General features: G+C 34.3%; 2 protein-coding genes and 1 long non-coding RNA gene across 3 annotated transcripts; 2 read left to right on the plus strand and 1 right to left on the minus strand.

Moving 5' to 3' along the window:
- The first annotated feature begins 25,027 nt into the window (after nt 1-25,027).
- LOC131074399 (uncharacterized) lies at nt 25,028-26,766 on the plus strand. Its single transcript, XM_058011024.2, has 4 exons — nt 25,028-25,198; nt 25,301-25,418; nt 26,258-26,349; nt 26,508-26,766. Exons 1-4 carry the CDS (start codon nt 25,183-25,185, stop codon nt 26,570-26,572), a joined length of 291 nt encoding a protein of 96 aa, XP_057867007.2. The 5' UTR covers nt 25,028-25,182; the 3' UTR covers nt 26,573-26,766.
- A 4,410-nt stretch (nt 26,767-31,176) lies between these two features.
- LOC131874604 (uncharacterized) lies at nt 31,177-33,839 on the plus strand. Its single transcript, XR_009371961.1, has 2 exons — nt 31,177-32,529; nt 32,797-33,839. It is a non-coding gene; the product is annotated as an uncharacterized LOC131874604 (long non-coding RNA).
- Nucleotides 33,840-47,405: 13,566 nt separating this feature from the next.
- On the minus strand, nt 47,406-58,095 carry LOC131074398 (uncharacterized). Its single transcript, XM_058011023.2, has 6 exons — nt 57,578-58,095; nt 54,938-55,257; nt 54,171-54,476; nt 50,075-50,183; nt 49,636-49,956; nt 47,406-47,580 (listed from the first exon to the last, which is right to left on the minus strand). The coding sequence occupies exons 1-6, from the start codon at nt 57,728-57,730 to the stop codon at nt 47,539-47,541; spliced, it is 1,251 nt and encodes a 416-aa protein (XP_057867006.2). The 5' UTR covers nt 57,731-58,095; the 3' UTR covers nt 47,406-47,538.
- Nucleotides 58,096-72,089: the final 13,994 nt, after the last annotated feature.

Raw genomic sequence — 72,089 nt, forward strand, 5'->3', positions numbered from 1 at the left:
TCCTCATTTTGTACTTGTCATCCTTGTATAGCCACGTGTTGTTTGCTTTCTTTGTATGTATCATCATTGAGCATTGATATGTTTTGGGATATGTTGAAAACTTATACAAGCATAATGTTATAAATGAACCATAATGACTTGAGAAAAATTTACATGATTTTTGATTTTGCAAGATAGCACAAGCGTCAAGGTATAATTGAAGCGGGACGACCTGAGTGCGGATTGCGTAGAAACAGACAAGATTGAATCATGTGTATGCGTAAAGTGGAATCATGTCTTCAGTGATATGTTGTGAATCACATCTTGAAACAAGTATCGACACAGTACAGATGATCACCTCACAAACAAAAAAATTAAGAAAATATTGGAGTCCCCCACAATGTTCTCTAGCTTTGAAGCATTGTTTGAGAAAATTTTAGAGGATCCAACAATTCAAAAAGTTCAAGTGCAAAAATAGTCAAAACTTTATGCAAGATGCAACATTTGATATTTTAGAAAATCATCCATCATATTTTGTGAATCCTATTAAGCCATCAATGTTTTGCTTTGCGATTGTGTGAGTGTTGTTTGTTGGATATGAAGTTCTGAGTGTGTGACAAGTTTTCATGTTTCAAATATGTTGCATGTTTTGATTACTGCCCCTAGTCAAGTGTACTTCTTAATGTGGATATGTATAGTGATTACTAAACCATGGTGAGATGCGGTGAAAGGATATGCGGATAAACCAGGATAGTGACTACGCTAAGTATGGCCTAGATGGATATTGTGATAAAAATGTCGGGCGATGGCCGATAGTGCTTTATTGTGGATATAATGGTATGGATATAGATATAGGAGCTATCCTCTCACAATAGCGCCTGTTGCCAGGTTTTCACCAGTTGCTTTTATTGTACCTTTTTATTTACCTTTTTCTTGATTTTTTTGATTGTTTTTATTTTTTTGACTTTTCTGTGCATTAAATTACTCAAGTGTAGTATTTCTTCAGATGGATGTTGTTAGTTGGTTCGTCGAGCACATCTTCTTATGAAGTTGTTAACTAATAGGTGCCTGATCCATAGGCTGATATGATGACATAGGGACCTAACCAATTAGGTTCAAATTTCCCTCTTTTCCCGATCCTGTTGATTCCTAGGATTTTCCTTGAGTACTAGGTCACCAATTTTAAAAATTCTGGGAATGACCTTGTGGTTGTAGCTCCTACACATGCATTGCTGATATGCTTTGAGATGAGTGTAGGCATGTTGACGTCTTTCATCTAGAAGCTCGAGCTCTTGCATTTAGTTAACTCGATACTCTTCATCTGGAATTAGGCCTTTCAAAGAGTCTCTGAGAGATGGAATTTCTACCTCCAAGGGTAAAATTGATTCTGTTCCATATACCAATGAATATGGTGTAGCTCCTGTAGGTGTGTGGATGCTAGTTCTGTAGGCCCAAAGTGCTAGATTGAGTTGTATATGCCAATCTTTTCCTGCATCATTCACTATTTTCTTTAGGATTTTCAATATTGTTTTGTTGGATGCTTCTGCTTGACCATTCCCTTGTGGGTGGTAAGGTGTAGAAAAACTATGTTGGATTTTGAATTTTTCACATAGTTCTCGTACATCTTGGTTTTTGAAAGGTCATCCATTATCTGTGATGATGGAGCTCTGAATGCCATATCTGCAGATTAGATAATTTAGGATAAAAGAGGCAATTTGTTTCCCAGTCACTGTGGTCATGGGGACTGCTTCTATCCATTTGGTAAATTATTATGTTGCAGTTATAATGAACTCGTGTCCATTTGAAGATGAAGGATGAATTTTGCCGACCAAGTCTAGTCCCCACTAACAGAAGATTCAGGATGTTGTGAATGGTTGCAGTTCCTGTGCTGGTGCATGTATAAGATTGCCATGGATTTGGCATTTAAGACACTTTTTTGTAAAGTGATAAGAGTCTTTTTCCATTGTTGGCCAGTAATATCCCATTCTTAGAAGCTTTTTAGCAAGAGTAGTACCACTTGAATATGTGCCATAGATACCTTCATGAAGCTCATGTAAAGCAGAGTCAAATTCATTACAATCAAGACAACAAAGAAGAGTACCATCTAGACCTCGACAATACAAAGTATCAGCAGTAAGAGTATAACGAGCAACTTGTCGGATAAAGTTGCGCTTTTGGTTTCGAGATAGGTCAATGGGTAGGATATTGTTCTTAAGATAGTCATAGATTGGTCCATATAACGAAGAGTTAGAACCGGTTAAGGCATAGATAACATGAGATTATGAATGGTCATAGGCTAGGGAGAACAGTTGCTCTATCAGAAACTCGTAACGATTCTATTGCTCTGGAATTTGCAGTAGTGAAGCGATAGTGGCCATGGCATCAGCTGCTCTATTATCCAACATTGGTATTTGCTCGAAGGTGATGTGTACAAAATATTGTTTAAAATCATCCACCATTCACTTGTATGGTAGCAGCTTGTCCTCCTTTGTCTGATAGTCATTGTTGATTTGATTGATGACTAGTTGTGAATCTCCATAGACTTTTAATTTTGTGATCCTCCATTCTACAACAATTTTGATGCCTATAACCAATGCCTCATATTCAAAAATGTTATTGGTGCATGGAAACATAAACCTATATGATCTTGGTATAGTGTGTCCTTCAGGAGTGATGAACATGATGCCAACACCGAAGCCATGTTGTGTGTAGGATCCATCAAAATATAAGGTCCATTATTTAGTGGAGATAGAAAGAATGTCTCTGTCTGGAAATTCGATCTCCATAGTTTGTTTTCCCAGTAGTGGTGCTTCTGCCAGTTGATCTGCAATTGCTTGTCCTTTGATAGCTTTTCGCTCTATGTAATGGATATCAAATTCACCGAGGATCATGACCCACTTAGCCAATCTACCTGTAAGAGCTGCTTTACTGAGTAAATAATTGAGAGGATCAATTTTTGCAACCAACTTAATTGTGTGAGCTAGCATGTAGTCTCAGAATTTTTGAGAGGCAAATACCACTGTTAGACAAGCTTTCTCAATGAATATATAGTTGAGTTCATATCCGTTTAATGTCTTGCTGATATAATAGATAGCTTGCTCTTTGCCCTATTGATCTTCTTGTGCTAACAATGCCCCCAGTGATATGTCTGTTGTCAAAATTTAGAGAATGAGTGGCTTCCCTGCTATTGGTGGTATTGGTGGTTTCATTAGATACTGCTTGATTGATAAAAGGATTCGACACATTTGGATTCCCATCTGAACGGTACATTTTTATGTAGCAAATGATTGAATGGGAGACTTTTATCTGCTAGTTGAGCGATGAATCACCTGACTGATTGAAGTCATCCTTGTAGAGATCTAAGCTGGCTAATGTTCTTGGGTGATGACATCTCCATAATGGCTTGTACCTTTGCTGGATCTACTTCAATACCTTTAGCTGAAACTATGTAGCCTAGTAATTTGCCTGATGTAACCCCGAAGACACATTTCTTAGGGTTGAGCCTGACTTGGGATTTTTCCAATCTATCAGAAATATTTTCTAAGATGCTTAGATGTTCTGTTGTAGTGAAGCATTTAGCTAGTAAATCATCTACATAGTCTTCCATGAAGGTATTCATCATGTCATGGAAGATTGTTGTCATTGCTCGTTGATAAGTTGCTCCTGCATTCTTTAAGCCAAAAGGCATGACATTCCAACAGTACGTTCCCCATGGATAGGTAAACATTGTTCTATCTTGATCCTCTGGGGCTATCTTGATTTGATTATAGCCTGAAAAACCATCCATTAGTGATAGCATTGCATGGCTTGTTGTGAGGTCTACAATTATGTCAATACTGGGCAAAGGAAAGTCGTCCTTTGGATAGGCTTTGTTGACATCTCTGAAATTAGTGCAGATTCTGACATTGCCATCTGGTTTTGATACTGGTACAATGTTGGAAATTCATTCAGCATAGTCAATAGGTCGAATAAATCCGATGTCTAATAGTTTCTTCAATTCAACTTTAACCATGAGTGCCACATGTGGATTCATCTTTCGCAGTTTTTGCTTGACTGGCTTAGCTCCTGGAGAAATGGATAAGTGATGCATGATTACTTATGGATCAATCCTAGGCATATCTGTATATGACCAAGCAAAGTTGATTTGCTTTTCTTTAAAAAATTTAATAAATTCTGATCTTTCTTCCTCTATCAGAGATTTTGCAAGGTGTATAGTTTTGGTTGCTTCTGTAGTACCAATGTTGATTGATTGAGTGGGCTCAATCAATATGGGTGATCGCTTGTGATAATGTTCAAGAAGAGTGTCAAGTCTCCCATCCTTAGGTGCCTTAGAAAGGTTTTCACCCTTAGATGCATCCTTTATTTTTACTTTTGTGTGATCTATTGCTGCCATTGACTGGTTTTCAGTAGTAGATCTTTTAGTTTGCTCATTTTTGCGACTGAGAGACTTGGCACTCCCCTAATTGTAGACATCGTTACTTTGTTCATTGGTAGAGTCTGTCTCCAGGTTAACAGTACATAAGTAATGGATAATGGATTCGTTATTTGGGAAAATTGGTATATCATGAGTTTCAGGTTCGTCCCAATCTATGAGGTCAGGAAAGATAAGTGGTAAGGAGTCGTTAGGTGGATCAAGTTCAATTGTTGTAAGTGTCAGGATGGAAGTATCATCGTGGTTGGCCTGGGTGTTAAATAAGTTAAGGATCTCGTCAAGGTCTTTGATGGTATCATCTTCCGTATAGACTTGCTCATAATGTCACTGCTCGTTTTTCTTGGCGTCATAGATATTTTGTGGACCAAATTCAAGTGGTCTAGATTCTATGCCATGTTCTTCTTGAGAGATGGGTGTATTACTGTCATTTGCACAAATATCTTCAGTAACATTAGAACACTTGCCCCATTCATATTCATTGGAATCAATCTCAAAGGTATTATCCCAGATTCTAGCAATGTTGAGAGCTGGTATGTTGTAGGGTGAGAACAAGTCTTTGATAATTGAGACAAGTTTGATAGTTTTCTCTAATTTTGTGTTAGATCATGCTTCTACTCTTTGCATTTGTTCATATATTGTCTCTCCTCAGGGAGGAATGATGTAATCCGGAGGTGATTCTTCTTTGTTGGATATTGGTTCTTGAATATGATGTGCTTTTGTAGTAGATGCATCCTTCTTTTGATTGATAGGCTGCTTTTGACATTGCTCTCATTCTTGATGTTCATGTTCTTTACATATTGTCTCAGTTGTCTCAAACAGTGCCTCCTATCGGGAGTCTTCTTTGTATTTCTTCTTTGCTTTCCACTGGGGTTTTTTGATATTTGCATGGTGCCCTCTTTAGTGGTAGAGAGAGTTCAAAGCCCAATCCTTTTTTGTCTTTACTGAATTGTGAAGGAGGATCCAATGGTTTTGTGATGCCTTTTTGATGCTTACAAATAGGTCCTTTGGCATTGTATCCCATTTGTTGCATGATTAAGTAGCCTTTTCCATATAGGTGTGTGATGGGCTGAGTTGCTTGATGTGTTGATGCTATAGGTAAGCCATGAGATCTAGGTGATGTTGGTAAGTTGGCCAAACACATGGGTTCCAAAGAGTATTCTCTCATGCCTTGTTCTTTGATCTTCATTTTCTGCTTGAAATCTCTAGGTAATGATTTAGACTTTTCTTGTTGAAGATCTTGTGCTGATGAATTTTGTTTCTCTCTATTATGTGGAACTAAGGTGTCTTGGGTTGCCCCCATAGCATTACAATGTTGAAATGGATTATGATCAGCTGATATAGAAACCTCCTGCCCATTGTAGGGGAATTTTACACATTGGTGATAAGTGGAAGGTACCGCTTGCATTTCATGTATCCAAGGTCGACCCAATAGGATATTGTATGTGAGGTCTATGTCTAAGACCTGGCACATAGTATCCTTTCATATTGGTCCTACCTGAATTGGCAACACCATTTTTCCTTTAGATGATCTTTCTTCTTCATCATATGCCTTTATAGTGATCTTTTTGCATAGATCAATAGACTCCTTAGAGAAGCCTAATGTACGGATAAGTTTTAAGGTACAAATATTAAGTCCAGCTCCTCCATCTATTAATACTTGTTTAACTCGATGTTTATAGACCATGACTTCAATATGGAGTGGAGTATTATGTGGATGGCTCAACGAGATATTATCATACTCAAAAAAGGTGAGGCTATGAGGTCCTGTCATATGAGCCACCATGGCTTGGAATTTGTCAGCATCCAGATCTTGGGGTACATTTGTTTCCAATAAGGCTTGTTCCAATATGTCTTTGTGTTTTGGCAAAAGTTTCAGCAACTCAAGTATAGATATTTGAGCAGGAGTTTTGCGTAGTTGATTGACTAGATCATATTGAATTTTGGGTATGGTGTTTGTTGTTGACATATGTCCCTTCAAGACATATTTTTGAGCTCTAGTTGTTACATTGACGGATTTATGTTCACGCCTGTCTTTGATTGTGATAACATTGACTTGATTGTCTTCAACTGATATGTGATTGATGGTGTTATTGTATATGTGATTGATACAAGCTCCACATGTATCGTTTGAGGTTGAAGCTCCATCCTTGTTGTATTTTGGAAGAGGATTTTTTAAAGCTTCGTGGTCACCATTTGTCTTGAGACCATCGACCATTAAATCACCTCTATCAATCATGTCTTGAACAATGTTTTTTAGCCTCATGCAATCATTTGTCTGATGACCTTTGTTGTGATGAAAATCACAAAAGTGTGAGTCATTCCACTAGGATGGTTTGATTTGTGGTCCAAAGTTGCTGATTGCGGGTAAAGAGATAATTTTGTTTACCAGGAGTTCTCTGAATGCTGACTCCAGTGATTGCCCTAGTGGTTTATAAATGCATTTCAGAAAATTGTTTGTGTTACCGTGTGAGTTTGGATTAGGTCCTCTATTGGTGTTATTGTTTTGGGTATTGTTGGTGTTGTTTGCGTTGAGTTGATCTTGATTGGTATTTGGTGTATAAGCGTTAGTGCCTGGGTTAGCACCTTTGGGATTCTTTATAACTTGAGGATTACCTAATAACATGAGCACGGTCTGCTTTGATTTTGGGTCATTTGATTCAGTTCCTAATTCATTTCCATTGTTTTTGTTTCTGGTCCAAAATCTGGATTTGTCCAAGTTGTTGTTATTTTGGTTGTTGTAATTGGATGAACTTGTTCCTTCTTTGAAAAATTTCAACGTTCCCTTTTCGACACATGCTTCTTCTACTTGGATGCCATTCTTAATCAATTTAGCAAAAGATGGTATGCATTGGAGTTTGAGTTTGTAACTCATCTCACTATTCAAGTTGTCGATGAAAATTTCCATCTTTTCCTTTTTGGGTACACCACGAGGATATCTTGAAACCATACACTGCCAATGTTGAAGGAATACCATGAATGTTTCATTGTTTTTCTATTTGGTGTTACAAACGTCTAACATGGTGATAACATGTTGAATTTTATAGGAATATTGAGTTATGAATTTGTTGACTAGTTCATCGAATGATCTGACGGGAGGTGTGATTTTGGATAACCATTCCATTGTTTGTCCTCCCAAGCTTCTTGGGAATAACCTCATCAAATAGGTGTGATCATGAGCGAATTCAAGACTCATTGTGCAAAATTCTCGAACATGATCACAGGGATCACTTTTCCCATCATATTTGTCAAATTTGGGAACATCTGAGTTTGGAGGAAAAGGTACCATGTTCAATCTTCTGTCAAACGGATAAGGACAAAATTCAGTTAAGGAGTACCGTACTGTTGTACCTTGTTGCATGTCTTGCATTTGTCTTTGTAACATTTGCATTTGTTGAGTGAGAGCAATCAAAGGTGCATTGTTTTGCCGAGGAAAGAATTCTTCCCTTGCATTAATTCTAGGCTGAAATAGGGTATGGAACAATATGTTTTGCTCGGGGATGTTTTTCTTAGGTATATTTTGTTTTGGTAGATTTTGTTCAAGAATATCTTGCTCAGGGTCACATGCCTCGTCCTCTCGTTGTCATTCTTGATATTCATAATTTTGAGATCTTGTTCTAAAAATGTCTATGTCAAAGTCTTCAGGAAGTTTAACCCCTTTGCTTGTGAGCATGAGTAGGTATTTTTCCTTGTCATTCTCCATGAGTCTTTCCACAAGTTTTTGAAGCGAAGCGCTCTCTTTACACTCTTGAAGAAGTTCTTCAAAAATTTTGGTGTCCTTTAGATTTGGACGCTCGAAAGGATTTGATAATCTTCGATTCATGTTGGTTTCTGGTTGCATTTCACTTTGTTTGTTTTGTTGAGAGCGAGTAACGATAGGCATCTAGTATAAGCTCTCTGTGACAAAGGGAATGAACTCTTCTTCAATGTTTTTCTCAGGGGTTGGTGGTTCAAATCGGGGTATGTTATAAGTGATGCACTCTTCAGGAAAGAAGGTTGGGTTGATCTTCCCTCCTTGATTTATGCATTGACTAAATGCCCTACTCCTCAAGGGTTCCTTGTCAAATTCGCTTGTTTTGTTTTGAAGATACAATCGTATATGATGAAGGAATGTACGGCGAGATTTTAAGAGTTGACAATTGATGTACATAAAAATTTATTTCTTTTGGCAAGTTTTGAAGAACTTGGTTGCTATTTCTTCAACTTAGTGTTATGATAAATATTCCTTCTTCTCAGAATATGAGGATTAGTCATGCACAAGCGATCAATGGTTTCCTTTGATTTGTTTTGGATTTAGATTAGCTTGTTTTGGAAACTCAAGTTTTACTTTATCAAAGTGAACATTTAGATGCCCCCTCATGACAAAGTGCATCAAATGATATGGAATACGAGCTTTCCCGATATGGAAACTCGATTTGACAACTCAGAGTTTTTAAACAAGTGTTTTTTTGGGATAAAAATCCGTTTGATTTAAAGGACCTGTTTGCTACTTGTGATGATGTTTCCCAATTTTGATAGGATAGATATGTTTATCTTGCGACTAGCTTCATATTTCAGGCAACTTTTCTCGATGGAAACTTGCTTTTAGAAATAGCTTTTGATACTCTGTTTTTGGTTTTCTGATTGATGAAGTTCAGGTTGATGAAGGGAAGCTTCTAAAATTGTTCTCAAAATTTTCCAAATTGACCTCTGTTTTGCCCCTTGTTTTTTCTGGTTTTGACCACGCACCGAAATAGAGACGCAATGCGCTATGAAAACTTCTCCATGCGCTAGAGAAAAGACTCTATGCACTATGCTGCCCCATGATAGGCGCTAACTGGTTAATTTTGTTCAGCTTTGGTTCAAAAGACCATGCACTAATATGGGCCTTCTATGCGCTAATAGTTAAACCCTACGTGCTAAAGTTTGACTTCTACGCGCTAAGTTGATGCTTCAATGCGCTAAACTGTTTTCAAGATGCGCTAACTATCACTGCTTGTTTTTAGATTCTAGTGAAGCGCTACTGTTAAGACTTTACGTGCTAAAGAGAAGGTTTAATGCACTAAAAGATGGTTCCTATGCGCTAAGAAGTTGCTCTTACGCGCTAAACTACCTTGAAAAATATCGACTTGGTTGCTTTTCAATAATTTTGGAATTTTTGCCTTGAGTCTTTAGTGCTGATAGATGGTTTTCTGACATAACGAATGAAAGCACGACACCAAAGAGACAACCATTTTGCTTAATCTAAACAATAAGCGTATGTTCTGTGAGGATGTGTTCAAATCCCTAATGTTTCAATAGGTTTAGATACAACATGCATTTTAATCAGACTCTTTATTCAAGGGTCATAAGCAATATCATAGCCCACTAGTCTCGATACTTTGTTAGCTTAAACAACCATGTCACCCCCTAGGGGGCACCCATTTTTTTGTCTTTTGCTAGAAATTAACCCAAAGTGAATAGCTTCACAATTGAGTAGTTATCTTGGGAGATATATGGTGAGCGATCTTGGGGGCGGATTCTTCCTCACCCTTGCACTATGATATTGCAAATGTCTAGTTACTGACTCGGCTCAAAGTTTCTATGCTAAGGTTCGTAATTAAGCTTCTTGTTCATCCGTCAATGATAAAATCCCTTAGGAGGCTTCCCAACCTTTAGAACAAAGGCTTTACGTATCTCAAGGATACTGGGGGAAGGCTAATCGCTGTGTGCAACCTTGAGAAGGACTTTCATCACTTTCCACTTTTGATTATAGTGGGTTGGAACACTTGGCTTCAAAGTTGTTTCCCACTTAGGTCATTCCCTTCACATTGGCCAAAAATGACTTTAAGAGTTTTTCAACCCCTCAGGAAGGCAGGCCTGCTAAAGGATTTATTGCTTGAATTAAAGAAATCTTTTAAGAGTGGTTTGGCTTTTTGATCACCCAATTAAAGGGAGAGCATATACCTTCCACTTTCGAGACAAAGCACACAAGTTCTTTTTAGCCCTTCAAAGCAATGATTTGCTAATCCTAGATGGAGATGTTGCTCCACGAAAATATGGTGTTCTTTTTAACTTTTCAAGGCAATGATTTTCTAATCTGAAAAGAAGAACTTGGTCAACAAAATGAACACGATGCTTCGTCAACAAAAGAAATCGAGTGAAAGGGGAAGATCTTCCCTCTTTAATTGCAAAACAAAAGACTTTTGGGAATTTGTGATTCTTTTCCTTGCTAAAACCTACAATGGATCCTTTTATACACCAAAGGATGGTGAAGTTCTTTTTAATCCATTTGTCTGCAAAACTTTGAAAAAAAATTTGATTTGTTCTTTTTAGAACCCAATTTAAAAAATTTCTCTCCTAGAAAAGCAAGGAAAATTTGTTTTGTGGTTCTTTTTAAAGCCCAAATAAAAGTGAGTTCAGTTTTATCAAGAATTAAAAAGGAAGCTTATATCTTAACTAACTTAACTAAGTTAGTAAAAACTTAAACTATTTAATGATCCTAAATTTAAGCTCCCATCTGCAAGAAATTTGTTAGAACCCTGCAAAATAACAAGTAAAATTGTTAGAAAAACTGTGGACTTCAACAAGTCTATTTTTTTTTTACATTCAGTTACAGTTGTTTTGCCTCTATCTGTGATGCGCTACAGAACAAACTATACACACTACAAGGTAATCTGAATGTGCTATCGAAAAGGCCCGACGCGCTGAATTGTGTTTCAGATGCGCTACTCTATTTTTCTCCCACGCTAAGACCTACAGGAAAGTATTAGTGCATTGGATGCGCTAAAAGATCCACCAAATGTGCTAAGGGATGTTCCCTATGCACTAATTCCTGTTTCCTGCGTACCTGTAAAAGTGTTTGTTTTTGAAAACCGATTTGATTAATGGGGTAGTGCCCCACGGTGGGCGCCAAAAATGTATGCGGGAAAAGCGGGGCGATGAAACTTAAAATGTCAAAATTATGTTCAAAGAGGCTTGTCCACACACCCATAGGACTTCTTGGTGCAAGTTATGGAGTCATGAAGAATGACTCAACTTCCCAATGTTGGTTCCATGGTTCTCTGTCTCACAAGGTCCCTGAAGCCAATGCCTTTGCTTTCAAATCACTGAGCAAAGTGGCTTAGGGATGACAAATGCAACAACGAGGGATGCTTATGATTGATTTAGTTATGAAAATGTATCCTATCTATGCATGATTCTACAAATGCAATAAAATAGATTATAAGATGACAAGATTAGTAGCAATACTATCCTAACATGATATACTAGTTTATGAGTTAAGCTAATGATAAAAGAAATAGTCTAAAATGTTTATTAGATTAATTCCTATTACAAAGAGAAGCTAGATGTGTTAATAAAATTGAGCATAAATGAGATACTAAAAGCTTGCATGGATCCTTAAAATGGAGGAATGAGAGCTCTATTTATAGTGAAAATAGGGCAATGGATGGTCAGGATTGAAAGAGTTAATCAAGGGTCAAGTTTGAAAGTTGTCAATCCATGTTTTCAATTTTCACCAATGAAATGGTGACAATTGTCAACATAAGGTTGGTTGAGAGGAGATGTAAGAAGCATTAAATGCTTGAGAAGACCTCATGGTTACCTTAGGAGGTAAGGGTTAAGGTTAGGTTAGGGTTATCCAATGGATAAAGGTTTTACCCAAGGGGTAAACTCTTGTGCAAAGGTTAAAGGAATAACCATGGTCAAAGCAATAAATGCTTGATGAGACCCTTGGGTTAGATGGAGGTTAAGTTAGTCAAAAAGTCTCTAACCATGCCACTAAGGGTTAGTTAACCATTAATGGTTTGAAGACTTTGGGGGACAAATTTGTAAGAGTCCTTCCAAATTTGGGGGTATTCAACAAGTTAGCTTGTTGAATGGATAAAGGCTTTAGTGCCTTTTGAAGACTTTACTCCAAATTTGAGAGGCGACCTCCTCAATTTTAGGGAAAGGGGATAATGGATGGGTTTGGGGTTAATTGATTAGGATTAGATGGATTCTAGAAGAAATTAGGAATAGGGTTATGAGACAAGTGGGATATGTAGGAAAATGCAAGTGGGTGAGGGAAAATAGAATTAATTAAAATAAATTGCTTTATTTCAATTTCGTTGCAAGTTGGAGATTTAAATAAATTAGATTTATTTAATCGGGGTAAACTATTTAATTAAATGTGAATTTAATTAGAAGTAGAGAGAAGGAATTTAATTAAATAAAATGATTTATTCAATTAAATGACATAAAGGGCTTAAGTGAATTTAACTAAATAAATTGAATAATTTACTTAATTAAATAGAGGAATGAGAATAAAATGAACATTAAATATTCATTTAGGAATATGGTCATTTTTATACGTCTACAATTATTACTACTAAAATTCATATTTAAACTACTTTATTATTACTACTAAAACTCAATTTAAATTACTATATTTTTAATTATTTTTGATAGGTGAGTGCTTTTGACTGGAGCTTGAACCAATGAAGCCACATTTTTGAGGGACCTCATCCTCAATTGGTGGGATTAACCCCAGGTCAATTGTATCAATTTTTTTCATATTTCTTTGCTCCTTATTTCTCGCTCTTCATCACTCCTCTCCTTAGCTCTCTGTTTTTCTCCTTATCTCTCCTATTTTTCTCTCCTTATCTCTCTGCTTTTTCTCTCCTTATCTCTTTGCTTTTCTCTCCTTATCTTTCCTCTACTTATCCCTCCATTCTCTTCTTATCCCTCCACTCCTCTCCTTATCTCTACTTTCTCTCCTTATCTATCTGTTTTCTCTCCTTATTGCTCCTTTACTTATCTCTCCACTCTTCTCCTTATCTCTCTCGCTCCTTCCCCTATCATCTCTCTAGTTATCTCTCTACTTGCTTACCTTTGAGCCTCTCCCATACTCTTTTGACCTTCAACCTCCTCTAGATAGTCAACCTTTGCTATTGTCAATCTCTCCTGCATCGATCAAATCTCCCACTAACTCCTCAATGGTACCAACCTTCGACATTGGGCTCTATCTCTATCACTGTCGGGACATCTCCGACATGGGATTCTATTGTTGTTTCCATTGTGACACATGGGGTGCCAATGCGGGGGCCTTTCTTCTGCCGAAACATCATGGGCCACCAACCTCTGCTTGAATATTCACTCATTGGGCACAAAAGTGTTGTTTGACCCAACACATCAACATGCTGGGATTCGAACACAAGAAGTGGTGTTAACACCACTTTGCAACTAAGCATTGCACTACAGGGGCATCCCCTAAAACTACTCTATTATTGTTATTACTATAATAGATACATATTATTACACTTATTACTATTATTACTTCATTACGTTGAGAGGCGTATTATACTCACATTATGGATTGAAGAATGTCTGTCAATAAAAACTCTATGTTTGCGCATGTCTGCTTTTTAGTTTAAAAAGAAAATCTCATTATTATATGAAAAAAAAACCAACATTTCTATAAAACAAGATCTCATTATAATATAAAAATAATTTTATTACCATTTCTTAACTATTTTATGAGATAAAATAAAAGAAACTAAAATTTTATTTCTATAAAACAAGATCTCATTATAATAAAATAAACCAACATTTGTCCTGTTTTTTATTTCTAATAAAGATCTACATCTGTCTATTTAAAAAATTTAAAATAAATGAATGGACAAAATAGAGAGTGATTAAAATAGTTGCAACTTTTAAAATAATCTTAAAGTAAATAGTTGCAAGTTTTAAAATAAAAAGTATATTAAGTACTTTGAATATATGCAACTTTCTATATCCTTCTTTTAAAAAAATTAAAATAAATGAATGAACAAAATAGAAATTGATTGAAATAGTTACAACTTTTAAAATAATCTTAAAGTAAATAGTTACAATTTTTAAAATAAAAAGTAAATTCAAATAAATAGATAGTTATAATAGTTGCAACTTTCTACATCTTTCTATTTATTAAAACTAAATAAATAAATAAATTTAAAAGTTGCAACTTTCTAATTTTTAAAAAATAAATGAATGAATTTAATAGTTGTAACTTTTTATTTTCAATATACAAATGTTTTTATCTTTGAAAATAATAGTTGCAACTTTGCATCTTTCTATTTTTAATTTACAAATATATCCATCTTTGAACAAATAGTTACAACTTTGAATATATATTTGTAATTTCTATTTTTTAAAATTAAAATAAATGAATGAATTTTTAAGTTACAACTTTGTAAATATAATCTCATCTTCAATTCTATATATATTCATTCATTGCATTCAATATTATGTAGAAATAAAATTCATTTTCACTAAATTGTAGAATCACACATTGTAGTAGAGGAGTCAACCATTGAAATAGAGTAGTAAACAAAGGTAAATTTTTATGTATATCTTACATTTGTTTTCAAGTCGACCACATCTACAATTCTCAATATAACATTCATTCTTGCATTCATACATTACATTCAATTTGTTGTAGGAAACAAATTCACTTTCAACAAATTATAGAATTACACATTGTAGCAAAGGAGTTAGCCACCACATCAAACGAGCAACAACCAATCACATCATATCAATGAGTTTTTCAAAACCTCATTATATGTTTATGCACTCTAACGACTTTTTAAAATCACTTTCCATTACCTTGATTTGTCATAGGATATAGTACAAATAATTTATCTTTATTTCGTTCTAAGGGATGGAAAATCATGAGAATAAAATAGAAATAATAGAGTTTGACAACATTGATAGAGAAAAGTCCATATAAAGGCCGCAACTTCAAAATGTTTCAGTTAAGTCAAATGACTTGAATGACACTAAGTCTCAAGACTCTGTCACGAGCCCACTTCTTTCTATTGATTCATTTGAGTCAAATGACTTTAACGATGTTGAAATAGAAAAAGTGGGGAGATCAATAACAAATTAGTGTAACAAACAAGTTCAACAATGAAACTAATGAGCTCTCATGCTCATGGAATACAAGGTGTAGACATCACAACTTTAGAAGAAACTGCTGAAAAGTATCATGCTACTTTTTAGAAAATTGTTGTATTTAGTAAATTCGTCAAAGAGTTGTTTAATGATGAACACATGCAACAAGGAAAAACTGAGATTCTTATCCAAGCTATGCAAGGTTGCCTAGATGAAATGTAATGCAACACTATTTATAGTATTGTGCAATAATAAATTCTTCACTTAAATTTTTTGCTCCAATATCTTCTACTTTGCCTAATTTTTACTTCTGTTAATGACTTATATTGTGATGAATAATTTGATCAAAGTCAGACTATTTTTTATTTACTATCTATTCAAAATTATCCAAACAAAATGTAGTTGAATACTATTTATAGTTTTATGTAATAAACTATTATCTATTTATCAATACATAATTCAAATTTTCTTAAAAAATCTACTATTTTCTATAATGTCTCAATTGTTTAATACATACACATAACAAGTATAATATTAGTTTTCTCCATTTACAATCCATAATTCTTTACTTAGATATTTTTCTATAATTTAAAGAAAACATGATTAGGGAAAATAAAAAGCCCTTATTTGGTGAATTAGAAAGAATAATTAAGTATTTTGAATAAATTAATGTACTCTTACAAACAAATTTTATAAAAAAATTTGAGTTTACACTTAAATTTGGTGAATAGGTGTCATGATTTTATTGTTGCTAGACTCCAAAGGCTAAAAATTTAAGCCAGTGTGAGATCCCCAAAACTATAGTCATTTGTACTTTGCTTATTATCCTATTTTTTTAAAGTGTTACATAGAATCTCAAAACCTAATGGGATTGCATAAGAACCTAAACTATTATTTGGAAAATTCAAAACACTCAAGCACATCAACCTTGTGGTTGAGAAACATTCTCTTGCTGAGGTTTAAAAGTACACGTATCATTATAATTAGTTGGATTTAGTCTCTTCTCGTAAATCATCTCCATGCTTCCTTGATCTAAGAGGATTATCAAATAGGGAGCAAAGTTAATTGTAAAAAATGACCATTAAGTTTATAACCCTGCCAAGAATCTACTAACATGCCACTCTTTCTCCCATTTCACCTACTAAATAAAACTCTTTTCTATTAGGAATCAACCACACAAAATGTGCTTCCATATATATCTAGCCTTTTGTTTTTATTACACCTTAGCACCTCCATTGGGGTAATGATGATCCTATGTTATAGTGTACGTCTATTTAGCCAACAATAAGATTCTAGTCTTTTTTTCTTTTTTTTTCTCTCTTATAGCCATGTTGGAAAAATGAAGTGGTTTGAAATCCATGAATGTGAACTCAACAATGTCATCCCATCATCTTTAGTTTCAACAAGTATAGTTGCAGGTGAACTATAATTTCTATGTATATAATTTTTATTATTTTTCCTTTTCTATGGATAAAAACAAGAGTTTAGTGGTGTCATTATTTCTTCAAAGAGAATTTATTTTTCTCTACTTTGATAGGTATCCTTGAGCCTCAACATTCTAGTAGGAGATAGAAAGATCGAAGATAAAAGAGAGCTTGATATTTTTTAGTTAAAAATGTTGCATGATCATGGTAATGGAGGTTTTATATGTGTGAACACAACATTTAAAAGTGCACAAAAAAAGATAGATTTTTCGTTTGAATATTTGAACTCTTGGTCTTAAACATTTTACTATGAAAGTTGGATTACTCTTATTGTAGGTCTTTCCCAATACAAAATTCATAGCTAGCAATGAATAATCCATGCTTCTAAGAATGGTGCTCGTGTGATGAAAAGGTTTTGATGTTGCATATGAAGAATTGTGAATATCAAGCCAAATAAGCTAGCATTACCATACAAGGACAAAACTAGTATTCTATATAGCAACCATGGTTGAAATAAAGAATTCTATAGTAACATGCAAAAATTGTGGGAACTCAAGTCAAGTCATGTCTCCAGAGTTGTAGGTTGCAATCCTTTACTCACTCCTCGATCTTACTCAAAATTGTAGCAAGGTTACATTTTTATAGTCAAATCACAAAGTTAAATGGATAGATAATTATCTTCAGTGGACACTTTAGCTAAATAAACTTCGTAACTGCACAAAATAGTTAGCATATTTTTGCCCTATTTTTCATAGTTAATGGTTAGCAACTTCAAAAACTGCTCCCTTCCCTTTAATATAATTCCAAGAGAACATCTACATGTGAAAGAGAAACATCACATTGATTTTATAGGGGACTATTTAATCCCTTTTAAATATTTCAGACATGAATGGTGACATGTAAGTGGACCTCAAAAAATTTATTCTATGCATGTTTAGAATTTTTTGTGGTTTGAATTTACTAGGCGACTTTCCGCAATACATTTAATTCCTCGTTCTTGGTCAAAATGGGTAGCAAAGATATGGTTGTGGTTTTATAATCATATCATAAAGCCAAGTGGTTAAGTAATTAACTTGACAATGTAGAAGGTTTATATTTAGAACTTTAGCTAGACAATGTGAATGTTGACTACCTAATGCTTAATGAAACTCTTTATATTTTTATAGATTATTATACTTGTTATTACTGTTATGTAATTTGATGTTTCGTATATGTGGTTGGGCATTATTAATGTTGTTTCCAATCCTTGATATATAACTATAAGTGAAGGTGTCTAACACCTCATGGATAATGGGTACAATTTCAACTTCGCCCAAAGAAGAGGTTTATGATTTTCCATGATCATTGAATTAATGTATGTTCTATCAATATTTGTTTTGGGATAGATGTGTGATATTTATAAGATGTCTCAAATGAGTTCAGGAATAGAGTCATTGCAACCATATTGAAGATGGATACTTGAGGTGGCTTGGTTCCATATCATATTATTATTATTTATCAAGGTTAGTGACCTTTATATGTCCTTGCAGGAAAAAAATTTATTATTTTATCTATCTTATATGACTTATAAATGTTAGGAGGCTATCAAGTTTTTAAAATAATTAAATCAACCAAATTAGATGCTCAGTATTGTTGTTATAGTATGTCCTATATAGGTTATGTACCTTTTGTTACTTGTTATGCTACATCTAGTTTACCCAACCTACGCAGGATTATCTTGTTATGTCATTCACACTACAATGGCAATGCTATTAATTTTATTCAAATATTGACAACTAACTAGGTGGAGATGCCTTGCACCTTTTGGAAACATGGTATGATCTCGACAATGCCTCATCATGATTGCAACATAAAAGGTTTTTAATCTCATACCTTTGTAAGGGTTGGAATTGGACACATTTTGGGGCACAATCCTTAACTATGAAAATATCCCTCCCAAATGGCTTGAAGTGAAGATGCTCAATAAGGAATTCAAAGGAGGACCAAACCTCTCTCAAGAAGAGGGCACCCCATCAATATAACTCATTTGAACTATCTAGTACCTGAGAGGAAGCATCAAGTCAACTTGATAATCTTTAAATCCACTGTCTGTAATTTCATCTTTGTGCTTGTATACATTTTCAAAGGAAATGAAAGGAAATGGTTTACTTCTTGAGGCTGCATAATTCTCTAACAGTCCATAGTCTTAGAAGTTCCTTCTATATTAGACTTATTCTCTATCATGCACCAATTGTACTTTTATTTTGGGATATATTATTTATGTTAGATTTGTTCTCTAATATTTTTACTACGCGAGCTCATGCCATTTAATTTTCCATAAAACTTTGTTTAATTTTGGTTATTATTTTTCATTAGACGACCATGTTGATTCAGGGTTGGGGCATATACATCATAAGGATTTTTGAACTTTTCCTACATTTTTATTTAATTTCTCCTATTAGTTTTTTTCATTTCCTTATTCAGCCATGTCGACTCAAGGTTATATCATAGGGATTATTCAATTTTCCCTATACCTTAGTTTAGTAGTTTAGTTTTCACTCTTGTGTATTTCTTTTGCTTAGCTAGCCATGTTGCTTTGACGTCGAAATCGTGGGGATTATTGTGAAGTAAATTTTGGTGGTTTATTTTCATCTTTTATGTTGACAACATTGTTATTTTTGTTTTGAGGGGGAAATATGTCCAATCAAAAGATGTGCATTATAAACAGCCTGAAAGCATTGAGTGTGCCAAATCCAAAACTTTCATATCATTCAAAATAGACCTTTTGATTAGAACAACTAGGTCAAATATGCTCACACATTTAGGGGTGACCCTTTTCTTGCCCTCTTTGAGGAAATGGGTTTTTTTCTAACTAGAGTCAATAAAGGGAGAATTATGCTTCAGAATGAAGCAATAGTTATATGAAATTTGTCTTGCTGCCTTTTGAATCTTTATATGTGAATACTTCAAATTCTATAAAATAATAAAATTTTATAAAAATAAGCCAATTTTGCCGTCTTATAAACCACTTATGTCCCAAGGGTAGGAATAAAATGATTTCATTTCTCTAGTCTATCAAAACAAACTTGTAGGGATAAATATTTTCTATCCACTTACATGCTCACTTGTTCAATATTTTTTTTTAACTACATATAAAAAGCAACAGAAATGCCTAAGATTATTTTATAGGAATGCCTACTGACTCTTGAAACTTTAACGATATTGGTACAAGTGTGTCATCTTATATCTAGATAACAACTCAATGGACTTAGGAATGATCAACATTATTTTTTAATAGTTGAAAAAACATTGTAACCAACATAAGGGTCTCTAATAGATAGCAAGTAATGGAAGAAAACTATGAGCATTCCATAGTAAAAGACCCTAGCCAAGCTATTGAATTCCGCCTTAAGAAAAATTCAAAAGAGAGATAAGATATCTTTCATCCAAAATTGTAAGTTTATAGAGAGATAAGATGTCCTTCATCCAAAATTGCAAGTTTATGCTGGATGAGGAAATTATATGTGGTTAGTAGTGTGTTATTCAACGTGGAGCATTTAGTTGCATGTGGACCAATGTTGAGTTGGACATAAAGCTTGTTTTAGAGTTATTGACAAAGAAGTGTCAAAAAAGATGCACTTAATATCCCTCGGCCATTTCATAAATTTCCCAAGGTGAAATGTTTATAAGGAACCTTCAAAAGATTAGTTTCTTAGAATGACTCTTACAACTTATAAAGTCTTTTCCATTAATCCAATTTCGACAATTTTACGAAATGAAATTTTTCATTTTGATGTTGTATAGGAATTATAGAATTTCTTTATGAAGCCAAATTTTTCTATTAAATAATATTTTCTTCTCATTATGATGACATAAAGATGAATCCTACAAATAATCCATATGATTCCTTGATTCTTGCAAGAAATGAAGCAAACACAAGAATCATTCCTATTTGTCACAACCCTCCTTTATCACCTTTGGATTTAAAATACAATTCTATTATATTTTTGGATAAGTTATTTGAATGATTGAATAAATGTTATAAAAAGAATGAAAATAATAACACACACACACACATGGAAAATATACATTATTCTTATTTATTTATTTAGTTTCCACATCCAATTATGGCACATGTTGTAGGAAGAATAAGAAGCTTCTAGAGGATTCTCCACCACCTTGCATGTAACTCCCCCACTAAGTCTAATCAATTTGCATGAAGTCCAAAATTGGGAAAGAATCTCCTTTTTAATTAAATTTTCTAGATAGTGGAATGGAGGGAATTTTCTTATAAAATTATATGCAAGTTTCAAAGAAGGGAGTTGATTATGTTTTGAACAAAAATTTCCCAAGTTTAGAAGTAGGATTCTCTTTGTTAGTCTCATTTTCGTTGTAGGAATTTTTAAGTTGTTGTTTGAAGGATTTCTCTTAAGTTGCAAGGAAGGATCAAAAGGATAACCAGTGGATTCAACATCAAGCTCGATAAACTAGGTTCTCTCCTTGTTATTTCACATTCACTTATGAGGAATTCGTATTTTCAAAAAAAATAGTTATAGATCTTCCTTTATATAAAGAAATTCTTTTATTAGATTTTAAATCTTTTATTTGGGGATAAATGATAATGATAATGCTTTCATATAGTGCATGTAAAAGATAGTTATTTATTTATTTTATTTCCCTTAAGAAAATATGCACATGATCTGGCTTTTTGTTTTTTTTTCTTTTCCAAAGATTTTAGCAAAAAGAAAATCATATTCTTTTATTTGTTTAAAATCTCTCTTTCTGAGATTAAAATTCTTCCTGTGTGATTTGAATCTTTATTTCTTCCCTCTAATTCATTTCTTGGTTCTTCAAATGGAAATTTGAATCTCATTCTTTAATCTCTTTGTGATTATTTTTAAATCTCTCTGTGATTATTTTAAATCTCTCTGTGAGTATTTTAAAATCTCTCTGTGATTTTTAGTTAAATAATTCTTTCTGAGATATTAGTTAAATAAAATCTCTCTGTGAAATGAGTTGAATAAAATTTTTCTGTAAATATTAGTTGAATCTCTGTGAATATTAGTTGAATAAACTCTCTCCCTGTGAAATCTGGAAATAAACAATCTTCCTGTGAATACTGGAAATAAATAATCTTCCTATGAAAACTGGAAATAAACTCTCTATCCCCCTCTCTGGATATTGGTTGAGAAATAGAATAAAATCCCTTTGTGTGAGCTTGTATTCTCAGTATAAACACCTACCTACTTCTTGATAATCTGGAGCAAATTATTCTCTGTTTATTTTATTTCTTTGTTACACTTCCATCGCTGGAATTTAATATGTTATTCTCTCTTACAATAATATTCTTTTATACACATACCTATTTATTTACTCCTCTTTTATGAAATCTAGAAATGTAACCATATATATATAAATACACACACACACACACACACACACACATTAATTTATCCCAACGAAATAACTTTTAATATTTGCAAGTGATTTTTAAATTTAATCACATCTTTCGGAGTTATGAATGTCGAGTAGCATGCAGGCTAGTGGAGGCGGTTAGTAACCGCCAGGGAAGTGGTACCCTCCACTTCCCCTACGGTCACTGTCACGGCAGTGGCCGCAGGGTAGTGGTACCCTCCACTTCCCCTACGGTCACTGTCACGGCAGTGGCCGCAGGGTAGTGGAGGGGACCACGGGGTCCCCTCACCACTGCGGGCCTACTTTCGCAGTACCCGCAGTGGTGATGGGACCCACGGGGTCCCACTCCCACTTCTCTCCTTGTTAAATGCTATTTCAAATTTTAAAAATTATAGTAAATGTTACATGTTAAATTCCCTTTTCTTTTTTTATATAAATTTTAGTTTAATAAAAAATTTAAACTTAGATAATTTTTTTCTGATTTATAATTAGTTTTAGCAATTTCTAAATTGTAAATTAAATTATACCAAATTTTATAATTAGATCTTTTTTTGATCCACTTAGCAATTAATCCATATTGAATGATTCGAAGCTAAATGCTATTTTGGGATTAGTGGCTTTATAAGCAATATCCTCGCATATAACTTACACTACCTTCGCCTCATGCAAATTGCTTTGCATTGATTACATTTATTGGCATTTCCATCTCCATGCAAGCTTCACGTTTAATATGCAAGTTTCCTAATTAGCATTATTATGCAAAGTTATATTTCAAGTTTTTTTTATGGTTTTTATTCCATGTAATTCATCTAGTAGTTATTTCAATCAATTGAGCTTCACAATGTCTAATTATACACGTTCAATTCATAATTATTTTCCAAGCATGATGTTTTAAGTTAGAAAAATTAAATAAAGGAAGTTGGAAAACCAAAACCTAGCAGCGTTCAGTATATATAGTGCCTCTGGGTCACGCTTACGAGTAATGCCGTTGTGTTGAACTACTGCACTTAACGCCTAATAAAGCTGCATCAACGACGTCTGTGGCATCGTCCCTATAAATCGTTGGGGAGTAATAAGGGACACTTGGAAGTTAAAATCCAAGGGGCGGGTAATCCCTCTTGGATTGATAATCTAATAAGATCATTTTTAAATGATTTTTCATCTGTTGAGATAAACCATAGTAAACCCCCTTTAGGGTTGGTTAAGTAAAATGCTTTTATGAAATTGATTTTAATCTTGAAGAGATATTGGTGATTGACAATTTGGTCAAGGGTGATGCTCATGATAGGTGTTAGGATGTAGTTGTTAGGCCACAAACAATAGGCCATCTTGAGCCTTTGTTTAAGTGCTACCACCATGGGTAGCAATCGCAGAGAAACTGTCTGGGACATTGACCCTAGAAAGGGTTGCGTACCCACTAATCAGTTTACATCAAACCATAAAGTAGAAAATAGAACTACATACTTTATGCCTTGATCCCGTGCCGAAGAGGGTATGTAGGCAGTCTTGGGACGGAGCTGTCCCTCGTACTCAGGCATTTGTGGGTGGGGTCTAGGCTTGGTATAAAAGGATTGAATAGAATCATAATTTGAAAGATAATTAAAATGGAAAAAGTAATTCAATGCATACTTGGAAGGAATTCTGTATGGATTCGCTTGACTTCTTGAGGCTTTAAGCCAAATTTTGAGGCGGAATTCAAGCTTGTATTATGTTATTTAATTACTCCTAAGGACGGTGACCTCGGTGCACTTCTGTTAGAAGAGTGTAGTACTTAGTGAGTGGCTCAGGATTTGAATGGTCCCGATGAGTTTAAGTCTCTGGTCAGAGCACCTCCTATCCCAATTGGATAGATGCCTACCCCATATGGGTAGATGCCTATCCCGTATTGGATAGATGAAATCTTATGTCCCATATGGACAAATGCCTAACCCGTATGGTTAGATGCTCATCCTGAATGGATGAATGCCTAATCCAAATGGATGGATGCCCATAGTATGCGATTGAATCAAACACAATGATTAAATTAACCAAAAAAAAAAAAGAATGGTCAATTTTGTTGAGTGAATTAAGGGTGGGTTATTACACTATTGTAGCATTGAATCTATACTAGAACAAATGGACGATAAATGCAAGAGTTGCTACAAAGGATCAACTTTGCCATTTTATCAAAATGTAGAATGTTGATTTATCAATTCAATTCATCTTTTTTGTGCATTACATTTTACATTTTTCTTTCAAATACTCTGAATGATCTATTCAAGCAATTCACTTCAAACTCATTGCTAACAAACTCTTTATTATTATTATTATTATCTATGAATATTAAATATTTTAATAATTTGATATCTCTCGACCTATCTTACTTAGATTTTTTAAAATATAGGTATGCTAGTTACTAAGATACTCCCAACACATGACCCTTGTTACGTCAAGAGGCATATTACATTCACATATGAATTTCAAAACGTCCATAAATAAAACTAAAGACATTTAATTTAGCTTGCTTGTGAATGAATGAAATTAAATTAAACAACTAAAATTAAATTAAATAATTTAAATTAAGTCTAGATCATTTAAACTTAATTTCCATAATAAATTAAATAAAATTAAAGCTAATTCAAATTTTAAAATTATTTAAGAATTTTAAAATTAAATAAAATAACTTAAATTAAATTAAACAAATTAGATTAGCTTTAATTATATTATGTTATTGTGAGTATTAATAAAATAAAATAAAATAACTTAAATTAAATGTAGATCATTTAAACTCATTTCCCTAATAAATTAAATAAAAATAAAATTTAATTTGTTAATTCATTCACACTAGTACACTCCACTCTTTACTATTGCATAATAATTCTTTAATTGTAAGGGAAAAAACATTCCCAATTATAAATTAAAATAGGTGATGTTCTTTCCAACTTAGGTAGGAATATTCCAATTCCAAAGCTTAGAAGTTTCTTAGCGGGTAAAGAGTTCACAGCTACAAGAAGAATTAAGAGGTAAATAAACAGGCAAAAGCAAATTTATTTGAAGTATCCAGCTGAATACTGATTGGCAGACGCGTCCGTTTAAAGCAATATCATGGTCTGCGAGAAGTGTAAGGAGCTGAATTCTTTCATTAGGTTCCGAATGCAAAATTTTTTTGAACTAATTTCGCAAACCCATGAATTTTTTATAGATCTGTAATGTGTAATTACAGGCGAAAAGAAGCTGTCAAAGGTGATAGTACCAGACAAATGGAAAGAGGGTGCAAGCAACACTTCTGAAAGTGGGGGCCGTAAGGTCAACGAGAACAAGCTCTTGTCCAAGAAGCACAGGCAACTTACCCTAAACAACCAAACCCCTTTTCATTTTTGGGTGTCTTTTTAATATATTACATATAAAAAACAACAGTTTGAAGATGAAACAATATCATTGAGGGTTTGCATAATTGGGTGCCTAAATTCTTAATAAATGGATAGATACAGGGTGTTAAAATACATATTATTAATCTGTGCAATTGAAGTGTATATATATGCACTCATATTATTTGGAAAGAGGAGAGATACGATGATTTATTGTATATGAATAAATTAGATGATGCAGTTTGTCTATATGCACATACTGTATCTGTTCAATTATCTAGGAATTTAGGATTGAGTATGTATATCATTGTTATAATCTTAATTTTTGTTAGCATCTATATTAGTAAAGAGATGGGAACTCATTTTGAAATAGGATATGGAACATACGAATAAGGGTATGGCTATGGTATACACACCGTGTTTGTCAAATTACAATAAATTCAGGAATTCAATCAAGAACAAATATAGATAAAATTTGCTCGATTGAGTGATCGAGTTCCTGATGTAATATAAGTATAACCATAAGCTCATTCATATACTTCTATACCCTTCATGTACATGTATTGGTACAGTGATGATAGGAAATAGGAATGAATACATGAATAAGTTTATGGTTAAATTACATCAGAAGGTGTGGGTTGCCGTTCCTGAACTTGGTTTTCTTGATGACTACACCCATATATAATCATTTCTGTATTTGATTTGTTGTTAGGAATCCAAACACATGAATAAGCAGGCTCCTTGTATTATTGTTCACATTTTCAAAATTATTTCTCTTCGTAATTACATTTTCTTATGAATTATTGCACCAGGTGGACACCGTATGGGACAGCAAAATGCACCATATGCAAGCAGCAATTGCACCAAGAGGGCAAGTATTGCCTGTCTTGTGCCTACAAGAAAGGTATGACCTTAAAGATTTTAGGCTTCTGCTTTAAGTAACAGTTTGTCTAAAAATTCTTCTGGAAACTGTGTACCAGAAGAATTTATACAAAAAGGTATGACTATGTGCTGATGATACTGATTTGAACAACTACTGATTGACACTGCCATTCCTTGCAGGTGTCTGTTCTATGTGTGGAAAGCAAGTGCTTGATACCACCTCATACAAGCAGAGCAATGTATAACTACTTTTTTTGACATGTCTTTAATCTTCCGTTGGAGGCTGCAGTTTAGGCTGGAGCTTAACTCGAAATATAATGTAACTTTTTGTATGCCTTTTCATGATCCTTGGTCACGTTGAATTTCTTTGCTCTGGGAACTGGGTTGTGAACTTGGCACATAATCTATTTTAATGGCAAATTGCTACATGTTGGCGTTCTTTGGTTGTTTACTGGCTTTTGGGACTAAATAGTAGTACATGCTTATCATTTACACGGTTGTTCTTCCTTCACCGTATTGTAGGTTGACTTTGTCTCAAAAATAATAAACAATTGGAACCCAAATAGAAATCTCACTTTTGAATTTTGCAAGAGCTAAGTTTTGAAGTATGTGATTCATTGATTATTCCTATTGCTTCTCATAAGAAGAACCTTTGACCATAATTATGATCAGGGGATTCTCTGTGAAAAATCTTCAATGCATTATGGATAATGCTCTGAATTTGGGATTGGAGATTCTTTACTCGAGGAAGAGTAGTCACATGTCAGTTGGGCAATGTATCAGAAAGATGTTTATTGGAAAATATTGAGAAAATAGGTCTAATGTGCTCTTTTGGATAAAAAAAATTGCATCCATTTTTTTGAATTTCTGAACTCCAAAACTCTCACATTTAATAGTGTGTTCCATCCTGTCATGCTTTATTGTCTTCTTAATGTTGTTCTTGTTGGGATTTGCCATTTTGTCATCCGCAAAACCACCAAAGGGGAAAACTTAAAAACACTAAAGTATTTATATTTGTAATTACTTTATAATATCTGGTTTATGATGTTGACACAAACTCTTATGATATTTATGTTTGTTTGTTTTTGCACAAATTTATATATGCTTTAAATGAAGTCACTGCTGGATGTTGCAACAGTTTAGTGGTGATTTATATAACTGAAATTTAGTTTGCAAGGTCATTGCAGATCTGATTGAACAAGTTAAGGCAGGTAGAAATTGATTGTGTTGTGGGCTGTGGCTGCTACTTCTATGCTTGGAAGATGAAAGCGCAATAAAATCCTAGTACATTTGAGAAATTCCATTCCAACGCAATATAATATGAATGCCATCCTGTTCTAAGCTTACATGATACAATGGCCAAATCGCTAATGGAAATGACCATCCTAAGATCGCTTGAAGTTAAGAGTGTAGCTCCATACCCGGTAGTTCCAGCATCTTTTTGTAACCCATAACTGAAATTTCCTTTGTTGCTAAAGTGCCTTATGACTCCTTAACCCATTCCTCTCTTTGCAATCAAACCATCCATCTTTTCAAGCCATAGCATATGCCAGGGAAACAAATTTAAGCTAAAGAAACGAAAATGATTCTATCAATGTGGAGGTGATGTGAACAAAGATTCGAAGTTACCTGTTCAAGGTGATTGCAGAGGATAAATTCAACAACTTTGGGTTTCAGGTAAGTGGATTTGGACCATCAAATGGTAAACTGATACCCCTACTTAACTATTCCTATTTGACTAGTTTGCATCAACAAAGAACCTCTTATACTGGATACTTGTTATCCACCACATAACAACTTTGAATTTTTTCATATGTCACAGATTCACAGGGCATTTAAGGATCACATATTTGGAGCTTGTGAGAAAATCCAAAAAGGCCATACTTGCAATAGTCACACAATCTTCATAGATATCCAAGTGGTAAAATTCTCCAGTTTGCAGACAGTCTGGGATTTGAAGAAGCAAAGAAATTCCAAAGAGTGATGCAATATGCAAAAATTAACATATGAAAATTCATTAATTATAGCAGTAATGATTCCATAAAGAACTGATAATGGCTACTATGGAGGTGTATTAAATAGTGCTGCGTAAATTGAATGAAATCAAGCAAGACAATCCAAGATAAGATTTCAACTTAGGAGAATAGGGGAAGAGTGGCAGGTCAAACATAAGTGCTACGTTAATCAAACTGTAGCAAAATGAAAACCAACAAAGATGAAAAGTGCAGAAAATAAGATGCCCCAAGAAGCAAGACCCAAAGGCTATGGGAATGCAAACAGGAAATAATCAAGAGAAAATGAAGGACCAAAAAGATTTTAATCCTAACTGAACGAAATATTCTTAAACCAATCTCAATAATATGACCACTGATGTTGATATGATGCACGGGGGTCAAAATCCTAAAAATGAACTTAGCAAAATAAAAATAACTGGGTCATGACTATCCCTCATTGATGATAATTGTGAGAGAAAAGGAGCTTAAAAAGAAGTAAATGTACTAAAAGCTTTCCCAATTGGAAAAGAGTCTAGAGGGCAAAATGCCTAAAGTGGTGGGTGTTCAAATAATTGGTTTTCCTCCTTGTGTGTTGAGATCCAACAAAATTAAAAATCTTATGCCAATGTATTTGTATAGGAGTTTAGTACGATAAATAAATAATTGGTAATGATGTTTTCTCCTCCTTTTATTGCTGTTTGGACTATCTGTGGATTTATTCATATTCATTATTTTTATATGAATCCCCTTGATTTAAATGGATTTGTATTTTGTTAACTTTGTTGAAATCAATTCCGTTGGTTGCATTTTAAATTTTTTCAGAGATCCTTTCTATTGATTGGTTATAACTTATATTCAATACTTTTGAGTTTTGATTAAATCAACTGGGCACAACATCTCTCTTGCAATTTATTATTGTCAGTGAGGTCTAAATCACAAGCAGTTAAACCATTGGTGAAAAGCAAAACCCTCTGCTTTATCATCCTTTGGAGAAGTTGTCTTTTCAAACACTCCAAAGTTCTACCCAATTATTTAGTAGTATTCTCCCAAAATTTTATAATAGACTACATTTTTCTGCCATTTGTTGGCTATCCCTTTTGCCATTATAATAAAATCATGGATTTTGCTTCCTTGATGCGGTTGATATAGTCTTTTACCTTAAACTAGCTTCTTCATTTTCTCATGGTTCCATCTTATTCAAATATGCATCTTTTGGCCTATTGGTTGGAAGCTTGGATCCAAGTGTTGTTTATTACATTGGAAGGAACTTTCTGCAAGTTTCAGTTTTACAGGTCAGTATATACTTCTGGTATTAAATGATCCCCAGTCCATAGCATATGTTGATTCATGGGCTAACTTGAAGATACTAGTATTAACACCATATACACAATATTCACATCGATTAAGTATGTGAAACACTCTCTTCACTAGCATCTTTAACATCACTAGCATCTTTAACATAAGAAATGAAGGCTAGCTTGTGATAATGTAGAACCCAAGCACAACTGACAGCTTATGTCTTATAGTATAGAAATAAGGCATGTGGCATTTTCTCAATCTATGGTATTTTTGCGTGTGCTAATCCTTTATTGGGTAATAGAAAAATGACGAGTTGACAAGTCTCCAAAGTTTCTCCTGAAAATGGAGGACTCATTCATTGAACATTATAACATTTGTGGCATTCTGCTTTTATATAACAATTCCACCCAACAGATGACAGTAAATTGTCTTGAATGCAAATTTTCAATCTTTCCACTATATAAAACATTGGAAAGAAGTAGATGCAATGTAGCCAGAGGTTTGTTGAAATTTCATACTTCATCCTTCTGGCATTAGCAGAAAGTTCATGGATTCAGAAGTATGCTTTTGGGTTTCTCTTTTTATTACTAGTAATGCTAAAGAATTATCATATTCCTGTAAAAACAATGAAAATAAAAAATGTTATTTTTTAGTCCTTGAAGAAATTCTTTGGTTTAGATGCCGCATATAAGGGGTATCTGTTACAACAACCATACCCCAAGGCTCATACCATTATGTCAAGTCTTCATATTTTGTTATGTGAAAATGGAATGCAGTTACTGTTGAATCTTTGATTTCTAAATACTATAAGACTATAAAAGTACAGAGCAAATGTACCAGTTAAGTCTAAGCATCAGCATTTGTTCATTTAATATTCATGTGTATAATAATTAGCAATCATTTTTTCACGGAACCTGCAAAAAGCTCATGATAATCCTTGTATTAAGAATTTAGCACTTATTTTGGCCTTATGATTTAAGGTGATTATCTGTTCACTTTTGGCTTTGTATGGATTTGGCAACACGCTTACATTTGTGCATTAAGATACTCACAAGAACAAACAGATAACAAGGCATTTTTTCGTATTGGGTGGATGCTCAAATAAATCAAAGAGAGTATATTGGAAATTAGTGAAGTTCGGATTTCATTAAAAGAGAAATGAGATTTTGTCTTTGGCGGATTATATACATCTACACCATAATTTATAACCAAAGTTACCTTGAGTTTCCAGGACGGGGACGGTAGGGGACGGCGGGACGCGTTTCCGGGACGGCAATTTTTTTTGCCAAATTTGGGGACGGCGGGGGACGGCAAAGGGGACGGCTATATAAAATATAGGAAAAATTTAAAATATATAGGAAAATTTCAAAATTCTAAATGTTCATATGAAAACATGGATAAAGCATGCATACATACATTATATTCATATGAAAACAATAAAACATGGATATAGCATGTGTATGATACTATGAAAAGTTGAAAACATTTTAGAATGTAAATTCTGAACATACAACATTGTTAATACTCAATAGATAATATGCAATTATGCATTCATAAATCAGAATTTCAATTCATTCACATTGTCAATATGTATATCAATAGACTCGGAGGTTAAATTTTCCTTCCTTCTATCGACGCAGTTTCCCCCCATATTTTTCAACGGGGGTTTGGGGGCAGCGCCCCCAAGGTGGGGTCAATGGGCCAAAAAAACTTATTCTTTAATAAAGGCGTTGGGTGTTATTTTTCTATTGACTCACTGAGTTTGGCTATTTTCTAATCTCTGTGTCAAAATGCCCAAAGGCTACACTGCTGCCATATAATTTCATTGTCAAAATTATGAATAAAATTAATAAATTTAAAATTTAATTAATGTTATCTTTTAATTTTTTTAATTTTTAATAACAATTTGAATTAATAAGGGGCCTACATTAGAAAATTTAAATAAAAAATTGAAAATACAACTTTTTTAATTTTTTAATATTTTTTAAGGGCCTTAGATATGGGGGACGTCTGGCTGTCCCCGGGACGGATTGGGGACGTCCCAGCCATCCCCGGGACGTATGGACGTCCCCCAGAGCTAGGGCAGGCGTCCCCCTGTTTCGGGGACGCCCCCTCAAAATACAGGCCAATTTGGGGACGGGGGGAAACGTCCCCTGGCCATCCCCAAGTCCCCGAAACGTCCCCGGGACAGGGACGGGGGTTTTCAGGTCAGGGACGCGTCCCTGGGTAGCTCTGTTATAACTATAATTTTGACTTGGCCTATTGAGCTAATATTTAACTGTTGCTTTATTCCCTACGAGGCACTGATATTTGTGATGGATCCTGGAAGATGTGTATAAATCTATTTAGTAGGTGTATGTGCATGTAGGCTTGCTTAATACATTTTAATATTTTACTGAAATGCATCCTAGGGCCTACTAATTGTGATAACACACATAGTGTAACTCATAATATTCTTCTTGTGGGAGGTTTATAAATAGGAGCTTTGTGCCTTTAGCAATTTATAAAAAGGCCGTGATAAGTGATTCTGATGTGTTGTATAATTTATTACTGGCATCTCTCTATTGTGTTATTGTAATATAATGATGCTTAGATGAATGTTATCCAATGGTGGATTAGAGTAGTTGATGTTTGTTTCTTCCATAAATCTTTGTTAAATTTAAGGAGATTCACATTTGGTTCTAACATGGTTCTAGAGTGTTAGGGTTACCGCTTGAAGCTTTTGAAGCATTTTGGAGAGATCTACGTCTACAGGGCTGGAAGGAGCATTAAGAGTTTGGGGAAATTTTCAATTTTTTGAACTGAGGCCAAATCTTTCTCATCTGTTTGATCTAGTTATAGATCTGGTGGCAGGAAGGCTAGGGATCAAACAAAGAGCTCCAACTCTTTACACTTTGGGAGTAATTGAGGTAATTCATAATTGCATGCATAATTTTCAAACTCCATATACAAACCTAGAAACTTCGTGAAAATTTGTCAGGGTGCGTAGTTCTATGCTTTCTTATTTTTCCATTCTGATCCCTTAGTTTTACGGTGGAAGTTTTCATTGTATTTCCTTCTATCAACAAGATTTAAATTTTTAAATTCAAATTATTGTAATGTTCTGGAGAATATTCTCAAGGCTGCAAATTTAATTCTTTTAATAGATTTTGTTGACATTGGTTGAGTGGCAGCAGTGTTGAGGAGGGGTAGATTGCAAACAAAGGTTCTAGGTTGTGATGCTGGGGCAGCAACTTTTTGTTTCTCATAATAAATTAAAGAAATGTTAGCTGGTGGTGGCACTTCAAGCAGTGCTACTAATATCACACTTTTGCAAGTGAAGACTCAAGCTAGCTGGGCCGCTTCACAGGCCTTTGAGGAATACTTGGAGGAAGGCTATCAAGCTAAACTGGTGTGGTTGGGCATTGTGTGCGAGGATAACATTGACGGGAGCATATGGAGCTTGAAGGCATGTAAACAATAGTTTTCCATGTAAGAAGATGCATCAAGTGAATCTTTCAAGTGGAAGGTAGGAATGTGTAGAAATGGGCATGTGGGCCTAGGTTTTGAAGGAGTAAAGGATGAGTTTTAGGCTATGCAGAAGTTGTGAAGGAGCATGTGGAATTTTTGTGAAGGGTGACTAAAGGAGGTGTGTGAAGTCAGGTTGTGGCATTTAACCACATGAGAAAATGTGACAGGTTACAGGTGATGTAAGGAGTGTACTGTGCAGTGTAAGCATAAAGGGCTGACATAATAACATATAGTACTCATGATAGGAGCAGTGTGTGCGTGGAGACAAGCAAAGGTAGGAATCTAGAACAACATATGGGAGAATCCCCAAGAGTGGACTATAACAGTGCAGTAAGAGGATGCGTGGAGTGGCATTGCACCAAGAAGTTAAAGGAGCTCAAAAGAGTACTTAAGGCAAGTGATAGGGAAAGGGTGGGGGGTAACTTTAAGGCACCACAACAAACATATGATGATGTATTAGAGACCGTAAGTTTCATTTTTAACACAAATGGGTGATAAATTTTTTAAAGCAATTCAACTCGCTGATATAGGTTATGGGTTCAATTCCAATTATGTTTATTTTATAAAGGAGGTGACTTTTTTTGTTATTAATCATTTGAATAGGAGGAAAAGTGGTATAAAAAGGTTGGTAGGACAAATCTTTGAACCAAGAACTGTTCAGCAATGTGGTTTTTGTGTCACCATTCAAATCAATCTGTTATAAGTTACACTTCTATTGAAACTGACTCTTATTTAAAACTATTTCAATATTTTATTGTTTGAATTGGTAAGGGCAAATTTAAAAGAAAGTAGTGGAAACTTTGAGAAACCAAATCCCTTTTGTCTGCTTCAGGTTTTAATGGTTTGAAGTACTATAGTGCTTGAGAGGAGATCCAAAGGCAATTGAAAATTTCAGAAATGGAGCAAGTTTTGCTCTGCATTTGAATTGGTTAATATGGTGTTAAAAAATGAAATTGAGTCACAATGAGCAATGCAAGAACAGTGGATATGCAGAAATCCAGGGCATAGTGACGGGAGAAGCCCCAATTGAATAGATGATGCTGAAGATCACTTAAAGTAGCTACAGAGACAATATAGAACCTGAATTCTTCTAAATCTTTCTTAAACTCACAAGCTTACATGCGTAGTTATCAAAGACTTACATGCGTAGTTATCATCTTTGAAGATCTGGGTTTCGGGGTTGGGGGCAGGGTAAAAAAAATTGAAAATTTATGATTCCATGAAAATTTGGACACTGATTAAAAGAAAATTGCATTCATGCCTGCACATGTGTGAAAATACTAAATAACATAATTATACGTAATTTCAAACTATTGTCCTAAGCAAAGCAATTAGGCTTGGATGTGGGTTTGCAGAAAAATGAAAATTTTAAATTTTAGAAGAGAAAATAATAAAAAGTGTTTGGACCAGATTAGACTGATTAGGCACATCTGGAAAATCTGGATCCTATAAGACCTGGGCCAGAGCTAGTTGGGTTCGGTAACTATGCTTGTTTGACTATGGTATGCAATTCTACCACAAATGAACTCTTGTTTCATCATAAGTTAGTCAATGAAGATGACAAATTGGCAAGATAAAATGTTTTTATTCCCAACATTATGAAAGAAATCAACTTTACTGGTGAGGAGTTATTGAAAAGGGATGAGGAACCCACTAAGTTGTTACAAGGAAATAAAGTTCCTGTAGATCAAGGTGTGTTTTGAAATGATTATCAGGTGATGAGTACTGATAGCTTTCAAGATGGTGATATTTCTCATGATTCCACTGGCTTTCCTGAATTTGAGAAGCACATCAAGCATATTGGTTCAAATTTGATGTGACAAATGGGATATATAGGAGGACTTGCAAGCATAGGCAAACAATTGTTGATCTTGTTAAGCCTATTTTTACACCCAAAACAAGGGATCTAGGTTATCAGGAGAACAAAAATGCACCTGCTTTAGGGATGTGCACCACATGTCAATAAGAACCCTCATTAGTGATGATTTGTTGTGAGGAGCAGTAATATGTTTCCAAGAAGAAAATGCTGCTGATGAATATTTGGTTTATCTACAACTGTGCCATGACAATCACCACTAGTTTGAGAAGTATCCATTTGAGAATTTCATCTAGAACTTATTTTGTGCATGACACATCCTAGGTCATATTATGGACAATTAAGATATTCTCCACCTCGATCACTCTTCCAACACCTATGAAGGGAAAAATTGAAAAATGGCATGATTGGAGCTCAACACTTATCACATGGATTGACTACAGATGGAGTGATGATCATGGAGCTCTTTCTATGCATATTTGAGATCATACAAGTGCATATTTGGATTGATGGTCATGACTCATGAACATGCACACCATCATGCCTAAGTTTGGGGATGGTGGCGGAGTTGGGGGAGGGGGTGGGCGGCAAGTGGTTGGGGCAGCAGGAAGAGAGTGGTGCTGAATTACATATAGTGCTTGAAAAATTAGTTATAAAAATATGTATCTGTATAAGGAATGAGTAAACACATTGCAATGGTTGCATTGAACTTTGAACATATTAAGTTATAAGTAGAAAGATTATGTTGGAGTATCTTAAAAGGATCTAACCCTAAAGACAGTAAAATCTCTAATCACCCCTATAATTTCAGCACATGGAAATAAGGGGGTGGGGGCCTAAGTTTGGGGATGGTGGTGGAGTGGGGGTGGGGGGTGAGAGGAGTGGGGGCGCCGTCGAGGGAGTGGTGCTGAATTACATATAGTACTTGAAAAATTAGCTATAAAAATATGTATCTGTATAAGGAATGAGTAAACACATTGCAATGGTTGCATTGAACTTTGAACATTAAGTTATAAGTAGAAAGATTGTGTTGGAGTATCTTAAAAGGATCTAACCCTAAAGACATTAAAAGCTCTAATCATCCCTATCATTTCAGCGTATGGAAATAATAGCATAAATCTATTTCAATTTTGTCATGAAAATCATCTTTATATGTATAATGACCTAGATGATCTTTTATTTTTTAACAAGCATAAGAACCATGCAAACTGAAACAATGCTATCTCTGTTATTTAAGTGCTGATAATGATTGCAAGCTGTTACAAATGTTGGTACACAGTAGCACATTGAAAAGACACTTTCTAGATTGCCCAAATTGCATGAAACTAGCACCCAATAGAAAACAATAAAGGAAAATACTTTGAAAAGACAGCTGAAATGATCAATGTATGTAGGGAACTGTTGTGACGTTTTCACACATCGCCCCATTGCAAATGGGGACCCCTGCTTTTTTTTGCTTTTTAGGGTTTGTCTTTTTAGGTTTTTTAGGGTTTTGTCAGTTAGCCTTTGCATTTTGAGTGTTGCCGAGGGGATCACATGGATAGGCAAGTCCGGCTTGAGTGAGGTCCTGATCCTGAAATTTGGCTAAGTCTGAAGTCTTGATCCTGAAATTTGGCTAAGTCTGGAATGTCCTGATCCTGAAATTTGACCAAGTCTGGAAACTGAAAAACCTCAAAAAACTAGATTTTGCAATATAACTCCTGGAGGTCTGAAACCACTCTCAAACATCCTGAAAGTATATATGGAATACTTTCTTATACTTAAATGTTATATTCCATAAAAATTATCCTGATAGAGAGTTCAAAAAGTCAAATTTCGCTCCTGTCCTTCACTGAGGATCTAGAGCGAATTTCGCTCCTGTCCCTCTCCAGGGGTCCAAGGCAAAGCGCTCCTGTCCCTCACCAAGGGTCCAGAGCGAAAAGGCTTAGTGGAGTCATTCCTGACCCTGTTTGGTTAAATTGAGACATCAACAGCATGATGAAGGACGAAATGAGCATGATAGAGCATCCAAACTTGATCAAAAGCAATGAAATGATGAAGTTTTTGCCTAGAAGGTCAAATTCGCTCCTGTCCCTCATTGAAGGACCAGAGCGTTTTTCTTTATATGCACAATTTTAGACCTTTTTTGGACATTAACTTTTATTCATAGCATGAAGTAAGATGATATCTTCCTTAGCCAAGACATTTTTTGATGAAAATTGTAACGATTTGGCCTAGAGAGCAAAATTCGCTCCTGTCCCTCACTAAAGGACCGGAGCTTGAATCCCAAATTTGCATTATCCTCACAAGACTTAAATAATTTTGCGATTGGAAGAGGCCAAGGGGAGTGTGCTCTGTCTGTTGAATATAATTTAAGTGGGCCACAAAGGAGAAAATCAACCTAAATGACAAGTTCGCTCCTGTCCCTCACCAAGGGACCAGGGCTATTTTCAAAGGGCGCTCCTGTCCCTCTCCAAGGGACCAGAGCGATTTTCCCTCAAGGCAAGTTTTTGGCAAAAGGAAAGCAAGTTTCGCGTTTGAGGTGGGTGGAGGAAGACACAATCGATCCGTTGAAGATAATTTTCGAAGCTAGCAAAGGACGAATTGGCTTGTAATTGTAAAAGTGCTCCCATCCCTCACTGAAGGACCGGAGCTTGAATTTCAAATTTGCACTGTTCTTGCAGGATCAAGACAATTTTATGATTTGAAGAGACCAAGGAAAACATGATTTATCCATTGAATATAATTTGGAAGGCTAACAAAGGACGGATAAGCTTGGATTTGCAAAATAGCTCCTGTCCCTCTCCAAGGGACCAGGGCGAAAAACTTAATATCCAGTCCTTCTCGCCAAGTTTGGACAAATCTAAGCCAAGGCGCGAATTTGAAATGATGTTTAAAATGCCTCGAGGTGGAAAGGAGTTACAAGGACCACGAATTTTGATGACAATTGGCAAAGGGCGCTCCTGTCCTTCACTCAAGGACCAGGGCGAAAATCTTGGGAAAGCACGTTTTTGCCTTGAAGAAGCGGGTTGAACACACATAGAAGAGATGAACGAAGGTCATTGCTTACCTCCAAACTTGATTTGGCGATCTAAAGGACAAAGACCAAGGACAAAAGATGAAATCGCTCCTATCCCTCACCAAGGGACCAGAGCGAAAATGCTTTAAAGTGCACTCATTTCAAAGATCGAATAAATTGAACTCGAAATTCTAAGTAAAAATGCCATCTTGGACGTCAAAAATGAGGTCTTGGACGTAAAAAACAAGAAGTGTGAGGTCCAAAAGGTATAGGCGCTCCTGTCCCTCTCCAAGGGACCAGAGCGATCTTGTTGATATCTATTATTTTCCCATGCTTGGGCGCCAATATCCTTCAAATTGCAAATTCGATAAAACCTTGAAATATTTTGAAATTAAATTGACATTTAATGATGGCGCATGGCATTTAATAATTAATTTTGAGCCTTAAAATCGAAATTTTTTAATTATAAAGGCATTTGAAATTAATTATTATTAATTTAAAATCAAAAGAAAGAGCGCTTGGGGTATTATTTTAATATTATTTATAAAGTCGGCCTCTTCTTTTATTTAATTTTTATTTATTTTTGGCTTATTTTCAAAGTCGGCCTATGGGAAATTAAAATGGTGAGTGCTCTATATATTTGGGGTGTGTTTTTCATTATTCAAATCATTCATTCATTGTTTCAAGTGCGATTTGGAGAAGCAAGGAAGGAGGTGCGAAATCTAGCTTGTGTGGAGCGAATTTCTACCAAGTGTGGAGACTAAGGAGGGCGAAATTCATCTTGAAGGCCATTGGAGAGGCGTATTTCTTGCTAGTTTGGAGGATAATTTCCAGATTTTTGAAGACATTTGAAGGCGAATTTCCAAATCTTGAAGAAGCTAGCTAAAGGAGGCGCAATTTTATCCAAGGGAGAGCTTTGATCTACGCTTTGCCTAGCAAAATTCATCTATTTTTACATCATTTCTTAGAGTTAATTCCCAAGTGGAGGTATGGCGTAATCACCTTGGCGCCATTTTTGAAGATTTTAATTTTGCTTTGAAAATCCTAAATTAGGAAATGATAACTCAAGATTTATCATGAAGTTTCCTAATTAAAATCTTGAATCTTCCTTTTAAAGTTTAATTTTTAGATTTCAAGATATATTACTAATTTTGAAATGTTGTGTAGGTATCAAGATGGCGATTCCCAAGCTCGAAGGATCTACAAGTCGGAAGGTTCTCCTCAAGGAAAATCAAGCCAGATCAAGGACAGTCTCCTCAAGGACGATCAAGCAAGGACAAGGGCGGCCTCCTCCAGTCTAGCATTCCAAGGCAAGGTACATCAATCATCCTACAAATCAAGGACACAAGAAGTCAGAACAAGGGTTCGTTGAAGAAGCAAATAGTTCCAGATAAATTAATTAAAGCTAGCTTCTCAACAACATCAAGTTGAATATTTACCAAGTTACAAGTGTCAGACGAGGTGGCATCCTAGTCATCACTTCTCCAGTCAGTGTGGTCCACCTCAACATGTCCAGATTCAATGTACCTAACTCATGGAAGGTGGCACAAACTCCGATGTACCTACCCCGGTTATCCATTGGTCGATTTTTCTAGAGAGGACATGTGTCCAAGCAATACAATTTTATCATTGGTCAAGCATTAAATGTTATGTAATGGTTGTAACAAACCTTAATTAGGGTTTTCATTGTTGAATCTTGGCCATTGATCTCGAATTGATCTAAGCCATCGAATTGTATTGAGGGCACTATATAAGCCCTGGCATTTCATTTTGTAAAGGCAGTTAGGAAGGAGTTGGAAAGCGGTTAGAAGACAAATAGAGAGTAGTTAGCTAGTTGATAGAATAGTAATTAGAGTAGAGTAGAGAGAGAAGGCAAAGATTGTTGCCAAGATGTTGTTGTAAAAGACTTGTAACTTCATTGAAGAAATGGTGAAATTTATGGGTCGATTCGACAATTTGCATGGTCTCTATACTTCTCATATTTGATTTCATGTTATTAGATGAGTGGAAGAAATGTGCTTGATTGATGGTGAAATTCGTATATCCATACTACTAGCAGTTTGTTGATTGCAGACTTGCCTTGCGTAGTCAACTGGAATCGTTCAGCCTAAGCTTAACTTCAATTGTCGCTTCTTCATTGATATGCATCAACCTGATGGTGTCTATGCCTGCAGTGATGATTTGAACATCATAAAGCTTCCCTTCGAAGATCGCACTAGCCTTGTGGAGATGGTCCTGCGATGTCCAAACAAGACCTAGTTAGAATTTCATCAGAGATCATTCATTGCTCTTACATTCTTAGTGTTAGGATTATATCCTCTCTTCGCCCTCGTCCTTTTTTTTTTTTTTTTTTCAAATCTAAGCTAGTGAGAGCCTATGTTCCAACAATATTCAAAGGCAAATCAAAAGTTCAATCATCAAATGTAAGTCCCCTTGTGATTCCAGCAAATCACATCATACCACAGAGAGCTTATCCACACGTAGAGATCCTACATATAAGAACCTTGAAGTTTCTCCGACTGATCCTTTTCACGATATCTTCAGCATTCGGAAACTTTATTCAAGAGAGGATAAGGTACCCTTGGGTATTTTATTCTGTGTTAGGCTGTGTACAAAATACACGTCAACAGAACACACATTTTTATTTAAATTACTGTATACGACAATGCAGTTCTGATACAACTGGAAAATATGTTGCAGGTTTGAAACATCACCATTGCAGGTCCAAACAACCCCTTAAAGCCTCCTAAAACTCACTTTATGCAACCATGTTCGCCCACAAACAATGCCAAACAGCCTGAGATAGACTCAAAAATTTGCGAGTCCCCTCCACGGTTGAGGGACGTCTGGGAGTCTCGGGGATGTCACTGCATCCCTTTTGGTATTTCTGACACAAGAAACTTTTGAGAAATGTCCCCCTGGTGAGGAAAGGTCTTGGAGACTATAGAGGAAACTTGGTGGCCGTAGAGGGATGGTGGAGCGACGTTTGCGTCTCGGGGATGTCCCCGACTCAGAAACTTGTGCATTTTCAGGGGGACACATCCCCGTGGAACACTGGCACAAATGCTAATGATGATGAAGAAGAGTTGCTGATAGCCACTGCAGATTTAACTGCAAGCCTTGCACTTATTTTGTTGCCAACAGGTGTTGCACTTTCTCAGATGCTAACAGGCCTTGCACTTATTCAGTTGTCAGCATGCTATAACACCCACAACTGATGTGGTGACAGGCTTGACTGATGTCTAGGTTGTTGCAGATTTTGAGATGTTAACTATCCTTGCACTTATTTAGTTGCCAATAGATGTTGCACTTGCTCAAATGCTAAACAGTCTTGCATTGATTCAGTTGTTGGCATGTGTTGCACTAGCTAATATGCTAACGAGTCTCGTATTTGATTTAGATACCAAGAGGGTTTGCACTTAATGAGTTACTGAGAGGGTTTCCCTTTATTTAGATTCCAACAATCTTCTCTTCTATGGACAGGTTTATTCTATGTCTACATCTACAACTTATACATGTTGCACCTACATGCATTCTCCATTTATTCTTCAAATTCTAGTGATAAATTCAATTTTTTCTCTAGAGTGCTAGGTGATATGTTAAGATTGATAATTTTACAGATTTTCTAGAGTAACTGGGGACAAATGTTGATTGATGAGACAATTGCATATTTTCAAAAGTGTTAGTGATAAGTCATGAGTAATGAGATTGCTTCAACACGATGATAACTGCAGATGGAGTGAGGATCATTAAGCTCTATCTATGCATATGTGAGATCATACAAGTGCACATCATCAACTATAAGGTCTCCATTTCCTCACCACTGATGATCATTTTGTAATTTGTTTGGATCGATGGTCACATACATGTACATTGGCCATCCAAGGACACTGTCAAACTTCCATTTGATGTCATTTGTGGATACTAGTACCCCTACATTGCTATCCTTGCGCCTAGCAAATGATACCATCCTTGTTCTTTGGGGTGGATTGATTTCATTACCAGCGATCTTCTCTTTTTTTGATAGCCATTTCACCTGTTACAGTCCTTGGGTCCATTCTTGATATGACTTTTGATTATTTTAGATGATTTGAGATACCATTTTCTACTTTTGATGATGGTGACAGACCTATAGGTTGGTTCTATGATATTCATGGCTGATGTGATAATCGGAATAATCGATGATGAATAGGTTTCCCACAAACATTAACGATGATGATGATGAGGAGGAGTTGCTGACAGATGCTGCAGATCTTGAGATGTTCATTGGCTCTGTACTTATTTAGTTGCCAATAGGCATTGCACTTGCGATGATGAGGAGGAGGAGGAGTTGCTGGCAGATGCTGCAGATCTTGAAATGTTCATTGGCCCTGCACTTATTTAATTGCCAATAGGCATTGCATTTGCTTAGATGACAACGATCCTTGCAGATATTTAGTTGCCAATAGGTATTGCATATCCATTGATGCAAACAAGTCTTGCACTTGATTTAGATACTGGCATTGCACTTATTTAGATGTCAACAAGCTTTGCCTTCTATGGGCAGGCTTATTCTATGTCTAGACACAACTTCTTGTACATGATGGAGCTACACATATTCTCCATTTCTTCTCTGAGATTCTTCAATGGATGATTGTGGCTTAAGGGGTATGACTAGGGAAATACACACTTATTCTTTGGCTTATAGATGAATGCAACAAATATAGATGCAAATCCATAATTCCAGTTGTAATTTTATTTTTTTCTTCGAAGTGCTAAGTGATGTGATAAGACTGATAACTTTGGAGATTTTTCAGAGTGTATGTTAATAAATTTGACAACTAAAGACAAGTCACGAGTAATGAGATTGCTTCAACATATTCAATTAGTGCAAGTGCAAGGACAAAGTGAAGAGTGAATGATTGGAGGATTGCAGCAATTAAGCTTTGTTGAACGATGCCACTTAGGGGTGACAAATTCTCATCATTCATGAGACGAGAATCAGAGATACTTGCATTTTTCCATCAAGTCAAGATCAGGGGTGGACATTGGCACTTAATTGATGTGTACCATACTTGTAATCTCAACCTGGCGAGGTTATCTTAATCCTTAGTCTTATGTGCACCATTCTTTGTGGTGATCATTTGTAGACGTTTATATATCTACCTAGTAGGTGCATATAAAGCTGTTCATTACATTTTCCACAAATATACCCCATCCAATTTTTTATGACATGGGAAGGTTTAACTTATAGCTCACGGCTTGTGGAAGGTCTATAAATAGTTGGATTATGCCTTCCTTTAGGTGTAACAAGCATGTGAAACTGAAAAGTGATGGGGATAAGTCTAGATATTCCTTGTAACCAAACAAATGTCTCTTGTCTCGTCTTATCTCTACTCTCTTATTCTTCTATTGTGACAATGTTTGGATGAATGTACACAATGATGGCATAGAGTAGCTGATGCACACTTCTTCAATAGTTCTGGTTAAGAGTTAACTAGATTTATATGTTCAGATTTATTTTAAACTTCATGAAGTAAGAATATGACATAGCCATCATGTAAGAGCTTTCCATGAATAATAGAACTATAAATAGATAAATATAGCTACCATTGATTGTTCCATACAAAAATAAATAATTATGAGATTTGTACCATGATTAGAAATGTAGTATCACCTTCATAACTCAATTGTGGGTATGTTCGTTTGGCTTGATAACTGCCAAAACTCACACATGCTTTCTTATTTAATGGATGGGAAAGTGCATTATGAAGCTTAGAATACTATTTATACTTGGTTAATTATAATTGCAGATGTCTTATTTAATGCATTGGAAAATGCACTTTCAAGCTTGAAGTACCCTTTACACTTAGAATGGGATAAATACAACAGCATTAACATGGGTAACAACAGCATCAACATGGGTAACTTGCAGCCCCCTTCGGCCCTCTTCCAGCCTTCTTTTGTCACTGGTGTTGTTGACCCTGTGGGGGCCCTTCCGGTGGATCTTAGCATTGCCTGGTCTGTGGTTGCTCGCAGGCGTAAAGGGAAATCTTCTCCCCTGCCCCATACCCCCCTCGTGGGGGTTTGGGTGGCCCGTCCCCCCTTGAGTGGGGTTTATTCCCTGGTTGGTTAGGTTCCTGTGTTTGTTCCTTTCCGCCTTTGGGCTGTGGTTCTCTTCCAACATCATCTCTCTTGATGTTGCTTTTTGTTAAGGGTCAGCGTCCTAGTTAACGCTGCTTTTTTAATAAAAAACATGCATATTTTTGGGAATAATGGTCAGGTGGAGGCCTTTGCAAATACTAATCATGGTACCTCCCCTTTTTCACTAGGGAGTAAGGTAGAACTCACTAGTACACATTATGTTACAATATGCACTCAATTTGAGTGGTTCCTCAAGTTTTGTCACAAGGGGGTATCCATGGGGTTCAAACCTGAGACCTTGCTGTCGCTATGGCAGCATATTATTGCTGCGTTATAGAACTGCAGCTACATGGATAGGATGCATTGCTGGGCTTGAACTCTATTCATTGTCTTGGCAATAACCTCTTTGTAGCAGAAAATTATTGTCATTCTATTTATTTACTCTCTGATACAAGTAGCGTAAGCACCATAGGGTCAGGATCATGCCTTCCCAAGGTATATTTGCACCTATTTAATATTCAACCACCTCATTTTATAATTTAGCTTTGTATCTTGCATAACACTACATATACCATTTAGAAGACAAGATCCTGGCAAGAATGGAGTCCCTTGCTACGCTACAAAATGACATTTTACCTTCCAAGTCAAACATAATTATGGGAAGGTAAAGTAGTTGGCACACACAAGGGTTCTTTTAACCGTTAGCCTCTAACAAATCCTGACCGGCCATATTTAAATCGACCACAGTTTTTATTCATGAAGTCCTTGCTGCTTGAATGCTGCAGCATGCACCAGTTATTTGGATCACTTTAGTGTTACACTAATTTTTACTCTTGAAGACATGGCGCTTGAATTACATTTATATTTCTAATTGAAGAGATGTCCTTTTAGAAAATATGGGAAAACACTGCTCTGAATCCATACCATAAAGCACCATGTAAGGGCCCTTCTGTAGTGCTTTGTTAATACTCAAAAGGAACCCTACATAATACTATCATTATGGTCTCATGTTAAAGATTGTACCAGGATGGTACTTTTCTGTATCATCAGTTTTCTCTCTATTGCTCGACACATTTGTATTGTGCAAAAATAAATCGTGTTGCGATGGTTGTAATATACCCTAGATTGTGAGAATGGTGCGCCGAAATTGTTTGAGCCACCATGGTGCTGGCATTTGGGTTTTGGTGCAAATGGAGTACTTTGGGAGTAGTTAGTATATGGAATAAAGTAGGCAAACATTTATGGTCTGTAGATCCCCTTTTGTTGCATTTCAATAACAGTAGCAAAAAGAGAAAAACATACACAAACAGGTCTATGTGAAAGCAACCACTACTCACCAAATCACTCGGGGATTTATTTTCAAATTGCTATCTTATTCTTTTCTCTTTCCCCAATCTAGGTAATACTTGTTGAATGAATTGAATCCCTTAAAATATTGTATAGAAGACGCCCTTGAACATTTTAGAGAGCTACACTATGTCTAGACTCTAGAATGTCACATTCTTGCAAATTGATGATCTGTCATATCTTCCGTAGTGAAACTTATAATTCTATCATGTGATGTTCACACCCCAGATTTTCCGTACTATTTGACCACAAAAATAAAGTGGAGATAGAGTTTAAGAGATTTTCGTTAGGGTAGTTTTTGGGGCCTGGTTTCCAGCTTTGTTTTGTGCCTTTTTATGTGAAATGAATACATGCATTTTTGCCTGTTTCTTTTGCCATTTCAAATAACAATATAACATATTATATCTTGTTATGCCTTGCCATAAACAAGGTAATACTTAGCTAATTCTATTCTTGGATGCTTTTGACATTTCTCATAAAGCTTTTATATCTCGGTAAATAATCTTAATTTCTTAATATAAAATCTTATTTTTAATTTCATGACTTTTTTATTGCCCGCATAGATTATTTCTGCTATGATTATATTTCATTGAATCAACACCAAATATTTTGAAGTTAAAATTTATTTTTTAAGAAGTTTCTGAGGAAGAAGACTGGAGGCAGCAGAAAAATGGACGACAAAAGTGCATCTGTTCTTCATTAGCACGAAAGAAGAGGCTGAATGATTGCATAAGACACAAAAAGAAGAGAAACAATGGATGTATGGAAACAAAAATTTGAATGCAGATGGGATGGCAGGGAAAAAAGGAAAAAAACGGGGTGGAATGAAATTTGAATGAAACAAAACACAAACAGTATCATTTGGTTGGACTTTTGATGCCTTTGCTATGCCACATCTCAGCATGACATGTTGAATGGCAAACTTCCATACACATCTTCATATCTAGTAATGGAAGATATGTATTGCTAGAGGTTTACACTCAACATATGTATTTTATAAAGAGCTAAAAATGCATGTTTTGTCATAGGTTGCTTTCGCAAACTTATCTTTTGTTTCAAAATAAGTAACACAAGGACAGTGGAACACAAGCAAAACTCACAAACCAAATGGCACTGTAGAATCAAGATAGAACGCATTGACCAAGAGACTAGTCAAGCAGTTTAAACCTGAAGAATTCAAGAGAGGTTTGAGTGCTTGTCACAATTCTTTTCACCAAGTAACTAAAGTGAAGATGCAGTCTTCCTTTTTAAGTCATGGAGGTTCTATAAGAAGGTTGAGTAATTCGTAGAGAAGCAGTTTACCTACCATCGCAAAAAACAACCTTCTCCCCTTCAAACACCATCTTGCCTTTCTCAGTAGCAAGCTCCAAAGGAGAGGTCTCAATCACCTTTTACATGTCATTCCGTTAGCTTGAGGGATCTCCTCATTTCCTTCATTTGATATAACATTTGATTTCCTCGTGTTGCCAAGGTAGGTAGCAATTATTTGGTAGTTATTCAAGGCCACCTCGAAAATCCTTTATTTCCAAACATCAAACGTCATAACTCAAGGAGTCATAATATATAATTATCTTACGCACTACAACGTTCACATAGAACCTAACAATCAATAATTGCTTTTTGGAGTGAGTCATGGGGTCAATAGTGATGAGTTGCCCAAAAGGATTAGTAATACATGTGAGAACCTCCAAATCTCAATATTAATACTTTTTTATTTCAATAAAATATTAACTAAGTTTTATTTAATACTTTTTATTATAAATATTCATGATCATCATTTATCATAATATATGAAATTAAAGAAGAAAAATGAGAAAATGATAAAATAGCTAGCCATCCCTTATTTTAGATAAGGGAAAAATTTAAGAGGCTAAATAGTTTCTTATTGAACACATTATTATATCTTTGGAATCACATCCTACAAAATCTAGGCATCATGTTACAAATATATGACTTAGAGAGGCTGACCATAATATTACAACATCAACTATATACTTACAAAGCTTAGATATCATATACAAATGTTACCTTTATTACAATCCACATTAAATGATGGTTTAAATACATAAAAAAATATTAAAGAATTTATAATTTAGCAAAATAATCTTCATTCTCTTGCTCTGATTATAGCTGCAAGCCTCTTTGATCCTTTGACAATTTATTATTCTGCATAAACATACAAAAAATTAGCTACTTCATATGATTGTTTCAAAAATATATTATTATGATTGAACTAGAACCAAAATTCAACATATTTAAAATATCAATTTACAAATATATTGTAAGAAAAAATCAATAATAAATAAAAAAATAAATATTAAAGTAAAAAGTTCTTCGAACATTGTTAATCACCACTAATTTAACTTGAATTCTACTTACATAAAATTTTAATTGCCACTAATTTGACTCGAATTTGACTTAACATAAAATTTCAAAATGATGATTCTTCACAATCCTTGATATATTTAGTGAAAAGATTATTACAATTTGGGATCCCAACTTGGTCACTTTTTAACATCTCTTATAAAACAATGATATGTTCACTTTATCTTATAATGTTCAAATTTTGTATCATTCAATTTTGATTATTTGATTAAGCTCCGTAGAAGTAAGTCTTATTAATCCATCTATAATGTGAGTGAATATATTACTAACAATAATATAAGCTGAAGTTAATTTTATAATTGATACTAATATCAAAATTAGTTGATGACAATTACATTAGAATCATTTGCCTATTTAATCCAAGCTTATTTCATCTTATATTATTTTCTATGTCAAAAATTGCATTTAAACAAGTGTTATATCTTTCCAAATACTCCATTCAAATGCTTTGAGTATATCTTAAAAATACGAAGTTTCATACATAAAAAAATTGTGCAAATGTTATATCTTTCCAATGTAATCTTTATTTAACAATTAATCATTATCTTAGTTTTAATTATATCTAAAAAAATATAAAGGGTCACACAAAAAACAAAATATTATTTCATCTAGCATAATGATTCCCTTGCCTTACCACTTTTACATTAATACATACACACATGTTATAATAAATAAAGAACACGACTAATCATTCATCTCTATTAAGAGAATGTAAATATCTTTTGGACTAAAATATCTAATTACTTCAATTTTTTTAATGAATCCTAACACTAACACACACTAGTCTATGTAAAAATCTAATATAACATTTTCCATCTATTACGGGCTTGAGAGTAATAATTTGTATTTGTTTTAATGTTTTAACTCCCTTCTTTTTGAATTTTTTGATTTGATTAAATGTTCTTTTAGTTTCATTGTATGCTAATATTAATTTCTTGATAATTAAATAATGTAATTTCAATGATTATGTTCAATATTTATGTTAATGATTCAATAGTATTGAAATTAAAAACATTTACAATTTTCTATTAGATTCCTAAACCATGCCTTAACCTCATTCTTGTTTAAGGCTCCAATAAGTGAATGAAACAACTCATGAATTTATTCTAGAAATTAATTTACATTTGATGTGGTTTATGATAATGCTATGAATAATATATATATATTTTTTAATATTTGATCTTATTTATGATAATACCATTTCATATGACTTCTCAATCTTGCTCATATTTAAGGCTCTAAAAATGACCAATCGCCCATACAAGTGAATTAGGAGCTATGGTATTAGTTCTAAAGGATGAAAACTAAACTATATGTCCAAACTTTAAAGCTTATTTCCTCTACTGGCATCTTCATATACTAGGATGAGAACCAACACCATATTATGGAATTTCACAAGTCATGGGAAGATGTAGATGAGTCGTGTTCATAATTTCATCATTGATGTCCTTATCATCGAAATGGATAGAGATGTATCCTGCAATCTTTGTGTCTTTAAGAATGCTGTTTCAACATTGTGCAGTCTATCTTGCAAAACTTTCATATCATCCCCATATTTGTGTAGCAATCAGTTGGAAGTGATTCAACTTTTTTTTTTCTCTTACTTAAGCTTTCCGATATGTGGTAGATTTGTATTTGTCACCTTTACTAAATTAGGATGGGGATTATCACGGCTCTGGTTAAGACCATTTTAAGGGATTTTTTAAGTGTTTGAGTAGCTATGTCATCATGTTGTGGTAAAAATGTTGCTTTCAAATATTAGATTCATTATTTGAGAAAAGTTGCTTTTAACTTCTAAGTGCACAAGCACGGAAAAATGAGGTTTAAGTGAAATACCTGTAATTTATTGCAGACTTCAATAACTTCAGCAAGAGGTGCCGAATCACCAAAATTTCTTTCCACAAACTGATAAGCAACACCCGTCTTTCCACTACCCATTACGAACATTCCACCTTTAATGGTACCTTCTCCTTTATAATTCATTGGTATTCCTGTGGCTTTTGCACGCTTATAGTTCTCAATGGCATTTTTATTGAAAATAAAGCCAGTTATGAATCCCTCTTTTGGTAGCTTCCCTCCTCCAAGAGCTCTGAAAAAGTCTTTTGTTGTGTCCACAACTACAATTCCACCCCAATAACGTGGCCAGAACTCCTTCACCTGCATTATATTTTACATTTTAATATAAAACAATGAAAACACTGGTAGCTGTCCAAGCTTAAATTTTCCTATTGATAATCAGCTTTAAGATATGGTATTAATGGACAAAAAGTAAGACCTCCGAATCAATGAACTCATGGAGAACAGCAATTAGTTGAAAACCCAATGCATCAAAAATGGGTTTCCTGGCATAAATCTGATGTGCTTCTGCTCGGCACATCACACACCTGCAATCGTCACCACAGATCACAAATTATTCATCAATATATTGTGTTGGAAATAATCTCTTAATATTGCTTTACTTCACATATAAATTAATGAAGTACAAAAGCAAATAAGTTTGAAAATTGGTATCAAGAACGCCAAATTTGAAGCCAACTTTCAATCCTTAGTTATACAGAAGCAAAGAATGACTGCGAAGCTGAATTGTTATACATTACAAACATGTTTCAATGCGAGTTAACAACAGGACACAATGTAACTGGCCTAATGTATTGCAATGTATGTACTATTAAACTCTACGTAGATAGACAGATAAATGAACGAACATTCATTACTAATGTCCTCTTCACACCCTATTTGTGATTTCTGATGGTCTTCTAAATAAGGTCTTTTAAAGAAAACTTTGACTACATCATAAGTAAACTTCTCAAATTCCAGGCTAATGGATAAGTAAATTTGATGAGTACTAGAGCACTTTTTAAGACATCAAAAATAAATTAGAAGCAAAGAACCAAATCTGAAACAAAATGCAAAGCTCTGAGAAATGTTTCATTTTGATAACTAAAAGAAGTACAGAAAATCGGGTGTTCATAAAGATTGTGTCGAAACTAAACTTAAAACTTAGCGTCCATCCTTAATTATAAAAATTTCCATGTTTGCAACACGGTCGTCAAATGACTTTTGATGAACATTTCTCATATTTTTTGAAGGCAGCTATTTATAGCATGTAGATAGGTCTATCGGTCGAGTATGTTCTGCAATTCAGTTAGGATGTTCTAATATGTAATTTAAGTTAATGTTGATGGTGTTCATCAATGCCATAGATCGATGTTTGGAAGAGGACCAACTGTTAACTATCTTCTAATTTAACCATCAAATTAGCTACACAGCCCTTAAAAAAATGTTAAATATATTATTCATAATATACATCATTATATAATTGTGTATGTTAAGACTTCATTTTGAAATCTCATCAAATATTAATTTCTAAAAAGAAAAATACATAACAAATATAATTTAATATAATATTTTAAACATAAAGCGTTTCTTATATGAAGTGGATCAGTTGATTTCGAACATCAACGACGCAAATTATTAGAAAGGGATTCAAGATGACGAAGATCATCCAGATTGTTGGATTATGTTGTTTTTCAATCGCGGGTTTTCTATTTTCCACATTCATTCTGCCTTCCAACAATTGGAAACGAGGGAAAAAATGGCTGAGAAACCTGTAAAAACTTCCAATTAAGCACCCCCAGAAAACACTCTTGCCCCAAAAAGTGTCTGGCCACTAAAGGAGCTCGCTAAACACCTCATGAGAAAAAATATTTCACCAATCAACTTGCGAGGAATGCCGTCAGGAACAAAAGCTGACAGGGTTTAGAGTGACGTAGGTGGTAAAAAAAACATCGGGCATAAAAACGTCAGGGTTTTAAAAAATGATGGTAAATCAAACGAGAGGCCACCCCGTAGCGATTATGTAGCTTTATATGCTGGATTTTATTTTCTTGCATCATACAAAATATTTCATTACTTTTGTATTTGTTTTTTTAAAATTATTATTATATATTATATTCTATAATAAAAACTATTAAATATAAATATTAAATTATTATAATCAAATTAAACTAACATATAAATATAATAGAATTTATGATAAATATAATATTATGTATTTTATATCTATTTATATTTATTATTTAATTATATATTTGTTTTATATATAATAAATATTATAATTATATTGATTGTTGGTAAAATTGTGGTGTTATGGTGCTTGTCAACAAGGTTCAAATCTTTTAATGATGAGGTCCTCATGTGCATAGCTCTAGGTCAAAAGCATTTACTATTTAAAAAAATAAATATTTATATTGATTGTTCTATATTAAATAATATATTATTTATTTTAATCTAATATATATTAAATTATAATATTATTTGAGAACTACTTATTTTTTAATTATTTAAATAAAATAAGACAATATTTGTTGTATTTCTAAATATTAGAATTAATGGTGTAATCTTTATATCCCCCAATCTCTCCCCCTCCCATTCTCTCCTCTTTTATTTAATTTAGTCTAATATGTAGATTAAATTATGATATAATTTGAAAACTACTTTATAATGATTTAAAGGAAATAAGATAATATTTATCATATTTCTAAATATTAGAATTAATAGTGTAATCTCTCTCTCTCTCTCTCTCTCTCTCTCTCTCTCTCTCTCTCTCTCTCTCTCTCTCTCTCTCTCTCACACACACACACACACACACACACAACTTCTCCCTCCCGATCTCTCCATGTTTTCCCCTCTTTATCTCTCTCCCTTTCTCTTAATTACAGTTTGTCTATGTCCTCTTTCTCACTCTTGCCCATTCTATTTCTATCTCCCTATATCTCTCTCCCCCTCTCTATCTATATCTCATTATGTAGATACCTCTCTTATTCACTCCATCTCTCACACTCTATATCTTTATCTCCCTCTTTCTTTTTTATCTCTTTCTATCCATATCTCTACTTTTATCTCCTTATCTCTCTCTATCCCTCCTCCCTTTGTCCATGTCTCCGATATATCTCTATCTATATTTCTCTCTCCATCTCCCTCTCACTCCTACCTATACCTTTCCATTCATATCTTTCTCCACCTCTATCTCACTATCCCTTTCTATCTCTCTATATTTCCCTCTATCATATCTCATCCTCTCTCTTTCTATATCGCCCTTTATCATGTCTCTTCCTCTCTCCCTCTCCCTATCCCATCCTCTCTCTCTCTCTCTCTCTCTCTCTCTCTCTCTCTCTCTCTCTCTCCCACTCTCTCACACACACACACACACACACACACACACACACACACACACACACAGACAATCCATCTCTCCCTCTCTTTATCTCTACTATTCTCTCTCTTTCTCTTTTCATATATTTACCTCTCTCTTTCTCCATTCCTCTATCTCCCCCTCTCTCTCCCCCCCCCCCCCTCTCTCTCTCTCTCTCTCTCACACACACACACACACACACACACACACTCACTCTTTATCTCTACCATTCTCTCTCTTTCTCTTTCCATATATTTATCCCCCCCCCCCTCTCTCTCTCTCTCTCTCTCTCTCCTTATATCTCTATTACTCTTACTATCTATATCTCTATCTATCTCTCGCTATCTTTATCTCTCCATCTCCCCTCTATCTATATCTCTCTATGCATTTGTCTCCCTCTTCCTTTCTTACTCTATATTCATCTCTATCTCTATCCCCTCCCGCCTCCTCCACTCTCTCTCAACCTATCTCCTTCTTCTAGACCTTTATATCTATATCTCTTTACCCCTCTATCTCTCCACATTTTTTCTTCCATCTCTCCCTCTATCTTTATCTCATTATTATCTCTCCATCACTCTACTAATTGACCTCATGTATAATACAAATGTATGCAAAAACTAAAACATTTTTTTCTAACCTTTGCACACAAAATGCAAAGAGTGTAGCAATTAAAAAGAGTTTTGAACCCTTAAGAAGAAAAGATCACTAAGCTCCTAATATTTGCTTCCCAATTACATAAAAAACCTCTGATTTTTTATAAAAGAAAATGAGTGCAACTATTCATCTGTTTAATATGATTATAAGAGCATCCCAGCTTCCTAGAGAAATTTTCAGTTAACTGCAGGCCAATATGATCTAATATGATCTAAATGGTGACTGAACCAACAATTTACCAATTCTACATTTAAATAATTAAAACATATAAAAAGCTCGACGAGAATGTTTGTGATGGTTATGTGGACACTATAAAAGTTCAAAATTCCTAAACCCCATAAGGTTGAATGGTAATAATACCTACTCGTGTAACACATGTTAATAGCTCTTAAGAATACGCTTGAGCTTATCCACAACATTATAGGGAACTCACTTTCCGATCCAAGATTTCCTGGAAATTTTTTTTTTTGAAAGAATAAAATATAGAATTTTCCAATATCATGAAGGATTTGAAAAAACTCACCCGGGACGCCTGATGCAGAGGACAACAGCTGGTTTGTCTAGCCATAAATCTCCAGCTTTCATGGGGGGCGGGGTCTTCAATTCGCCTATAGCCCACGCCTCCATACCCACCTTGTAGTCTGGTGTCAGCTTCTTAACCGAGATGCCTTCTATCATGGTGTAAGGGACAACGTCTTCACCCAAATACGGCGGCTTAACCAGCCCACAACACCTTGGATCTGTGGGAGCCGCAGCCACGATTCCCCTCATAGCAATACCCTTTTCGTCACTTGTGGGTGGAAAGGAAACATCTCTGCTCATAAAAGGCCTGGGCGGAAACAAACAAAAGATACTTCAGAACTTTTATCAGGGCACAAGAACCCGCGATCTATTGTCCTTGTATATAGCTATGTGATCACTGAGCAGTTATGCATATCACCAGTTCTTTGTGGTTTTATAGTCTGCTATGACCTATTGATCATCTACAAAATTAATTTTAAAGTTTGATCTTTCGGAATAATAACTAATTAAGTGAATTCAGATCTCTGTAGTCACATAGACTAGACATCGAATAGTGTCCAAAATAAAATCATTTCAGTTTCAATTTTGATTTTTTGGTTTCATATATTTACATGTGGTATTGATCTGCCTATGTGATTAATTGTGGAACATAGTGATGAGGGTGATCCCAATTGGGAAAAGCACACAGGTCTTTCCAGAAGTTTTGTTCGATTATCATGGATTAATGTGGAAGGTCAAAAACATTATCAAAATTAATGCCAATTTCACCTGGGTGGGGCGGGGCTAGGAGCTGGATTAGGACTACTCATCATTGTGGTGGAAGATATGCTGTACTCGCTCAGCAGTGAAGTACTGGTGTTCATCTTTTTCCTTGCAGGGAGAACCATGTTAGGAGGCATGGGCACCCCGCAGGCCACAGACCTATCCATGAAGCGAGCAACATGGCCTCTCTTCATCCCACACTGTGAAGAAAGGACCCTAGGATCCGTGCTCAGAAGCTCTGGCAAGGACTTCCCAGAGGCCTCCAGTACATCAGCGTACTCCATGAGAGAACGGTTGTGCAAATAAGATCTAATTTCCAGTGCATCCTGAAAAAATAAAACATTACAAATTAAAAAGGGGTTGAATTGCAAGAAAAAAATGACCTGGGTGAAAGAACAAAATTGTGTCCTACTTTTATAAATTTAAAAAGAATGAATAGAATTGTAAATTCATAGAGGATAAAAAGAAACATTTTTAGTGTACGATTGCAGGGAGTACATTGATGTTTGTGCGGTTCAAACAGGGTTGCAAGGGAAAATTTAAGGTGCTGCATTTTTTTTAACGTATTGGACTCTAAAAACTTGTGAAATTTGTTATTAATATTCTTAAATTTTGAGCAAGACTAAAATTGATCTAGATACCGGACCACAAACACATAAAAGTTACTACCGATGTTTATAAATTTTAGATAAATTTAATAACTTTGAATCTAAAAGCATACAAAAATTATTTCTGATCTCTGAAAATTATGGAAGAATCTGATGATTTGTAATGTCAAAAGTGCTGTAGTTCAATTGATGAATGCGATGGTATGTATGTTCTTAATTTTGTCATCTATTAATATTCAAACCTCAGAAATATGATCTTAACATAATGCTTCCTGTGACTTTGATGAAGTAGTGAATGATATAAAATATTAAAAAAATTAATTATAATTTATATAAAAATTTTGGCTCGTCTCAGCAATGAAATTTTACTATCAAAATTTTTGAACAGTTAAACGGTGAATTTTTCCTACAAGACGAACATTTCTTTCTGCGATTGCGGACAAGAGCAATGTTTTTAGAATCTATTGACAAGAATAAATTGTTGGAATTTTAACATTAAAATAAAAATATTGTATTAGCTATGGGTTAAGATAAGAAAAAGAAAGAATTCACATGTATATACCTAATAGTGACCAGTCTGAACAAATCTGATGAATTTAGGCTGTATTTTACACGAAGTTGGGTGTGCGTCTAAAAATTCAGGTACAGTTTGTTAAAAAATGGATAAAAGTCTGCTGAAGGATGAAATATTGGTAAAAAACCGAGGGAAAATTTTCAATGTAATGTAGTACGGATTAAATATTTTCTCACGAACTGTAAATTGTTAATTTACTACACAATTTTATAAATCGTCGGCCTTTTTTTAAATTTTGATTCTTAAACTTTCTGTATTTTCAGCAAAACTTTGTGAATAAACAAATTATAGGTTAATTTATAGGAAGGATAATGAATTTCATCCTATGCTAACAATTAGTATTAATTGGATATACAATAATAATAAATATTTAGAAAAAATACTGTATGAAAATTTATATATTATTGGAGAAATAAGCTTGAACAATGATAAAGAACCTTGTCACAAAAAGAACTTAGCAGCTTGCAAGATCTTAGGTTGATTCTTAACCAGTCTATATGTTTTCTGTTACGAAAAATTGTTTAAATTTTGATCAGTAGCATCTCGGTTAATAATAATTTTACATTACTAAAATAAAAAGCTGAAAAAGTGTTTGAAATATCTTGACTTTGTATGCAGGTTTTTAGTGAATTGGTCGAAGGGATAATTCAAAAGTTATAAGAAACATTCTATTTAACTTCAGTCGTATAATAGAGTGCTGAAGTTTCTCAGTAGTAGTTTATTTTAGCTTCAGCAACACTCTGTGTGCGAATTATGAAGTAAATTTTGTAAGTTCATAACATTTACAAATTCCAAAAATGATGTTAGGTTTTTTTTAAAATTGCATGACTCTTTGAGAGAAATATGATTGCGTAGGTAACATTTACACAAATAACAGTTTGCACTTTGGTAGACACTTTTCAGCTGTCAAGGAGGAAAACTGCTAAGGCATATGCTTGGAGAAATCACACCCATTTTCTAATAAGAAAAGCATTGGAAAACCATACAAGAACTAAAAAAATGGATATTTTTTAATATGACGAAGGGTTTGTAAAGATTGGATTGAGAAGATTTTATCCATCCTGGATTGAGTTTAGATTTATAATCAACCTACTGTAACCTGTGAAAACAGGGCTTATTTTGACATAATGAAAATAATTGTGTCTATATCTTCCACTTAAGGTATGCTATTTTATCATATAAATAAATTACTGCTAGGTAAGACTGTCTTTCATCAGGCCTCTTTACCTGCATGAATTTGTTTTTCCCTGGTATTTTCGAATAATGTACTGTAAATCAAATATTCAAAATTTCTGTAAATTTAACAAATCCAGCCACAATTCTTTACACAAAAACTTTGGCGTGCCGTTCTTTTCCAAAATTTGCTTGCTTCTTCCACGATTTTCTTCTAAATTATGTAAAGGCTTAGGAATAGGAAAATAAAGTAATTTTATAAAGGAATTGTGAAGTTAAAGCGTTACTCACTCGCTGTTGTGCGGTGAGACTGTGAGCTTCCATGTCCTGAACATTCATCATCTTGAGCGTGGGAACGTCATCCCACCCTTCCGAAACGAGATAATCCATAACTTCCTTCAGCACTCCATTACCAACGAAATCTTCGATCGAATATGAAGCCATAGAAGTCAACCAAAGACAAAAGGAAAAGGTTAAGCGGAAACTTGCGTTAACCCTCGAATACAATCAGACTGCAGATGCCAGGGCCGGGGACGACAGTTTTTCGGAACGACATAGCTTTCAAAAAATTTCTTTTCTTTTCAATCGGGCAGTGGCGTGCTTGGAATTATTCAAGCTTGGCATCTGTGGTTCCGCTGGACGATCAGGACCGCGTCATCTGATTTGTTTTACCCTTTGTCTTTTGTTTTTATTTGCTTTTGGGTGGGAGGATTCGACCTCGCGACGTGTGGGAACACAGTAGATTGGCCAGAACGATGTGGGGTTTCTTTTAAATTATTTGTTTGTTTGACGGGATAGCTTGCAACAAAACAATGAGATCACACTCTAAAGTATACGTCTAATATTAACGTTAAATTAAGTTTGAAAATCCAATGATATATATATTGTGTATTTATTTTTTGAAGAGTGTTACCGACTAAATATTCAATTGCCTAGCATGCTCAATTTTCACTCGCTTAGGTATATGGTATATATTCAATTGTGTAGCATACGTAATTTATAAGATATGGTTTATTTTTGTAATGGATTTATAGGGCGTAGCTTGGAAAGGATTACATGTGTTGATTTTTTATTTTTATTTTTATGAATAAAGGGCTTGTCCAAGTGTATGGTTTTTTGGGAAATGTATTTAATTATAGATTTTTTAATTGCGCAAGTTTGGTAGATGTGATTATTGTAGGAGAGTTTTTTAATTGTTGTGTTATAATTTGGAATTGGTGTTTAGATTATAAAAATAAAGATGTATCATGACTATTAAAATGATTATAATAGCTAGATAGATTACTATCAAGTTAATATTTTTCCTCTACATCTAAGAGGGACATATTTTTGTGAGAATTGCTTTACTGGGAAAGAAAAAGAGGCACATAACCTAAAATTATTGAGAAAGGAAAACCCAAAGTTATAAATAGGGGTATGAGAGCACAAAGTATCATACAAATGATTACACTATAAAAGATTTTATATTTATCAAATTATATTAATATCCATCAAATTTTACTTTGACATAAAAAGAGAGTATTTGAAAATAAATAACCACAAGATCTTCACTTAACTATTACAATTTAAACATGTAAGATAAATAAATTTCACATAATCATATATAAATCATACAAATGTAATTACTATTTAACATAGGAAAAATATATATCACGTGAGAACCAATGTTTTGAACTTTATTTGAATTCCTATGAATCTAAAAAGAGTGCAAAGTCTCTACCATAAGTTTATGTATAATGCATTTGAAAAATATATCTCAACAAAAGAAAAATGAAAAAGAGATAACCCTGGGAAGAAAAAGCATACTTTGAAGTAGAAGAAAAAAAAAGGAAAGTCCTTTACATTCAAATTTCTTATATAACTTACAGGTGTAATTTATTTTTAAGCATAACCAATTCTTGAAAAAGGAAATTGAAAATAAACTTTTATTCATTTTTTTTACTTATTAAAATAATTTAATAAAAAGTTATTTCATGAAAATAAAGGTTGAATGAACAAAATATTATAATGATGTCTCTTTATTTTTATTTCAATTTTATCTCTATTTGGGATGTTAATTTGTTCAATAACATATTTATCTTTGTATTTGAAATTAGCTAAGATTGGAGGTAATGCTTTTCCATTTACAATAGATGAAGTGCTAAATCTTGGCTTGCATGTTATGTTCAAATCTTCATTAATGTCTTCAATTTTCTTGCAAAATCTAAAAACCTCTCAATTGAATTAACCAAATTTGTTGTTGTACTGAAATCAAAAGCAACCTAAATAGAATTATACTTTGATCTATGTTTTAAACTAAATGATTGGTTGCTTTAAAATTATTAATTTCCAATTAGTGCTTTTAAACTATTTAGGAGCATCATTTTATTTAGGTTTATTGCTCGAACTTGCTCATTAATAAGACTATTTTTGTCAGCTCCCAAACTTATTTTTATAACAAAGTATAGACACCATCCTCATTTAAATTACAACTTGACACTCAATATCAATTTCTTTCATTTTATTTTGAATATGTTCATACATCTTCATAACTTCCTCAATATTAAAGCTTTAAGAGTAACTTTTCCACCAAGGTATTTGTTTCTCTTCCATAAACTTGATACTTACCAATATTATGAATCGTATTCCATCTAGAGTTGCATCAAATAAAGTTGATGGTGGAGAATGTAGTCATTGTACAAAAGTTTCAATAATGGATTTGATATAGGAAGTTAAAACCTTTACTTGATCCTTGAGTTTTTCATTAGCTTCTTTTTCTTTCTCTACTCTTTCAAACAATTTTACAATTGATGCTTGGGCATTATGAATATCCTCCTGACAGGTAGATGGACCCAACTCAACTCTAGTGATATTAAAATCAATTTCTATAACTTCCTCCTCATTTTTCTCCACTACAAGCTCAACAATATCCACAAATTGATTTGTAGAAAAAATCCACCATCATCTTGGAAGTTGTGTGAACCTTCCTTGGTTGAGGAGTAGCTTTTTACAATATTGCAACTACATCAAAACTTGGATCAACAACTTGGGCACACTTCTTCTTCTTCATTACAACCTCTTTAAGCCAAGAAGAAGGAAAAAATACTATTTGGGTTTTTTAAGTTAAATGAGACAAAATAGTTCTTGGGATTGAATCAATATAGGTGTTCAGTACTGGTGGAGATAGAAGAGGAAAAGGTAAAGGTGTTAGAGTATGAGGAGGAGAGATGTGTGGTGGAGAGGAATTTTGTGAAAGAGAATGGAGTGGGGAAGAACGGTTATGAACTATTTGTGGTTGTTCTCCAACATGAGCTTCAAAACTTCCCTCATATTTTTGAGGGGGGTCTTGTTTAACCTCTAACTTATTTCTTGAAACTTGAATTTCTTTGCATGCTTTTTGCAAATAATCTCCTTGCTTGGGATATTCATCATCACCATCTCTTGTTATAGTTGATTTTGACTTCGTAGAATATGTGAATGTAATAGGAAAGTGAGAGGAAGAAGAGGTCAACTTTTTTTTTCTTATTATATTATCTTTAGGAGGTGGTCTAGTGTAGTATTTTCAAAAACATTGGACGTAATCCATATTTTTGTTAATAGGAACACATGTTGTGTTCTCTATCTAATATCAACCATTTCCTTTTCTACCTAGTTAATTAAAGGGAGAGGCCACATATAAATAGAAGTAAAAATAGGGTCTACCAAATTTGAACCACCATCTTCTATTTCATCTATTATTCATTTCAAATTATAACTTTCGACATACTCCATATTCATTCACGTCTAGTCTTTCTTGTTAGAGAATATTTAACTATTAGTTGTTTTTTTACAACTAATTATTCTTTTTTGCTTAAGTTCACTTAGGAGTGCTTATTTTAGTTGTGCACCTAGTTTAACTTCTATGCATCTAATTTAGCTAGAGTTGACCTTTATTTATCTCCTCATACTAGCACTTTAGTTCTCCTAAATTTAGCTCTGTGTTTTCTTTTTAAGCACCTCATTGTACAATTGTAATTCATCTTGTAATTTTGTATTATTTTCTTGAGTAATATAGAATTCATTTGTGTAGCTCTTGTTTGTGGAAGGTGTTCTTGTTTGTTGTTTGATCTTGCAGGCTTGTGTTGTATTCTTTTGTATTGCAAAATTCAACATGGTATTAGAGCTCAATTCAACATAATATCATAGTTTTGAAACTTCAACATGGTATCAAAGCATGGATTCGGCAAACCACTTCTCAAGTTTTGAGAGTTTTTTGCTTAGAAGCATTGCCAGATTACATATTTGTTTTTTGTGGATTTGGAAGTGGGCAATTTTTTTTTTAAATGGAGAAAAATGAGCAACACCATTGCATCCACAACATCGAAGCACTCTAATATCAACTATCATTTCATCAAAATCCGAGCAGTTGAAATTTGGGTCAAATTGGCTGAGGGCATTTTTTTGAGTTGACTTTCGGGGGTAGCTAAAAAATATGATCAGTTTGAGGAAAAACGAACGTCACCATCATGCTCAGGAGGCTCGAGAACCCTAAAATCATCTATCAATTTATCAAAATCGAAGATTAGGGAATTCTTTGCAAAAACAATTAGAAAGTTTCCATTTTCGGTTAGTTTTTGTTTTTGAAAAGTTTCTATTTTCAAAAACTTCCTATTTCAACAAATTTCTATTTTTGGAAACTTGTTATTTTTGAATTTACGAATTTTTTTCTTTTTTGGGGTCCCTTTAAGCCTTCCAAGCCCTAAAAAATAGTCTTCAGTGTTTGCTCATAACTTTGTCATTCGGATTTGAAATTGAGCAAACGATATATCATTGGAAAGCTAGTTTAGAGGGCTATCTAATTTTGTAGATTATTTCATCAAATTCTACACCAATTTTTTGTACCAGGCCTCCAAAATAATACTTTAATTTTATGCTTTCGAGGCCATATCTTGCACATTTGGACTTTATTTTTTGAGTTCCACACATCATCAAAAATCTATTAGAGTCGCCTATTCAAATCAACTGTTAGATTTTTTTCATATTTTTCTCTAGGTGAATTTATTCAATCTTTTGCGTTTTCACTTCATGGCTAATTACTTGGTCATTCTGGCTCCCAGAATCTTTCTATTTGCAGTGGATGGCTTCTCTTGGGCTATCCTACATGTATTTGCAACACTTTGCCCTATTTTGAACATCCTTTTTAAGCACTCCTTTGCTTGTAGACACAATGACGTAAAGTGCCACTCTTGTGTATGATTTTTGGATATTTTGCACATTCCTATTGTGCCTTATTTTGTACACGCACTATATTATAAAGTTTCATGGGGAGTTGTGTAGTTATTTTTGTGTTGTGATCACACCTTTGTCTGGTGAGTGTCCCTCCATGACAACATTCAATCCTAGAGATTCTTGTCCCATGCGTGTGTGCATTAGTTGCATGCCCTTTTTCAGTTGCAGGTACTTTCTTGAGCACATTCAAATTCTCCTTCGTGCACTTCACGGTGACATATAGTTTTAGTTGACCTATCATGCCTCTCCCTTATCAGCATTATGGGGGGGGTTCTACTATTGGTGCTAATGCTTCATTGGTTTCAACTTGGAGGCAACCTATCATCAATTGATCAGAATTCTTCACACTATTGGTGTCTGTATTATCAACTAGAAATTTTCTCGTTCATAGTTAAGTGGTGTCATTAGGGTCACTCATGCAGATTCATGTGCCATCTATATCTTCGATTGCCAGATGTTTTACCTTTGATTTCCATCTAATTGTTCGAGTAGTATCATCGGGGGCACCCATGCAAATTGTCATTTTCTTGATCTTGATCATCATCTTTATTTCAGAGAAGGTTCTCCAATCATCACTATGGCAGTTATCATTCAATAGTTGTTTGTAGCTTCTTTGTGCTTTGAGGATGTTCTTCATGTTCTTATTCTTTTGGGACATTTTTCTTGGAGGTTTCTTAGTCCTCCATTCCTTTTTAGCAGTTCATTTTTTGTATTCATGCATTTAGAATTTTTTAATTCACTCTAAGTTTCACTTAAGGGGGGGTGTTAGAGGATATTTAGCTATTAGTTTCTTTTTTACAACTAATTATGTTTTTTGCTTAAGTTCACTTAGGAGTACTTATTTTAGTTGTGCACCTAGTTTAGCTTTTATGCATCTAGTTTAGCTAGAGTTGAGCTTTATTTAGCTCCTCATGCTAGCACTTTAGTTCTCCCAAATTTAGCTCTATTCTTTTTTTATAAGCACCTCATTGTTAGTTAAGATGAGAGGGGGGGTGAATCATAAAAACTTCACTATACAATATATTCACCAGATTCAACCTCGGTAGCCTTTACTGATATGCAACTATGACTGTAAATCATTCAATACTCATAAATAGATACACTTAAAAAATCATAACACATTTAACACCAGATTTAACATGGAAACCCAAATAGGGAAAAACCACTGTGGGATTTCGGACCCACTAAGAAATATACCCTTCTAGAGTATGCTTGGTTAAAAGATAATCCTGTTAAAGATTACAAACACATTGCTAGATGTGACCCAGTGAAGGGATTTCCCTCAGACTTGTTAGAGTTTTGCACTTTGTTAGAAGTGACTTTGTCAAAGGATTTCAAAGACTCATTTAGAATGTTACCTTGCTAGAGGGTTTACAAATAAGACTGTTAAGTCCACTCAGTTCGAGATTTCCTATCACTTACAAAATAAATAACAGTAATAAAATATATCTGCAACTTCACATCTGAAATGTTAAAGTGGATTCTATTTGCTCAAAACAATCTTGTCATAAGACTTATCTTGTCCCTTGTTGGGCTTCTTAATCTGTTCTTCAATAAGATCTTCAAGCTTCTGTGCTCAGTAAACATTACTGTAGCATCATTGTGCATACATTTTCCCACATACATTTTTCATCAACAATTCCTTATTTATAAACAATTTCTAACCGCTTAATCTCCTTGATCACATTTCCCATGATCAATCTTAGCCATCAGATCATCAAACTTGACTAGGTTCAATGTATCCTTTGATCAGGAAAATGTTTTACCTCGCCTTGGAACTTGCATTCCTTCCTTGGAACTTGTGCTAGGTTATTGTGGTTCAATCTGTGTTGTAGATCTTCCTCTTGATTTTCCATTGCCATAGATCCTTAACAAACTTCTTGCACGACATACCAATCATCTGATCAACTCTAGCTCATTGGTATTCTACATTTAATAATGTATTTATCCATCCAATGCATTATGTTATTACTCGGTTGTTACTCGGTAGATACTGAACTTCACTCGGTAGACATTCCCCCTTCTTTAACCGATATCGATAACCTTAGGGTTTACCGACTAGGTACCTTAGGGTTTACCAACTAGGTTCTTTGCTCGGTGACATAGTACAATATTAAAATTGTAATCAACAACATATGTAGGATATCAAAACAATCAAAATGACATAATCTCATCATTGTCTAACTCGATAATAGTTGCCCATTGAATAACTTATTTCTCCCCTTCATTATCACATTCTTTCTGTGTCACTTACCGACCTCTTAATACTCATCAAAACATACTTCTCAAGATATGGCAACATCATACTGAATCAAAAAATCAATTTCTTGACATCAATGACATTATTAAGACAGTAATCATCCTTCTTCAGTTATATCAATAATCTCCAACAACCTTCTCAATATCCTTATTGAAATGCCAACAATCTCCTTTCTATTGAAATGCCAACAATATCCCCCTTTGGCATTGATGGCAATACCAACTTTAAATGGCAATACCAACTTGATTTATTCCAACTGATTCGGATTCAGATTGTTGTTTAGACTTCTCCTGAAGTCTTCTCCCCCTGTCATTAGTCTTCTGTTGTATTCTCAATTTAGTCTATCTTCTCCATTTAGTCTTCTCCCCCTTTGACAACAATGCCAAAGAGAAAAACTAATTCATGATTTCTTCCATTATGAAGTAATTTCCTTGCAGTCTCATTCACGGTCAGAGCATCTTTGTCTTCAATCACTTTTTCCTTGTACAACTTTAGGCAACCTCCTAAAGTGTGTACAACAGCATCAACTCATAAATATTTATCCTTTAGATTCATAGAATTGATGCTTTCACCGAACTCTATCAGTGAGTACTAGATAGGGGTAGGACCCCTAACTTGCTTCTGAGATACTCAAAAGTGTTCCTTGGCAATGGCTTTGTGAAAATATCTGCTATTTGTTCCTTTGAACTGATATATTCTAGCACAACTTTCTTCTCTTGAACTTCTTCTCTGAGATAATGATACTTTATAGAGATATGCTTTGTCTTAGAGTGGATTACCAGATTCTTTGAAATGTTAATGGCACTAGTATTATCACAGAATATAGTTACTGGCTCAGTAACTTTCTCATTCATACCTTCCAACAATTGTTTGATCCATGCTATATTGGTATAATTCAATGCTGCAACAACATATTCAGCTTCAGCTGTTGACTGTGAAATGCATCCTTGTTTCTTGCTAAGCCGACTTACTAGTCTATCTCCCAAAAGGAAAGCTTCACCGCTTGTGCTTTTCCTGTCATCAATGTTTCCTACCCAATCAACATCAATATAGACTTTTCAGTCAAAAACATTTCTCTTTTGATACACTAAGCCATAATCTTCAGTGCCTCTCAGGTATCTGAAAATTCTCTTGATTGCTATCATATGGGTTTCTTTGGGATTTGTAGAAAATCTTGCAACTATACCTACTGCGTGTACTATATCTGGCCTGCTGTGAACAACATATTGCAACTTTCCAATCATGGATCGGTAAAGTGTCTCATCAACAGATGCAGATTCATCATTCTTTGATAGTTTACAGTTAGTAGTCATAGGAGTACTTACAGGTTTAGAATCCTCCGTTCCAAATTTCTTCAAGATTTCCTTTATGTACTTGGATTGAGTAATGAAAATCTCATCTTTCATTTGCAGTATTTGTAAACCTATAAAATACTTTATTTCACCGATTAATGACATCTCAAATTCTTTGCACATTTCATTTCCAAAGTTCTTGCATAAGGAGTCATTACCACAAAAAATAATATCATCAATAAATATGGTTGAAAGTAGTATACCATTGTTTTCAACATTTTTCATATACATGTTGTTTTCGCTTGTCCTTATAAATCCAATCTTGATCAAATAAGAGCGCAGTCTTTCATACCATGCTCTAGGTGCTTGCTTTAAACCATATAATGCTTTGTTCAGCTTACATACCTGATCTTTATTCTTGTCTTCAATAAATCCTTCAGGTTGTTCAATATAAACTTATTCTTCTAGTATACCATTTAAAAATGCAGATTTAACATCCATTTGATATACCTTGAAATTTTTGTAAGCAGCATATGCCAACAATGTTCTCACTCCTTCAAGTCTTGCCATGGGTGCAAAAGTCTCACCATAATCAATTCCTTCTTCTTGAGCATATCCTTTGCAAACTAGTCTTGCTTTATTCCGAATGACCTCTCCTTTTTCATTTAGCTTGTTTCTGAAAATCCACTTTGTATTGATTACATTTTTGTCCTTCGGTCTTGGGACCAATGTCCATGTTTCATTCTTCTTGATTTGATCAATCTCTTCTATCATAGCATTTACCCAATCTTCATTGTTAAATGCCTCTTTTACTATTCTCGATTCAAATTCAGATATCAAACATGTGTTATGTCTCAGTTTGTTCCTTGTCATCACTAGATCATCCTTATCTTCTATAATCTGACTTGATGCATGATTTCTTCTAACATATTTGGCTAATATAGGCTCGGTAGGCTCTGTATGATCTTCTTCATCACTCGGTAACTCGATATTATCTTCATTTTCTTCAACAACTTTCTTGGTAGGACTTCTCAGTTGAACATAAACAAATTCTTCATAATTTTCTGGTTCTTTGGAATTTCCTTCATCATTTCTTTCTGCAAATTCATCAATTTTCACATTTGCACTTTCTACTATTTTGTTAGATGATTTGATCAGACATTTAAATGCTTTACTTCTAGAAGAATAACCAAGAAATGTTCCTTCCTCGCTTTTCTGATCAAACTTTCCATTTCTGTCATCTTTGTGAACATAACATCTACTTCCAAATATTTTAAAATAACTTACATTGGGTTTCTTATCATACCAGATTTCATATGGTGTCTTCAAAGTTCCTTTCTTTAGTTGCACTCGGTTTCGGGTGTAAACTGCAGTGTTGATTGCTTCTCTCCAAAATGTTTGAGGTACCTTCTTTTCTATCATCAGGGTTCTGGCACAATCTACAATTGATCTATTTCTTCTTTCAGCTATCCCATTTTGCTAAGGTGTTCTCAGTGCAGATACTTGCCTTTTTATACCATGATCATTGCATAATAGACTAAATTCATCAGAAATGAATTCTCCTCCTCTATCAGATCTTCGACATTTCAATCGTCTTCCTGTTTCTTTTTCAACTCTAGCCTTATACCATTTGAACATTTGAAAGGCTTCTGATTTTTCTTTTAAAAACATAACTGACATCATTCTTGAGTAATCATCCACAAATAATATGAAGTATTTATCTCCATAATAACTTTGAACTTTCATAGGACCACAAAGATCAGTGTGCACTAGATCTAAAATTCCTTTAGAAGTGTAGGACTTATAAAGCTTGACTCTATCATCTTACCCATCTGGCATCCTCAGCACATAGCATTCTTAGGTTTTTCCAAGCTCGGTAGACCTCTTACTCGATGCTTCTTACTTATTTTGATCAGATTATCAAAATTTACATGACAAAACCTTTTATGCCATAACCAGGTATCTTCTAATTTTGCATATAGACATTTGTTCCGAGTTGAGTCAACATGAAATGTATTACCTTTTGTTTGTGTCCCGGTAGCAGCCAGCTTTCCATGTTTGTCATGAACTTTGACACATCCCTTCTGGAATTCTATTCGATATCCTGTATTGTTTAGTTGTGCTACACTCAACAAATTCTATTTCAAACCTTCAACCCAGTATACATCATCACATTTAGCATTGTCAAGAAGTGTTATAGATCCTTTACCTTTCACCGAACATGGTGCATCATTACCAAATCTTACATATCCTCCATCATATTCTTCTAATTAAACAATCTTGTGTTTATCACCTGTCATGTGATGTGAGCATGCACTGTCTATGATCCAAGAATCATTTTATTTATGTGAGATATTAGGATTTTTCTTCATACCTTTCTTCATCTGATCCATCTTTGATAGCAATTGTTAGTTAAGATGAGAGGGGGGGGAGGGGGAGGGGTGGGGGGGTGAATCATAAAAACTTCACTATACAATATATTGACTAGATTCAACCTCGGTAGCCTTTACTGATATGCAACTATGACTATAAATCATTCAATACTCATAAACAGATACACCAGATTTAACGTGGAAACCCAAATAGGGAAAAACGACTGTGGGATTTCGGACCCACTAAGAAATATACCCTTCTAGAGTATGCTCGGTTAAAAGCTAATCCTATTAAAGATTACAAACACATTGCTAGATGTGACCCGGTTAAGGGACTTCCCTCAGACTTGTTAGAGTCTTGCACTTTGTTAGAAGTGACCTTGTCAAAGGATTTCAAACACTCATTTAGAATGTTACCTTGCTAGAGGGTTTACAAATAAGACTGTTAAATCCACTCGGTTAAGAAATTTCCTATCACTTACAAAATAAATAATAGTAATAAAATATATCTGCAACTTCACATCTGAAATGCTAAAGCAGATTCTATTTGCTCAAAACAATCTTGTCATAAGACTTATCTTGTCCCTTCTTGGGCTTGTTGGGCTTCTCAATCTGTTCTTCAATCAGATCTTCAAACTTCTGTTCTCGGTAAACATTATTGTAGCATCATTGTGCATACATTTGCCCACATACATTGTTCATTAACAATTCCTTATTTATAAACAATTTCTAACCGCTTAATCTCCTTGATCACATTTCCCATGATCAATCTTAGCCATCAGATCATCAAACTTGACTAGGTTCAATGTATCCTTCGATCAAAAAAATGTTTTACCTTGCCTTGGAACTTGCATTCCTTCCTTGGAACTTGTGCTAGGTTATTGCGGTTCAATCTGTGTTGTAGATCTTCATCTTGATTTTCCATTGCCATAGATCCTTAACAAACTTCTTGCATGACATACCAATCATCTGATCAACTCCAACTCATTGGTATTCTATATTTAATAATGTATTTATCCATCCAATGCATTTTGTTATTACTCGGTTGTTACTTGGTAAATACTAAACTTCACTCGGTAGACATTCTGCCTTCTTTAACCGATATCGATAACCTTAGGGTTTACCGACTAGGTACCTTAAGGTTTACCGACTAGGTTCTTTGCTCAGTGACATAGTACAGTATTAAACTTGTAATCAACAACATATGTAGGATATCAAAACAACATGATCTCATCATTGTCTAACTCGGTAATAGTTGCCCATTGAATAACTTATTTCTCCCCTTCATTATCACATTCTTTCTGTGTCACTTACCAACCTCTTAATACTCATCAAAACATACTTCTCAAGATATGGCAACATCATACTGAATCAGAAAATCAATTTCTTGACATCAATGACAAAATAATATTATTAAGACAGTAATCATCCTTCTTCAGTTATATCAATAATCTCCAACAACCTTCTCAATATCCTTATTGAAATGCCAACAATCTCCTTTCTATTGAAATGCCAACAATCATTGTACAATTGCAATTCATCCTATAATTTTGTATTCTTTGCGTTTGAGTAATATAACATTCATTTGTGTAGCTCTCGCTTGTGGAAGGTGTTCTTGTTTGTTGTTTGATCTTGCAGGCTTGTGTTGTAATCTTTTATGTTACAAAATTCAACATGGTATCAAAGCTCAATCTTTAATTCAACATGGTATCAGAGCTTTCAAATTTCAACATTTCATTCTTACTTCGAATCTATTTCCACAATCCTCCAATAAATATTCAATATGGGGTACATGATCTTATAGGCAAAATATAAATTGTTCCTAAAATAGTCTTTGTTATCAAAGGACATTCTAGTTATACAGGAATATATTCCTATTTTTTCACCAATCTTATAGAAAATGGATACTCTAGAATTTTCTTTTTATCTCTACACATTTTGCTAATTGCTACAATCTAGCTACATATTTCAATGAAGATGAAATAATCACTTACATACTTGGGGTAATTTATATGGAACACCTCAAATCTACCCAATTTGAGATATGTAAACTTGAAAAATTGAATGAAAATATTGCCATATTGTGTGATGAACTGAAAAGATTTAGATAAAATTCTTAGTTCAATGTGACCTTCAAGTTCTCTCATAGTTGACATGCTAAAAGCATTATTATCTCTCCTAAAATCCTTAGTTCCAACATCTTGTTGAAGCTAAGGATAGTAGTCATATATTTGCATGGTGCTATCATATGCTCCTTTTTTCTATAGATTAACCCACTCCTTCATACTTTCAATAACATAGAATAGATAGGACATATAGAAAAAGTATTTTAAAAATATGAAATTGATCATGTAGATGATCACTTATTATTTGCCCTAGTGAACATATTGTGATTCATAGTCAATTGTGTGAAAGAAATGACAAATTAGAAAACACATGTATCGTTATTCGCCAAAATCTTATCTAATATAATTATTATATTAGATACCCCCCATTAGGAATAAGGTATCTCAACCTTTGTTTTCCTAGCATTGATTATTAAATTATTTTGTTGATATTGTGCCTTTCTAATTAAAATTATATGTGCACCTGATGATGTTGTTTGTGGGAGTAACACTTTGAATTGTCTTCTTACATGTGAAGTGGCATGGGTGACATGGTTCTTATTTTTTAGGATGTAATTTCTCCACCTTGTATGAGTTGACTAAAGTCCTTTTTATTGGTTAACTAATGTCAAATTGTCATTCAATAGTGGCAAATTCTATTTCAAGGAATTAATGTTATAAATTCTATACAAATGTCTTGCATGTTAAGTAGACATCTTGCATGTGTTGTTCACAATTGATATGTTGTGCATGTGTATGTTAAGATAGACACCTTGCATGTTCATCTTATCTCTTGCATGCATGCAATGAAGGAGATGATGACATGTGGCAATCTTGGGTGTATCATTTTGGAAGCATAGTTATGCATTGTAAAATCCTTTGGAGTTGTATCATGTTGTATTCACAAGTATCATTATGCTACCATAATTACTCCAAAATCATATTAAAGTGTGAAGACTCTCATAAGAGCATAACTTTGCATAACTCTATTTACTAATAAAATATTGGGTTGTGTTGTGGAGTGTGGGGTTTCTCTCTTGAAAGGATTTTGTCCATATATATGTTGTATTATGTGTTATTTTGTGTTGAATATTTATTTTTGTTATATTAAATGTGCATCTAAATCTATAATAGTTTAAGGGTTTTAGAAAACTCTACACTATCTCCTTTGCATAGATTGATGTAAGAAGCCTCTTCCATGTACTCGACTTCCTTTTAGTTGGTATCAAAGCTTGGTCAATCTTGATTCTATTGTTGGGTTGAGGGTTTTTTTTGTACTGATCTTTGTTCCAGTGGGCATTTTTGTAGAAGTACTTTTTGTGACCTTGTTGTAGGCAAAAGATGAAAAATGCATCTTGAATGATCAAGATGGGAAAACTAATGGAAGTAATTTTGAGTTGGGGAAGCTTAAAATGGAGGATATGCTCATGGATAGAGAACTACGGGCTGCAATATCAAGTGTTAAACTTACTAGCATGACTTAAGCAAACTTAGAGTCGAAGGATTAGAAATTTAAAGGTTTGATCA

This window comes from Cryptomeria japonica, chromosome 3 (assembly GCF_030272615.1).
Source record: "Cryptomeria japonica chromosome 3, Sugi_1.0, whole genome shotgun sequence".
In the NCBI taxonomy this organism is placed as follows: Eukaryota; Viridiplantae; Streptophyta; class Pinopsida; order Cupressales; family Cupressaceae; genus Cryptomeria; species Cryptomeria japonica.

Excerpts from the sequence above, each read along its gene's own strand:
- LOC131074399 (XM_058011024.2), top strand. Across the intron at positions 25,419-26,257 it reads CTCTTGTCCAAGAAGCACAG|GTGGACACCGTATGGGACAG; the intron begins GCAACTTACCCT and ends TTATTGCACCAG. Across the intron at positions 26,350-26,507 it reads GTCTTGTGCCTACAAGAAAG|GTGTCTGTTCTATGTGTGGA; the intron begins GTATGACCTTAA and ends CATTCCTTGCAG.
- LOC131074398 (XM_058011023.2), bottom strand. The coding sequence starts at position 57,730 with ATGGCTTCATATTCGATCGAAGATTTCGTTGGTAATGGAGTGCTGAAG. Across the intron at positions 54,477-54,937 it reads CCTAGCCCCGCCCCACCCAG|GCCTTTTATGAGCAGAGATG; the intron begins GTGAAATTGGCA and ends GTTTCCGCCCAG. Across the intron at positions 50,184-54,170 it reads CTCTGCATCAGGCGTCCCGG|GTGTGTGATGTGCCGAGCAG; the intron begins GTGAGTTTTTTC and ends TGACGATTGCAG.